Consider the following 64,255-nt stretch of genomic DNA (forward strand, 5'->3'; position numbering starts at 1 on the left):
AAGAGGTCCCGCAGGGAAGGGGGAGGAAGGAAGAAGAGATGAGAACGAGGGGGTGGGGGTCTCGCAAGCCACACAGATTTCTTCAAACAACTTCCAACATCATTCCATTATCACAATCTGAGTTTGTTCGTTCGTTACAAAGCTTGCATATATAACGAATAAATATAAGACTCCTAATCCTAATCTAAAATTATAATGGAAATCAGACTCTAAGACTAAAATCGGAAACTCTACCATTACATAGAACCACAACTAAACATAGAACCGGTCCTTGGTCGGGGCTCTCAAACATGTTAGACCAGAGAGTATTCAGAAGAAATTTGAAGACTTAAATTTGAAACTTCTTTGAAGACTAGATGAATAACTATCCCAGTCAAACATGTTATTGTAAAGCCCTTTGTCTTCTTTGCAAATTATTATTTGGTTCTCTACAAACCCAAACAGAAAAGGCAGACAGGTTGAAAGCCAAGGAGTTCCATTTTAGAATAAAAAACATATAACTCATAGGTAAACAGAGAAAATTTTGGCAATAAAGAATGAACTCCAACATGACCACTCACAGGAACCTTTCCATCCTCATTCACAGGACTGTCTTCCTTCTTTCCCTCCAATACAATTGCAAGTTGTAAGCCCAGAACATTCGGATCTGCAATCCAATAGCATGTGGCCTTCAGTTGCTGCAAGGTCTGCAAGAGGAAATGAGCCATACAGAGACAACTTCAACAATTTCAGATTGCTTGTGGTGATTCTTCAGCTGTGTTTAGTAGAAAACCATAAATGATAATAAAGTATTTCTATAGTCAAAAGATTAAATAAAGAACTAAAAATACACCAAAAATATAATATTATACCGAGGAAGAAAGACAACAATGAATAACGAAAAGAAAAAAGAACATGTGACAATGCATCATGTAATTAAGTACTGATCATAGATTCATAGTTAGCTAACAAATACATTCTGTTTTGGTTGAAGTTCTTGCTGCAGTCACTGGGTTGCTTTTTAGTAAAAGAGCACCCAAACTGTTCTATTAAGGAACTCAAGTTGCTCCATATAATCCAGAAATCACCACACGTTACATCAAAGAATACTTCAGGATGTGTTCTACTATGATTAAATTTCATCTACCTGGAGAATTCTCTACATTAAAAGTTAAAAACATAAGTATAAATGTCGTGATATGTACATGCTAGTTCCAAATGACTTGGCTTATTCAGAAATATATTAATAAAGTGCAATCGAAGGTAACCCCAACATGGTTCACAGTATTCACAAAAAACTATCAGAATTCCTAAAAAATCCAAGAAATTTATCCACAATAGTAATTAGCCAAATTTTGAGACAACACCTAAAGAATAATTCAACCATATCCATGTTTCTTACATCTGTATATATCCATGTAGTTAACTAGTTATTGATGACACTTGTGTTGTTTCTGCAGGTCACTACTGCTTAGAGTCAATTAAGGGTAATGTGTCACTTGTCCAAGAACAGCAAGGAGAGTGAGCCTGAAACCAACCTCATTTTTTACCTTCACAACCCATTTGAGTTTAGGATCCTAGTATAAAAACAAATTCTTTGTGTTTGAACCACAAACTCCATCACATGGCTCTAATCTTGGAGTATAACGTAAACCTTGGCAAGATATATAAAAATAAAAAAAAGCGTTGATATGTAAACTTATCTTGTTTAATGCTTAAACAAGAACGTGTAATATTGCTTATCCAAACCTACCAGAACATATGTTCCAAACCTACACATTTTGAATAAGAAACCAAGAAAGAAATGAGTGGGCTGTCAGTAAAGTGTTAGATGCATACCTTCTATTGCAAATTCCCTTCAAACTGCTTCCATATGAATTCTCTTCAGAATGCTTAGGTGTACTGATCTAACACAAACCCAACTCTGTTCATGGTTCTCAGAAGCTATTAAGCTGTCTCATTCCCAGTGCTTCTCCAAACCCAAAAAAATGTGCCAACCTTGGGATGCCCTACTCACTAACCCCACAAGGTTCTGATATGGAGTTTAACCTGAGTCTTGGAACAGCAATGATCTACGTTTCACACGGCACACAATTCCAAAGATAGTTTCATTTGAGATCGTGATGGAGGACATAATTTATGATCATCGGCTTTGATCATGCCTTTCGATGATTTACATACCAAGAGATCTTTGAATTCCAAGTAACAAAAGGATTCCCCTGAGTCTCCCTTCATCGAACTGATGGCTAGCAAGATTTTATGTTTACATTTCATGGGAAAATGTAAGTCACTATTGTTGATACTTGATCATGCATATAGTGGAAACTGCAACAATGAGCAAGGACATAAGAACAAGGGTGAAAGCACCCATTTTCAGTGTGCTTTGGGGAAAAAATATGAGTAACTGGAGAAACCCGAAAAACCATCAACCAAAATAATGGGGCTACCTTGCAAGAAGTTGGTGAGTAAAACACTTTCCAGATGATGTTACTAAATACTAACTCAAAAACAACAATCAACTTGTCAAGCAACTGATTGTGCTGTCAAATAGAATGCAAGCAGTTTAGTATAAAAACGAAAGCATAATTTATCTATCCAAAAAAAAAAAAATTTCTGAAATTTTTGATGGACTTTTTTTATGGGGAATTTGAACAAAAATTGGAATCCTCAAGTCAGAGAACTTCCGAAACCATGCTGTCTCAAGTATTTTGGACATATTAATGATATAATTACACTCCAAATCCCCCCCCCCCCCCCCCCAAAAAAAAAATTTTCTGTTCCATGTGTTCAAAACTCAAGCAAATCATCTCTCACCTAAAGCGAGAGTTCCAATCTTCTCTCTGCAGTCCCCGTCAAACATAGTTCTGAATGGTAATTACTTTGCCTCTGCACGAGATTCCCAACTTTAAGAGCCATATGGTACCTATTAACAGCATGGTTCAAAATTTTTATATTTCAGTTTCGAGAAGCCTTAAAACGAAACATGGGTTGATTTTGGTCATTTCAACTCATTCCAGCAGGTTTCGATGATTTTTCGACTCATTTCAGAAAAATTTCAAGCTCTTGCCCCCTTTCACCTGAGAACTCTAGAGCCACCAGAAAACCTCAATTTATTTGGCAGTCCTTCATTTTTCTGCTGAATCAAGACTTGGTGGTCAACTGTAGAGCATCCACTTCAACATTTGGGTGGATTTGAAAGATATTCTCAAATTTCAAATTTTCCACCAACAGGGCTGTTGTGAGACTTTGAGAGATTCTTCAAGCAGAGGATGACATGGCTGCCATACGTCATAGGGTGCAAAGCCAAAACCACTTTGGGTGTTCTTTTTTCCAATTTGATGCTTCAGGAATATGTAAACATGCTTAAATAGGCAATCCCTATTAATTGTCTATGATGACACTTTTGACATTGGAGTACCATTAAATGGTTTTTTTTCATTCTTAATACATATTTCAATTGCTTTTATTGAATGTTGTGATGTCTAGTACTAAATTATGTGTAGAATAAGTGATATAAGAGAAAAGATACCGAAACATAAGCATACAGTACCAACTTAGGATCTGAAGCCAAACTACCATTTTGGATTTTTTATTTTTATATCTAAAGGTTCAAATATGTTTACAGAAGCATAATTGGGGTTCCCTGAAGTTTTGGAGAAAAATGTATCCATTTGACCACGAAAATGGCCAACGGAAATCAAAAATATTTTGGTTTCGGCAATGATTGAAACCTAAGTCGAAATCGAAATCTCGAACCATGATTAACAGAACCAAAATTGAAACCCTATCTCTCCAGCAGTGCTTCCATGGCCAAATTTTTTCTATTCACAGCATGAAGGTAAATCGGATTTCTTAGAGTTCTATAACTGAACCAAATACAGTTTCAGGTCATTGAGGTAGGTTAGAGAAGAGAATAGAATTCAAGGTTTGAATTTGAAGACACCCTTCTAAGCCATTGGAGTACGAAACACACCATACTTTGAAGTCCAAGCATGCAGGGAGAGAAAGAGAGAATTAAATGAATATGGAGCTAATGAGGGTGAGTTAGGGAAACTGATAGGGGACCTGAACATGGGAAGAGATGGAGAGATGAAAAGGAAGGTTCCGGAAAAAAGAGAGAACAGGGAGAGGGTCAATGGAAAATATATATAGTGAGATGTTTCAATGTCTTGATGGAAATGAAGAGTAACACTTTCAGTACCATTTCCCTACTTATGTATTGGAAAGATAACAGCAAACCTCCATGCTCAGCCAAGCTGCATATCCAGCCTTTCTTCATTTGAAGTATAATCATCTCCTTAACCCATGCGCTAAGGTACAAGACATAGAGCTACAAAGTTGGAAGAAAATAAGTTTTTGAGTATGATGATGTTACCACTGTTTTAATTTGATAAATAACAATTGATTACCTATATTGCAATAGGGAAAATTTGATAAAATAGTGACTACTGCATTTTGCGGTGCTACTGTGTGAATGGATTATGGATGAGAAGAAATTTCTGATAGATGCAAAATATACCACAGTTCTATGTGGTATAGTATAATATATTTTTCAATGCCACAACCATTTGAGCAATGGCAACTAGTGCTGCAACAACAAAATCTAATTTATCAACCAGATCAAAGTAATAATTCCAGCATTATTTTTAAAACAGATGTTCACCAAAGAAGGGTAGTAAAACAGTGAATAAATGTCTCCTTTTATCATTCAACCAACATACAATAGCATGCTGAATCCTGAGACCTGGCTATACATCCTGTGAACTGTACCAATGGTTCAATTCCCATACCCATGCCGTGTTGTGTCAACAGAGGTACTTCCTTGGTACATGAAGTGTCTGGGTAAAGGGGTAAAAGTCTCAAAGGGCAGCTTTCATCCGACATGACTAGGGGGAAGACAATCAACTAGGGGGAAAAAGGTCAATCAAACACCACCACCTCTACCTAAGGGAAATCTAATCATAACATTAGATTTTGAAAAATAAATAAATGCAAACCTGTGCAAAAGCTGAAGAATTTGAGCATTCTTTGAAGAGAAGAAAAATAATAAGACCCTCCCAATCACCTGAGAAATATTGCAAAAAGATCAAGAGTAAGTCACACATATTCCTGGGGAAATAGTGCCACGGTAAAGAGGATGGTGAGAGCATATGATATTAATGATTGATATATATTATTAATATTGTTATTTCTGACAAAAGAAAACAGCTCATATATGACCAACATTGTATGCTTGCAGCATAATAGAACAACAAGAGAGGAAAAATATCATGCAAAGTGAGAAATTCATTCCTGGATTGGCCCCATTTAGAGGAAAGTCAACTCCTCATTTTTCCCCTTCTTGTGGGACCTGTTTCCTGACCGATGGTTGTGCTGGAACACAACATTGTCACAAATATGAAAAACAGAGGATCTGGCACCAGGATTCTGCTCATTTACGGCATGATGCCTTAGCAATTTTCGCAACTGAAACTAGACAATGTTAAGTAGTGCCACGTATAAGGTGAGTAAACTGCAGTACTGGTACAACATTTAACAGTGCAATGTACAAAGTCTTGTCTCAGTTGTAAATTATTATTTTATTCAAAGTTGCATATTTACTATGTCAATTTGCACCTGCTGTATGGTGGACACCACAAGGCAATAACTAATAAATGCAAATTATTTATATAGCCCATTTTGGAGATTTCTAGGACAAAGTTCATACTGTATGCCAGCTTTACATTTTAGCTGACAAATAAAAGAAGATTTATACCAATCCAAGCTCCTGAATACTGTAAATAACTTTCTAGATAAAGAGAAAAAGAAAAAAAAATTGCGTAGGCTTGACTTCACAGATAGTCATCAATATAAAGATATCATGTAACATTGTTAAATGATGTTAAATAAGATAACTGTAGCAGAGGCTCCAATGATCTAGTAAAGAAATAATATAATCAATTAAAATAACTGAAACAATAATAATGATATAAACACCAAACTTAAGGGATATGTTAGGATTGAGAAAACATATAATCAATCTTGGTGTAGTAGTTCAACGTACCAGTAATCTCTACACGAACATACGCCACCTTCAAAATGATGAAAGCGGTATGCATCTCGCACCACAACAACCCGATTAGAAGCCTTAGAGACAAACTTCATCCAATTATGGCAATCATTACAAACACGAAGATTCTTAATTACACGTATTGGTATTGCAGGGGACAAACTAATGAGCCCAAAAGAAACTGCTAGCTTTTCACTGTGAATATATGCAGTTGGGTCCTTGTTCCCTTGCTCAATATCATGCAAAAGACTACCATGGTCCTGCACATAACCAATTTCAGCTAACCGTAAATTCAGATCCACTAAGAACTCGTATATCTTATCTGATAGTGGGTGCAAACGGTCACCAACAAAAAATGAATGAATACTATTCTCTGCTTCAATCCAGCTACGACCAGGTTCCTTCTTTACACCTCTTTCTTTCATCAGCTGCCTTGTTTGATCCCTACGATCCCATTTCCTAGCCACTGCATATATATTTGATAGGAGAACATATGTTGCCGAGTCTTGTGGCTCCAATTCCAAAAGATGTTGAGCAGCAAATTCACCAATTTCAATATTCTTATGAACTGCAGAAGCACTTAGAAGAGTCCTCCAGATCATTGCATCTGGTTCAATAGGCATCTCCTTTATGAACTCTCTTGCATAATCCAACATGCCAGCCCGTCCAAGAATATCCACAACACAAGCATAATGCTCTGGTCTCGGAACTATACCATGTTCATCATTCATGGACTTGAAGTTATTAAGCCCCTCTCTTACCAAACCCACATGACTGCAAGCAGACAGAACACCCACAAATGTAACATGGTTTGGTGAGAAACCTTGTCGTTTCATCTCCTCAAAGAGATCCAAGGCTTCACTACCACATCCATGTTGAGAATAGCCTGTGATCATGGCATTCCATGATACTTCATTTCTCTCATGCATTTGAGAAAACTGCCTCCTGGCATCATCAATGTTCCCACACTTGGCATACAAAGTAATTAAAACGTTACCAGCCTCAATCTCAGAGTCATAACCAGTTTTTATCATTCGTGCATGGATCTGCTTCCCTGGTTTTATATCAGCAATATTAGCAGCAGCGCTAACTGCGGAACCAAAGGTGAATAAGTTAGCTTCCAAATCTGCTTGATTCATCTGGACAAACACATGTAAAGCATCTTCACAATGGCCACTCTGTGCAAATCCTGATATCAATCCATTCCACGATATTTCATCTTTAACATCGATTGTCTCAAATGCAGAATATGCCTCTTGTAGTCTACCACATCTAGCATAAAGGCTAACAAGTGCATTACCAATTGAAAGATCCATCGAGTAACCAGAAATGCAAGATTGGGCATGAATTTGTTGTCCTAGGCTTAATGCTTGAATTCCAGCACATGCACTGAGAGCACTGGATAATCCTATGTTATCTAATTGAATCCCTCGAATTTGCATTTCTTCGAAAAGTCTTATAGCATCAACATAGAACTCATGTTGTGCATACCCTGCAATCATGGCTGTCCATGAGACCACATCATCTTCCATGAGCCCTTCAAGAATTTCCCTAGCAACCACCAATTTTTTGTTTTTGGCATACATATCAATAAGCACACTGCAGACGTATACATTATGCTCAAAGCCAGTTTTTATGACATGGGCATGGATCTGCTCTCCATGGTCAAGAGCTCCCAAAGAAGTACATGTTCTAAGTATACTTGGATATGTATACTGATTAGGCTTCATACCAGCAACTTGCATTTGGGAGAATATCTCAAAGGACTCTCTTAGATTACCCAACTGCCCATAAGCCACAAGCATCACATTCCAGAGAACTACATTTTCCTTAGCTGTCATATTGAAAAATTCATGAGCAGTTGCTATGTCAGAACACTTGACATATAAGTCAAGCAAAGAACCTTCAATAATTATATCACAAGTAATCCATGCCTTTACAGAATAGGAGTGGAGCTGTTTTCCCTTGTCAAAATCCCAAACAGAGGCACAGACACTCAAAAGGCTTGCAATGGTAACACAGTCTGGTTTCAAGTTTGTAAGCTGCATCTTGCGAAACAGTTGAAAAGCTTTATCACTTTTCCCCTGTTGAGCAAGCCCAGATATAAGCGAGTTGTAGGTGATTCCATCTCGATGGCTCATATCAGTGAAAATCTGCTCTGCAGCTATCAAGTTGATGCAACGGCAATATAGGGTGATAAGAGCATTGCATACAAAAGTTTCAGATGAGAACCCCATCTTGAAAGCTTGTGCATGTATCTGCTCTCCCAGACAGAAGAAATCAATTTTAGTGCAGGCACTTAAGATACTTGAGAACACATAAGGTGTTGGTTTAATACCTAATTTCCGCATTTGGCAGAAATAGAGGAGAGCTTCTTCCTCACGGCCATTTTGAGCAAAACCAGAGATCATAGCTACCCAAGAGATACTACTCTGTGAACATAATTCCTCAAAGATAAATTGAGCTGAATCAACAAATCCCTTCTTTGAAAACAAATCAATCAAGGGATTACAAACACCTGGATGAGTAGCAAAACCCTTATGAATAATCATCGCATGGACCTGCTCAATAAAATGGAAAGCAACATTGGCTCCAACACACGCCCTGAAAACATTGATAAAAGTTTGTTCATCAGGGTTAACATGGTCTGCTAACATCTGTGAAAATAAACTCAATACCCTATGATTTGATTTCCTCGCAAGAGCCCCAGAAATAATACTATTCCAAGAGTATACACTTCGTTGAGAAAATGTCACAAGCACCTCAATAGCGTCATCTAAGTCACCATAATCAGAATAAATATCAATTAGTTCATTACACAAACTGGGTTCTCTATCAAAACCCAGTTTCAAAATTCTTCCATGTAGCTTCTTAGCATGTGTTAGTGACCCAAAGTTTTGACATCCCTTCAAAAGCCAAAGATAGGTATTAAAATCAGCATGAATACCATGGCTTTCCTTTGAATGAAGAAAACAAGATCCATCTTTTCTGAGTCCACTAACGTCTTCTCCCATTTCTCCATCAGGGAACTTATCGAAACCATGGCAAATTGCAGTACTAATATTACCAACCGAATTCAGTCTACCAAAATTTCCAACAAACAACTGTAACATTTCCAAGATAATTAGGAAAACAAATAGAACAAAAGCATGAATAAATTGAAACTAACTGGAGTATTAAGTGATAGGTGGCACCTTTCGCAGCTTTGCAAAAGCTGACTCCTCTGTGAATTTTCGTGGGAAGATAGAAGACATCCAAGAGTTTGAGAAGGACCCATGCAGAGAAAAAGTGGCTGGAACCATAAGCACTAAACCTGAGTTCCTGTAATGCAGGTATAAGATTTCATATAATTGCAGCAACTACCAATAAAAAAAAAAATTACAAATTCAGGTTAAAGAGTTGCATCAAGGTCCTATAGCTAAGGATTTGAGTGGGATTTATGGCCACTGCAGGTTCTGTTTTCCTAAGGAACTGAGACAAGGCCAAGAATTGGCATGATTCATGAGCTAAAGAACCCATTTGGTATCTCAAAAGAGATCGAAATGTAAGCCTTAATCTTTGAATGTGCGGCCAACCCTTAACCAACTCTGTTCAAATCTTGAAAAAAAAGAAAAAAAAAAACCCCAATTCGTTGGTAAGTCAGCTATGAATTCATCTTTACAATAATCTAACCAATAAAGCTCGACCAACACCTACATCAATCCACCAATATGATTTATCTCTCTCTGTGCCTTTTTCTCAAACACTTCGACAAAAACGTCTGTAGAACCGTATCATAGAATCATAGAAAACCCAAAAATGGATATGGAAGTACCGAGAGGGGAGTTCAATTAGCAAGAAAGAGAAGGTGAAAATGAGGGGAGGGGAGGGGAGGGGATTGAAGAAGGAAGAAGAACGGAAAACAAAGAAAGCGGGAGTTGCCGCACAGCTCCAGACTTTCCTTTGGTTTGAAAATCTATACCTTTTAATCTATCCTTTGGGGTATGGTTGACGATCATAATGATTGGACTGGGATGAAGTAGGCCCAGCGTACACCGCACATATATAAGCCGAGAGATTAAAAAGCCCAGCCCATTATATCATTCCGGCCTTGGGCCGGGAAAGGGCTGCCTGCCCTAATATATACATGCATTTTGTATTTTCTTTAGGCATTGTTTGGTATCCCCAAAAAAAAGAAAAAAAAAAAAAAAAAGAAAAAAAAAAACCTAAAATTGTATAAAAATTGTACTTTTTTCTTAGCTTAAGAAATTCTTTTTGTGCTTGGCATGTCATGAGCCAAGAGAAGATTCTTTTTTGAATTTCAAAATTTACCTTGAAAATGGTGAAGTTTTCTTTTGTTGTCAAAAATAAAATAAAATAAAATCTTTCCAAAAACACAAGAAAATACAAAAAAAAAATTATTTTCTTTTCTTTTGATGGTAGCCAAACATGCATATATATATATATATATATATATATATATATATATATTATATTTTCTTACCATTTCGCTTCTTTTTTATTCTTTTCTTTTATTCTCTTGGATAACAAACACAGCCTTAGGCTCCTTTTGTTTCAGGGTGTGTTTGGTAGCGAAGAGAATAAAAGAAAGAAAATAAAGAAGGAAAAAAATTGTACTATTTTCTTGATTTAAAAAATTCTCATTGTGCTTGGCATATTCTAAATCAAGAGAAGATTCTTGTTTGAATTTCAAAATTCACATTGGGAATGGTGAAGTTTTCTTTTGCTGCCAAAAAAATTTTCTTACCAAAAACACAAGAAAATATAAAAAATTTTCTTTTATTTTCTTCTAATGGTAGTCAAACATACGTACATTTTTATATTTTTATAATTTCTTTTCTTTTCTTTTCTTTTCTATATTCTTTTTTCTTTCTTCTCTTGGCTACCAAACATAGGCTCAGTGTAAAATTACATGTTGAAAATTTTTTCTGTCTTGTTTGCAGGGGGTAAAATATGAAATAACAATAACAACAACTAAAACCTTATCCCAACTTAATGAGGTCAACTATATGAAAATCCCAAGCAAAGATGAACGCAAAGATCCATGCAAAAAGATTAATGAGTTATGTAAAATGTGAAATGTAGAGCTCAATTAAACTATTTAAAACAGTCAAAATAACAACCTTATTGATCAAATGGCATGCACTAACAAAGCCAGTGTCATGCAACTTCTTACCCATAAGCCAAATGTGAAGAAAGAATATGAGCATAAGCCATCCAAATTACTAAGGACCAACAATTTGTTCAACCTTCTATTTTATCAAACACCTAGTGTGCATCGTAGTTTGCTCTCATCATCTCAATCACAAGTAGAACTCCATATCATGTTGTCTCGAGGAAACTTTACAAGCAATGAAGGAAGCAAAGATGAAGGAAAATGAGGAGAAGCTCAGGGAGATGGAGGTGGAGATCAGGAACTAATTCAGGAGTGGAATCGAGTTGTAGAATTGAAGGGTTTATGCAGCAAAACAGGGGAATTAACTAGTTGTCGTTGTCTTAGAGATCTCAGTGGTTAATCGATGCATTTGCTCTAAGGCTATGTTTGGTAACCAAGAAAAGAAAAGAATAGACTACAAAAGACATAATAAGACAAAATATAATGATTCTTTATGACTATCTCTCTACTCAAATTCAAAATTTTCTTGAAAATCTTTTCTTTTCTTAGCTTCCAAACATAGATTAAAGAACTTGAGGAAGGAGGGGAAATGGATTGACATTACCTCATACAAGAAGAAAAAAAAAACCGAGGTTGTCAATCCAAAGAAGGAAGATGAGGAGAAGGAGAGTCCTCAACTCTTGTTTTTTCGTTCTTTCAATTTTGTTGAGGATTTTGATTTCATCGAAAACAAGTAGATAATGTTATAAGGGCCATTTTCCATCCATTTGTGGCATAAAATTTGTGAGGGTGTTTTTCGATTAAAAATAAAGTTATTTATAAAGTTTTTCTAGAAAATGTTTAGGAAACAAACCAAGGAAAACTTAATTTTATGATAAAATTTATTTTATTGACTATTTTATGCATAAACAAACGGAACCTAAAAGAATAATTTCAAGCTGAAGGGCTGAGTTAATGCTCACCCAGTTCAGCCCAAATATAATATAGAAGACTTCACTTTCATACCTAGGTGTTGACAAATCTGATCAAGGAGTGAGGGATCAGGGAAGGATATGCCTACTAAAGAGAACTTCATTTTTACTTACATTAATTTGTTGACCTGCTAAGTCTTGAAAATCTTGAAAGATAGCTTGAATAGATTGGATATCTCCCAAATCTGCTTAACAAAAAATCAACAAAAGTAGAAATTTACTATCTCGGGTAATACTTTCCCTTATAGATCTTCTTTCTTTTAGCTCATTCTATAGAATGAGCGAAGTATTTAGCTTTTAATTAGGACAAATTAGTGCTAGTTAAATGTTAAAGAAACACACAAACAGACTCACGCAAGACACAAAGATTTAACGTGATTCACACATCAATGTGATGTGCTACATCCATGGGCCAAGTTGAAGATGATTCACTCTGTCAATAGAAAATATTAAAATGGAGACTCTGAAGAACACCCAAACTCGCAGCAAGAATTCTCATCCAAAAAACCTAACTCGAACAACCCCAAATCTAACTTGCTTCACTTACTTACATAACAAGACAAACAAAGAGCAACCCAGTGCACGACGCACCCGCTACTGCAGCGTTTGGTAGGGTCAAATATAAATGCTCCTCCTAATTGGGTCAGTCCCTAGCTTGCATCTAATCGGGTGTTCCACATTGCGGGGGCTTATCAACCCAAGCCCTCTACAACATCACAGACCTAAAAAAAAAATCCCATTCAGATCGCCATCAAAATATGTAGAGCATGACAATCTTCAAAACGGGTCAAGAATTTAAGACATATAACATAAAAGATCTTAATTTAGAGAAAATCTAAAATGGCAACACTTTCCTTATTCTATAGAATGTAATAGTTTGACAATATTAAGACTGCTATAATGGTTCTAATTATTTTGCAAAAGAGTATTGTGTTATCCCAAATAATTCTGGTCTCGAAACTCAAATTATCATTTCTCATGGTGCCCTCCTCCATCTTGTTTTATTAAAGTCAATGTGGATGGTTCTAGTCTTGGCTCTCCTCGACATTCTGGTATTAGAGGGGTTTTCAGAAATAGTGAAGGAGCTTTGAAGCCTTGGCAATTCACAAGCCCTCTATTTATAACCATGCATGGTGGTAATAAGATTTTTCCCTTTAAAAAATTGAAATGAATGAACAATGCCTTTGTTAGTGTCTAAATATAGGTTCCACGTACTCTCTACTATAGGCCACGCGAAAGAGTGGTGGCACAAGATGAAGCCATAGGGCATAAAAAAAAAAAAAAAAAAGAGCCAAGAGAGAATTTATGTTTATAATATTGAGAAAGTCACTAAATTTGACATGTAACATATCTAATATTCTCTCATTTAGAACTAGTACAAATGAAACATGGGTCCTTTTTTTTTTAAATATTATTGTATTAATTAAGTTATTTATAATTTTAATAGTGGTAGGTTCAAACTAAAACCAAGCACTTCAACAGTTCTGTCTGGTTCATTTTAAAACTATGCTTATTACAAGGCTGTGGTACCGCATGGATTTACAACTATTAGATTTAAGAATGTAACAGCTTACAACATCACACCATTTGGTGGATTCCTTTCCTTTTAATATCATCCTTTATAAACATATTTTCTAACTCCAGGGGAGTGAATATTCATAAAATAATCATCCCAATCTATGGATCTAGGATCAAAACAGAACATATTTGCCTCTGCATGATTCTCTTCCATTGCCATTCTCAACTTTTCTGTGTTCAGATCATCAAAACTGCAATGTAATGAAAAAAAAAAAAAAAAGCTTATAAGTGTCAATAAATTGATTTGATAAAATATATATATATATATATATATTGAATTATACTGATTCAAGCTCAAGAAGGAAGAGGAGAACTCATACACTCCTTTGAAGAACAAGTATGGTTTGTAAAGTTTCACCAATCGCATCACGAAGGCCATCTTTCGATTTTGATTATCATATTCGCGCTGGAAATACTTGCAAAATGCTATATTTACCAGTTGAAATACCTATGAACAAAGAAGAAAAACTAGACCAAGTAAGGTTGTAGTGATGGGGATCTTATGATATATAGAGATTGTAGTAAATAAAAGACTCAGTTGGGTTGAGAGTTGAGGGGGCTATTGTCTTCTTAACTTAGGCCTGTCCCTAAGGACTCACATTGGTTTGGAACTACTCATGTTGAAAGCCTAGCCGCCCATGCTCGCAAACTAACCTTCAATGGTAGCTAGTGGGGTGCTAGTGTGCTCCCGCGTAGAGGGGGGGATTGTTGGAGTTCCACATGAAAGCAATTATCTCACAACAGGTGTGAGTAGCTCTGATGTGAAGGCTAATAAGGATTTTGTCACTCTTTACTTAATGGCTAGATTTTAAGGATGAGTTCTATCCAAGTCCCAACATGTATAGTTTCATGCAAGCAAACTAACCTTCAATGGTAGGATGTAACGTATAGAAACATATCTGTAGAAGCTATCCATGTCAGTGAATATTGCAATCCGTTGAACGTTGACTAGCATTCCACTTTTATTCTTCAATGGATTCTTGGAGAAGTAATGGAATGCATACTCTTGAAACTTGTTAAAATCTGTAGGGTTTCTTATAGAGGATCCAACTTGATAAATAAACTCTCCTGCTTGATTCATATGAGTCACCATGGCCACAATAATTGAGTTCACCACCATATCACCAGGAATCTGTTTTATAGACACAATATAAACTTTAATATCAACTATTACTAACCAGAAACTTAATTATAACAAAACATTCTTCCCAAACAAGAAGCTTAAGATTGAATTAATAAGATAAGGAGAATTAACATACTAGATCAATAATGGACTTAGGATCTCCAAGGAAGCATGGAAGTTTCCCCTTACCATAAGCAACACCCAAGCTATCAATGGTTCTGCAATCACCCAAAATGAAAAAATGAATTGGAACATAGATGATTAGATGATTGTGGAGGGGGAGGAGTGGGGGGGAGGTTTTCTTTGTTGAAATTACCTAAGACCCTCAGTCCAACCTGGGATTGGTTCTTTGTAAGTGCTTGTGATGATGGTTGGGCGTATGATAACAAGAGGTATATTTTCTTTCAAGTGCCCAAGAAGCATCTCACCCATAGCCTTTGTGAAGACATATGTGTTTGGCCACCCATACATTCTTGCCCTGGTGGAGTTGAAGAACAAATATTAAGAGGTGGTTTTATAAATGTGTGTCTGTGTGTGTGTGTCTGAGAGAGAGAGAGAGAGAGAGAGAGAGAGAGAGAGAGATTCCACTCTTATGTTCCTTTCACATTGGATAGGAGAAAGCATGGAGTGGAAGTCTTCTTTCTGCCTTACGTTTGTGGAAGGCCTAATACAAAAGAGAGGAATAGAGGATCTAACTAGTTTCATACATTGTCAGAGTTGGGAAGGCCTACAAATTTATTGTGTCTAAAGCTTGAGGCCCGGCCTAAAAAATGAAGCTTAATTAATGAAACAAATTGGGCCTGGAATGTGAGCAAAAAGAGTTTTAGAGAAAAGAACCCTGTCCCATTACTTGTCTCTATGCCTAGATACATGTTGGGTGCAAAAAGATGATATTGCCTTATCTAGAGTCCAGACGTCTCCATGTGGCCTCCCATTGACATGCATGTTGGCACAATGGTCGCAAAAGTAGACATGGTTCTCTTGTGCAAGAGTTTTATTTTTATTTTTATTTATTTATTGGGATAAATGCATATAAGAATTTGTAATGGCATGAAGCAGCACACCAAAGGGGCCACATAAAAAACAATGTGATGTATTTATTTTCTTAATAACTATTTTGTTATTTATTACCCAAAAAAATAAAAAATAAAACTATTTTGTGACTTTTCTTTTTGGTCGAAGATTCCTACAAGTTCATTAAGAAAAGAATGTCCTTAATGGGCACCTAGATTTTTCATGTGGAAGGTTTAGGTGGGGCTGAAATTTATTGATAGGTAAACTTGAGGTCTCTTGCTTACATGGTAAATTTCAGATTAATCTAAATTTGCCAAGTGACTAAACAATGAATTGAAGAATCTGAGAGACATGACTGAGGTGTGTTGACATAAACGGGAGGGTATAACATTAGATGGGAGGGTAAATAATTAAATTTCAGGCTAAAATTTGACACGTGGCTTAATAAGAATGTTTTTATATCCACGGTCATATTTGCCATATTACCCTCAACACGTGGCAAAACTAAGTGTGTTCATTATGGATATTCTTTCTCAAATGGCCATGTGGGAAACCTATTTTACTTTTAATTTGGGATAGTCAAAATGACATCACTTTTACTTTATTTAGAACTTATAAGCTTCTTTTGAGTTCTCTTTGTCTAATTTCTTAAAAGTTCTTTAAGCCAAAGTTTTAATTTAAAAAAAAAAAAAAAAAGAAATCAAAATAATTTGAAATTGACTTACCAATATGTTGTTATCAAATGTTGTCATTGTCTTTGAATATTTTTTGAGTATACGTGAAAATGACAACATTTGCCCTCATTAAAAAAACTATATTATATTTCCCATACCCCACTCTATCAATCAATTTCCATCTTAAAAGTATCCAACCAATAGCTTTTTCTTTTGCTAATGAGAAATCCAAGGGTAAATCTCAATTATACGCAGTCACACTTAACCCGTGTAATAGATCAGTCGTGGGGAGACTTGAACTGGAGACACCTATCAACACATAACACATTTGGACCAGTGGAGCTACACCTAGAGTGTTACCCATCCGATAATTTGATACAAGAGCATCATAGCATCCTTCGGTCTATTTTTTTAGGTGGATTCTTGTCAGATCAACTATTCCAAGGTCTTAGAGTAGTTAGACTAAAAATCTAGAGTAGTTAGATTAAAATCTAGTTGATCTAAATCCAATGAAGTCAACAAAAAATTAATTCAGAAAGAATTCACTGTTCAAGAGTGTGACGCAAGTGGAAACTTCAATAAGTGGATATTTCTATCTTTCGGATAAGTCATTTCACCCCTCTATGTGTCTCTGTTTACTTTTTCCCCAATTAATATATGAAATTAAATGAGTCATGTACTTCTAAAGTCATGAATCCATGGTGTCTATTCTCTACTTGTCCTGGAATTAAGAGCTTCACTTATCATGGGCCCCTTGGGTTCTTTTCCTGGCTGACATTTTTGGTTTTTGTAGGGCCTGAAAAGCTCCACACCTTGTGGTCTAAACCCCCCAAACTGCTTCATGTGAGTCCACATAAGCAAACAAATGGAAGAAAATGCTTTGTGAGGTCTGAACCCCCAAAGGACTTCATGTGAATCCACTGGAACAAATCAATGGAAGAAGATGCTTCCAAGCAAGTTCTTACCCTCAAACTGTTCAGAAGAAAAACAGCTAATCTAAGCATTATCCTATTTCAAACTGTGGCCAAATGATGAATAAAAAGTGGTTGTACTCAGTGCACGAAGCTTGCAGCACTGCAGGGTGGGGAGGATCATAATGTAAACAGTCTTACCTTTCATTTTTGCAGAGTGACTGTTTCCTGATCAAACCCGCGATCATTAGGTCGCAATGGAAAAACCTTATGGTTGACTGGATAATGAATAATGTAGTAAATTCAAATACACTAAGGGATACATAAAAAAGGTGTGATATATTCCCAAACCTTTCTAGTCCCAAATCTTTCATGGCAAGTGTTTGTGCTTTTTGAGTCACTTCTTCAGCCCCAAGTTGATTCAATCTTTCTTGTACCAACTTCATCTCTTGTTCTATATCTAATCCAGTGGTTCCATTGAGTGTTTCCCCCAAAAGAAATGGATTCTCTAGTATGAGTCCTTCTTTCTCTCCAGCAACATAAGCTGATGAAAGATGAAACACCATTTCCAGTTCCTCATAGAGCCATAAGAAACCTTCTTTTCTTCAGTTTAATGATCAAATAAGAACAACTTATAAAGAACTTACCAGTGGATACATGGAGAAGCATCTTTAGCTTAGGACATTGCTTTGCAAAGTCCAACACATGCTTGGCTCCTAAGGTATTAGTACTCAATGCATGATCATATCTGCAAAAACAAAAAACCCAATAAGAGTTGAAAATTATGGAGGTTTAGGCCACTCATTTCTAATAAATTCTCTTTTACCTTTCATCAAAATCCGTCAAGGCGGCGGAGTTGAAGATTATGTCAATTTCTCTGCACATTTCTTCTCTCAAACTGTAATCTACCACTCCTAAATTCTCACTACCAATATCTCCGGCGACCGGAATTAGCTTTTCCGATATGTATGAATCTAAACCATCACCATATTTATCCCTTAGAACCTTAAACACTTCCTTCCCTATCACCTAAAAATCATAAACAAGTAATGAGTGAAAGTAAGTTTATAATTAATAGCACAGAAGAACAGAACTTGAAGACCTCATCATGTAGCCTTTGTAGAGCTGAATTGGTATCTGATGCTCTTAGAAGAAGGAAGAGTCTTTTAACATTAGGCTGAACTCTCAGAACTTTCTCAACAAACACTACATTAGAACAAACAAAGATTTGAGATATCAATGTAAGAAAAATTATGAAAAAGGAAAAAAAAAAAAAAAAATGGAAGAAGGAAATGGAGATTGAAGTATAGTATGAGACATTACATTTTGCTAGAAAACCAGTAGAACCGGTTACTAAGATGGTCTTTTGCTCAAGAGATTCCACAATACCACTTAATTCCATTAGAAAAGGAAAAAGGAAAAAGGGGAGAGAGTGGGGGAGGGGGGAAGTGGGAGTTCCAGGGAAAATGGAAAGCCCCAATTAAAGTATGATCTCAATTTAGAGAAATTTAGTGATATATGTTTGAGCAATTGTGTGGTGGAGTGGACAAAAGTGCATCATTCCAATATATATATATATATATATATATCTTTCCTTCTATGCTGGTGGTTCTAAGGTGGCATAGGGTTGGGTTATCAAAGCTTACTAAGATTAGTATTAGTGTAGCAAGGTTCGAAACCTCGGGTTTTGGGTAAGTTTTGGCCTTGGCTGAAACCAAGATTTCGGTTCGAAACCAGGTACTTTTTTTCTGGGTTGTTCGAAATTTTTGAAATTTGAGCTGAAGCCACCGTAATTTTGCCAAAACTAGGTATTTTTTTCTGAAATTTCAGACCGAAACAACCAAATCTTTCAAAATTTCGGCCGAGTTGGCTGAGATGTAGAACCTTCAGTGGTTAGACTTTAAAGCTTGGTACGGTGGGTCAGGTGGATGAATTTTTCAATATGCAGCCATGGTTCTTAATATTGATACTGTGATATTTTGACAATAATATCAGGTGGATCAATTTGCAGTTGGTGGATACACCTAATTTGATGTTGTCACTTTAAACTTTGAACCTAATTCTAGTTGGTTGGTCTTTTTTTTGAGAGGAAGGACGATAATTGATGATGTTAGATGGAATTCATGGTTTTAAGTAGGGGTGTCAATTGGTCAATCCTAGTCGGTTTCAATCATTCCCAAGTGGTCCTCATCAATTGATTCCCCCCACATCGTCAACGTATCATTTAGTTGGACTTTGTAGACTAAGCATAGGCATATTTATATTTGGTTGTTTGGTTACCAATCTATATTCGGAGTCGAGTTAATTAGGCTATAATTGATCTATAAAAAAGCTAATTGGGCTATAAATTTGATGTAAACAAATCATAACATGTTAATCAAGCTACAAACATGCTATAAATGGTCAGTCCCAATCGGACACCTATTGGACTACAACATGGAGTGAATGCCCTAATGATAATCTATTTAGGTATGGCACTGGACTGTTTACTAATTGGATAGTTCGGTTTGAGAGCTGATTAGGTTCATGTACTAGAACAATCTCGTACGTCTCTAGTTCGTGGGTTTGAAATTCACTTTCTCTCTTCATGGGTTTGAAATTCACTTTCTCTCTATTCTTTTAATAGATTCTATATTCACGGATCAAGAACATACGAGATTATTCTCGTACGTGAACCTGATCCAAACTCATCCGGTTCAGGCTTTAACTGATCAGTTCTGATCAGACCACCTTTTGGCATCCCTAGTTTTAATAAGATCAGGCAACTTGGCTGAGTCAACTCGGGAACTTAACCAGTAGCCATCAACATGATGTGGCCAGTTGGTTGATTATTTCTTTCTTCTTAACAAGATAGTTAATGCCTGTTATATTCATGGTTTTAAATATTGGGGTCAGGCAACTTGGCTGAGTCAACTTGGGAACCTAATACCAATAAACCTTCAAATGATGTGGCCAGTTTGCTTGGTCCTTAATTTCATACAAAAGGAAGATAATTAATTTTTTTTTTAATTACATTATAAAAAACTGCTCAAGGGGACTTTACCCATGCACAATTGGGGGTGGGGGGGGGGGAAGAGATGATAAAAAAAAGGAAATACATGTGATATGAGTCAATCCTTAGACCTTCCACACTCCTAGCGCCTGCTCTACAAGCAGAGACTGCAACCAATGCACTATGCACGGGATCCACATACATCGTATTCATGATTTCAAGTATCAGAATCAAGCAACTCGGCTAAGTCAACTCAGCATCTAGGGAGCTTGACCCACCTACATGATATTAGAATCCCCACCCTCCCAAAAAATCCAGCTACTTGAGGTTGATGTAACTCAAATATAAATAGGGCTGGGATTAGTCAATTCAAGAGCTGAAAATTGTAGGTGATCATTAAGACTTGTTTGGTTGGTTTGATAATTGACACCTATTTTTGGGCAATACATCAGAATATAATCTTGCAATTTTTCAGCAATTTTAGTACTTCTGTGGACCTAATTAGTTGTTAGTTGGATAATCAAGTCAGTTCTTATCAAATAGGTCCTTAATGTCGCTGGGTCTATCTTTAGATTTATTGCACAATAGCAAAAGTCTCTCCTACTTCCAAGGAGATGTTAATTCCAAGGTATCTCTACTGTCATTACATACTTCCATTAAGCATGAACAAGATAAGGTGGGTGGGAGGGAGAGGAGAGAAGATCAGGTCCTTATATCAGAAGGTTCTCGTATGAGTATGAGTCTATGACAAACACATGGATTCCACTAACCTTCACGGAACAATGCAATTTCAAGAGAGATAGTAGAATCCACGTGTTTGTCGTAGGCACGTACTAGAACGTTCGCGTACAAGGGCATGATCCAAACTCGTGGGAGAGTTGTTATAAAATACAATATCATTGAAAACAAAGAAGAAAATTACAACACGCAAAATGACCAATGGGGAGAAGCACCAACCAAAATCCCTAGTCCTTGGGCTAAGGTATTGAAAGGAAGATATTTTTCTCACGATAGCCTATTTCAACCCTCCATCTTAACAAAAGGGGGTTTGTGATTTTGAACAATATTGTTGAAATTCTCCCTGTTTTTCAACAGCTAGTGTGTCTTAAAGTATAGCGAAAATTAAGCCCTCCAACAGTCGTTGCACTCGCTTAAGCCTTATTGGACACTTTAGGCATAGCAAAACCAATGTATAGAGAAAATCAAAAGAACAAAGTTGGGATTATCTCCGAAGTATAAGAGAAATGGATTCTCTCTCTCTCTCTCTCTCTCTCTCTCTATATATATATATATATATATATATTAACCCTTTTGATTAGGTGGACATTTTTTGTTACATCCCCACCTCAAAATTATAGATGTTTAGGAAATTCGACCTTAAAATTCTTATCGGTGGGTAGCCTTAGGGGTGGCAATCAGTCAGGGTCTAGTCGGGCTTGACCACTTAGAAGCCTTACACCATAAATGCCCATTTAAGCAAACGGATATAGTTTTGGGGGGCATGGTACGGTTTATAATCGGGCCGGTTAGTGTCGGGCTTTAATTGGACTTCCTTAAATGGGCCTTAACCAAGTTACAGGCCTATTTAAGTTTAAACAGACTCTAAACGAGTTTTAAACGTGTCTACCATAAAATTATTTTCAAAAAAAAAAAAAAGAAGAAGAAGAAAAAGAAATTATGACCATTACAACTTATAAAACAAAGGTTAATTAAATCAAATCCTGTTACAAAGCAAAGGATAAGAAAGTTTAATTAGTTTCTTACTAGTAGTGGCAAAATAGGAATTTTATGTAGTATTAAAGGGGTTGGGCTATAGCGAGTCAGTTCAAGTCGGGCTTATAAACGTGTCGGTTAGATTGGGCGCCTGATGGGCTAGCTAACTGCACTGTGAACACTCGTTCAAGCCCGACACGTTTATTAATCGGGTAGGTCCAGGTTGGGCCATAAATGTTTCGGCCTTGGTCGGGCCTACCGGTGCAGGCTCAGAATGGACTCCCCTAGGTAGCCTCACCTACATCCACTTGGGTCAAGCTCAAAATATAGAATGAAACACAATTAACACCACCACATTTCATTAGAATTTTAGTTGATTAAGAATCCAATGTCTCGGGTCATTACAATGAGTACTACTTTCTCATCTAATCAGAATGAGCAAATAATAGTAGTACTAGACAAGTCATCAAGTGACTTTGTTTTCACTCTCTGAATATAATTACAAGGATCTCCTCTCACATAGGTAAGGTATCCATCACATGACTTATGTCACAGGTCTAAAGCCAACTCTTTTAAATGGAACATACATAACTTTGGTGAGTTAAGGCTTTGTAAAAGCGTATTTTATACTCCTTCCCAACTCGATATAGTCGATAACAAAGGTAGCATTTATGTATTCCTTCACCAAAATGTATCTAAGGCGTGTATGTCTCCTCTTTCCATTATACTTCACATCTTACTTTAGCAATAGTAACCTACTTATCATAATGTAGTGATATGAGAAACACTGGCTTATGCCAGAATGATCAATCAGCCATTAAGTTTCTTGGTCATTCCAATACTGGCTTTCTTAAAGCACAAGTTCAGTATCCATAATGAAACATGTACCATAGGTTTGAATTCCAATTTCCATGAAATAGCCCCACCACCAAACCATGTGTATACTGCCACTAATAATAAAAAAATTTGTGTGTAAAAAAAAAATAATTAATGAATTTTCACTACTGAATCTAGGGCTCATTATAATAATTCCATTGACATATGATGCAACATATTGATATACACTAAATCAAATTCCAATTCAGTGATAAAGTCCTCTGCAAGTTTCATGTTAGGGCTTCCATCGAGTCACCAAGTAAACAAAGGTTGGGTTAAAACTCTCCCAAAATCTATTACCACCCTCTCAACATGATACTTGGCATAGTCCAACAATGAAGTCTTATCAACATTAACGAGCATACACACTTCTTATATGTCAGGTTTACCTTCAGGTCTTACCCTCCCATCCAAGTACTCAATGCACGACGCTTCTCCTGCTACTAAAGGGTTTGTGAGAGGCAAATGTACACAGCCTTATCCCCTACTTCATAGGATGGGTTGTTTTCAAGTTTCAAACCTGTGACCCATGTTGCAAAAGTGTTGCAACTAGATCAATTCTCTTGAAATCTGAACCATTAAATATAACGTAAATTTGTATACCATTGAAAGATGAAAACAACAGACATCTAGGGTTACCTCAATGACGCTTCACTCGCAGTGGAATGAATCTGATTGCCGTATACGTCATCCCTGCATGAACCGTGATGATCGAGGGTTTATAGCAATCTCACTAGATAAAGTTTCACCCTCCAAGTCTAATGATAGCAATGGAGATCCTTAAAGACACATACTTCCAATTGGGAGAGACAGAGCTTTTGAGATTAGTATAATATCGTAGATCTGTTGCCATAAATCTTTCCTTGGGCCCAATAGCCTCAGGCAGATCAAATTCCATACAAAAATTCTGATACATTTTGCAGCTGAAATTGTGTAACTTTAACATCTGTTACATATTGTTCTAGTCATTAACCCTTTGGTCAATTGACTCTAGTCATTTGTTATATCATAAGCCAATACCACCTCTATGTCTCTTCTAGATGGTCCTTCCCCGATATACTAATTCAGCTCCATCTATTTAATGGCCAGTATGACAAATCATTTGGTAGGAATATTCTATAATGCCAAAAACCATTCTTGCACTGCTGGTGCCCAAATCATTTTTCTAATATAATTACATTGCAAAAATGATTGTCACCCTATTTCAATTTTATTCCTGGCTGCAGGTAATCGACATTAATTGAGCTCCATTGCAAAATGATTAAGACATAGTTAATGGAATCAATGGAGATCATGTCTGATATGCTTAGAGGAAGTAGAGGCTTCTATTATGCAGAGGAATATGTATTAAACAAATATGGTACGATCTTCTCGTAGTCTCCAATTTGAACACCAGTGTTGGGATCAATAAGGTAAGGCACCTACAAAACAAAGTGATCCATGATTATGGTCTATGGAAGTACTGATTCATGACTATGCTTACCATGGTGCATGTATGTGTCTCAGATGATTAAGACCAATTCATGCATCAATTGTGTCAGATATGCCTATAATTTACTTTTTTCCCCCTTTTGGTAGGAGAGGGAGGGGCCTCACAGGTTACTGGTGCTAGGGGCAAAGTTACAAAGATGATACTTGATCCCAGGTCTTGATTACGAGCAAAGACTTTATTACCAAAAAAACAGGAAGTGCGTCTTCTATAACCTTTCTACCAAGACAACAAAGATTCATTTGAAAAGAATCAAAGATTACCTCTTTTGAACCAGATGTCTTGAAAAGTAATTCAGACTTTAATGATCCTTCTCCTACATTTTGGAGGATGTAAGGAAGTTCCAACTCACAAAGCGCTTCACGTACAATTCGTGCATACTAAAAAAGGAAAAAAAGAAAAAGAAAAAAGGAACAGATAAGTTGTTGGACTAGAACTGTATTTCTTAAGTAATTATCCTCAAAGGCATGTGACAAGTGTTATGAAAGAAACCAATCAAGCTGCCAATTGTACTTTGCTTTTTGTCCACTAAATGTAAGATATAGTGTGATTTATCACATAAATAAGATCTTCTATGGTGAGAGAGCATTTTTTGTTAATGTCTACACATTTAGTTTCCTTGCCATAGATTATACAACATGTTGGAAAAGGTAGACCCTAAAAGATAGGAATTTTGTACTGCATCATTTGGTAACAGAGAAGAAAATAATTACTTTTTCAAAAACAATATATTCGATACAGCGGAAGAAAAAAAAATTTCCTCCATCTGTTTCTAGGAAAAACACATCAAAGGAAAGTTTTCCGATACTTTACCTCAAAATTTTCCTTCTACGTGTTCTTTTGCAGGGGAGAAAAGAATGAAGCCTTTATGCTATCATATATTTTTTGTTATGTGTTGATATAAATTGTTGTGGTCAAATTAATAGCTCGAGCTTTAGTGATGGGATAAACAGTTGTTACATAGTATCCGAGTCAGGTGGTCGGGCGTTTGATCCCTGGCATGTGCGAGGGGTGTGTGTTGTGTGTTGTTGTACCCCTATGTTTGTACCTCCTGGTGCCACACAATGGTGTCACATGCAGAGCTGCATGTGTGTTGGCCTACACACGGGAGGGTGTTATTTTGTGTTGATATACATTGTTGTAGCCCTTACTTGGTAGCTCAAGCTTTTGGGATGAGCGATTGTAACACCAACAACTGAGGGCATAAACAAATTTAACCATTATATCCTGAAATCACCAGAGAGGCTATCATGTTCCGAAGAGCTTTGTTTATATTTTTATAAGGTAACTCAGAAAGGACTATGCTTTGTTTAAGAACTGTATCACACCGAACTTATGTTTTAATTAGTTAGTGCTCTGATTATATAGATTGCATTAAATAAAATTCAGAATTAGCCACCTTTAGTGTGCGAGCCCTAAAGCTTGGGTTAGTGTGCTTTTTTTTTGGGGAGCGGGGGTGGAGGGGGAGGAGTTTGGAGTGTATGATTAAACTAACCTGTATGTGGTATGCAATAAGTTTAGGTACAAGATTGATGTGACATTAGGATCAAATAAAGACTGGTGGTTTCATTTATAACTTGTAAATACCAGGTGGTTCTTTATGATTCATTCTTTATATTCTGAAAAAATACTAATTTCTTCAGTAATTCACATTTCTCTTGAATCACAAGTCATTTGTAGGATTAACTAAGTACCCATCAAAGCCAAGCCAATGTTGAAAGTTTTTTCTTATTATATGGCAAGTAGAACACTTCTCTGAAACTTTAAAGACGAAGAGGTTGCATACATCACATGAAATATAATCATAGCTTACTGGATTGTTTTCATAGGAGAATAGTTCCAACTTTTTGGGTGGAGGCTCTTTTCTGGCTTTTTCCCAGAGCATCATCCCTCTTCCTGCTCGAAGAATGGTGGGAATCCATCCTGTTAACATTGTGCTACACCCATCCAAAAAGAATTATCATCAGATCTCAGAAAAGCCAAATTGATAAACTATATCCTTTCAATAAAGGGCCCATGCACCAACAAAGAAATTTCAAAAGAAAAATTGGAGTAGCAATTTATAAATGGAAAAGCAAATGTGGTAGTTAAGGTCTCAATCCCCTTTTTCACAATAGCATTACATCTCCTAAAGTAGATTTCTTTCCTCATTGATTTTATTTTTTTTAACATTTAATGGATATAAAGTCTTAACATTTTCCCTTAAAGAAACATTAGTACCTTATACAATTTCAAAGGAAATAAGGAATACAATTTAAATTTACTCATTTTTTCCTTCAAAAGCTTACAAAATCAGAATGACATTGTACTGGAACTATGTCAGTTCAAGGCCTACTTGACAAGCAGAAAAATAATGGATGTGATAGCATGTTAACAGAGTTTTTAGTTTTTCCAACCCAAGAAAACAAGTAATTAACACTCTAAAACATTACTGACTGTTGCTGCAAATTCACTGCATGTGGTTGATCAATGCATAAGAATTGATCCCAATGCCACATAAACTTTTAGGTAGGAAACATTTTATTTCAATGACACATATATCTTCAAGAAACTTGTCAAATATGCGATAAACTTAGAAATACATTACCTTTCTAAGAGCCCAAAAGAGGGATCGCTTCCACGACCATACTGATGGAATAAGTAGTTCACAATATCACCTACAAGTAGAAAATGAATTTCCTCTTTTATACAACATTTCTAGTCTTTTTATTCCAAGAATGATACCGGATCATACAAGAAAAACAACCATCAATTTCAATAAGACTAATTTACGCAGACAAAATAAAAATTCAAATAACTACTCCACCTTCCTTCTCAACTTAATTTAGAGTAAATCGATGGAGAGACACTTGTTTCTAAAATTAGAAACTAGGTCCCATACTCCATACTCCATACTCCATAGTACTGAAATAAATCCTCAAATACACTAATTTCGGATCACAGATATAGCTTCCTAAACTAAGGCACTTCCAAATTAAGAAAATGAATTATTCTTAATCTTCTTAATGTGTAGACTCCTATAAACTCAGATCTTTTCCTTTTAGTTCCAAGTAATCTCTTGTGCGGCCGGGTGGGGCCCGTGAATGAAAAGAGACAAGAGGGGGCTTGCTATCTTGGTGTTCAACCTAAGTTCCCTGAGTTCCAAAATATTTGGCTTCAAATTGATGATTTTTTTGCTTCTTCACTGTAGAAATGAAATCTGTTCTAGAATTACTATCTAAATGTCAATTGAGGTCTCATTCTGTTTAGAGGACTGACTGGTTTTTCTTTAATGCCTGCCTGAACCAAATTATTTTTTATAATGGAGTTTTATTGTTAAAAAGAGAAAATTGAGAAGTCCTCAATATCGTACAAGGTCCATCCCAAAGCAAGGATGTAAAAAATTATCAAAAGAACAGAAACACCATGTCTATAAGCTTTACTAAAAATAAAGCACACTACCTATGGATAAATGGTATAATAGCCTCCTAAACCTCGGAACAAGCAAAAGCCCACCATACAGCTTTACCTTCCACCAATGTGGACATGGAGGATTCTTAGTTCACACCTTCGACAAGTTCAGTTAGGCTATTTCTTTAAACATTGAAGCTCAACAACTAACCAAGTTGACTCAACCATTACACAGAAGATCGGGAGCTCAAAGCTCCACCAAAAGAACAGATCTTTTTTCTGGAAGGCTCTTAGTAATGGTCTTCCAGTCAAAGAAGCTCTAACTCTTCTACATTGGATCAAGTGATATGATGTGCCCTTTCTGCTCATGCTGAGGAGACAGCTTGGCACCTATTCTTTGATTGTCAGGTTTTTAAAAGCTTTTGGGCTTCACCGACCTTAGTTTTACATCACATTTTTTTCCCTGTAGTTATTTTCATGACTGGGATCTGAATAACAATGAAGCTATTTTACTTCTGTCCAGCATTGCAATAGGCATCTCATATCTGGGATTGGTGAAACTGTGTTCACTTTAAAAAAAAGAAGTTTTTAAACCACAGTTCAATATATCTTTTCATTATCTTTGTGAAAAATCAAATATTTTTAACATTTTTACCAGACACTGAAGAACATGAGAGGGAGGGTCAAAAGTCAAAACGTAAGCACTCATAAGGAAAGGATCCCACCAGCCACATATTTTGTAAACCATCTATGTCAAAAAAATGATGGGAGCTGGATTCTAACATCAGATGAGGCCCTCTAACTGCCATTTTGGTGGTGGAGGGATAGGATGGGTTCAATGGGAGAACAATAGTTTATCTGTAGCTGCAGAATCACTCAATAGACAATGAAAGGAGAATTTCTAGCAGCTCAAGCTCAAGGCATCTTGAACGCGGAGAAGGTGAAGATAACCAAGCTAAAGGTACTAATAGATGCCGAAGAACTGATGGAGTATCTTAATCAGGATGTCTATGATACTTGACCATGGCAGATCCTCTATATCTTTCCAAGTGTAAAGAATCTGTTGTTGTCATTTGACTCATAACTGTACCCTATTCACCCAATTGTTTTCTTTTCTTTTTTGGGGATAAGTACTATGTAGCCCATTCTCTAGTTGTCTGCAGAAAAAAAAAAAAACAATGAGTCCAGAGTCTTGAATCAGGAAGATGCCCACAATTTAAGCACTTGTAGGTTGATCTAATTTGTATTGGTTCTTACTTTGTATATAATGCTCCTTTCAACAAATTTTTTTTTACAGGTTCATTAATCATTTGAGAAAAAACAGCATAGTTTTGAACATTGAATCATTTCTGAACAATCAACGGTTTTCACAGCTCCAAGGCACACGTGCACAAATGCCCACATACACTCACCCCAAAAGAAAGAAGCAAACTTTCAGGAACTGACCCCCTAGAAATCACATGATTAATAGTAAAATGATGTCTTTATAGACTGCCGACTTAAAAAGAATGGAAAAAAACCCTGCATTTTTCAGGTTAAATTTTTGCCCAAATTAACAAATTAAGGAAAATTAGAGCGAACCAGTACATAATCCCTCCTCAAAATCTAGAATTGACCTAACAGTACAACCTCAGCTTCCCCACATGTATGGCTTAAGAAACCCACTTCTCCAGCTGCAGTTTATTGTCCATACTCAAGCTATCTTGAAGGCCTGAACTACACTCAAAAACCGATATGTGCTATGCATAAATAAACCTCAAAATAACAGCATGACCAGAATCTATTCAAAATGCAAGTTCCTCATTTAGGTAAGCCTTTAAAAAGAACCTAATATCTCTCCCTGCAGTTCCAGAACCTCCTTAACATTACCATCCTTAATACAATCTAGCACATTTTGATCCTGCAAGGCTGAGACCACTAGAAGCCTAACTTGATTCTTCCATAATTCAGAAAGAATCACCGCTATTTTCCAACCATCCTAGATGTAGGATAAATATTGATGATAATTATTTAGAAGAGAAGGGGGGAGGGGGCAGAGGGAGCTGAAATCTTGATAACAGGAAACTTGAACTTGAAACGACAAAGAAGGATCATACAGAAAGTAACTCGAGAGAAACAAAAATATACCAACTCCATGCACAATGCGATATAATCACTTACCACTTTCATACATTGAAAGTCCAGTATTAGGGTCAACAAGGAAAGGGAACCTGCATGAAAGCTTCTGTAAGATTACGATGTCCAAAAAGAAATGAACAACATAGACAACAGAGCAAGCTTTTACATTAACTTTGATCTTCAGAATGAATGTCTAAATTACAGATACATGCAACAAAATTAACAGATTCAACACACGGCAGATTAACTCCAGTAGGCTTGAGTGACTCATCAGACATCTTATGTCTTCTCCAAATATTTTCACCATATCTCACCACTTACATAGTTGCTGAAACTGATTAGCAATGCTTATCTAACAAATTCCTAATCCTTCAATATGTTATACATCATTTGACCATATTATAACCCTCTTATACAATTGTATGACACTTCCGTTTTCTACGTGACCACTAACCACCACTCTTCCTTTTTATTTCTGATTTCTGTAACTATGCAGACCATAAAAAAAATTTATCAGGTAAAACGTATCCTAGTCTCACAGGTCCAGAAAATTTCTTGGTATTGTATACTACTTATTTGTGCCATGTGGAAAGGTGATGAGGCAAATTGAACCACTGGATATTCATGGGGAAGCCTGGATAAGCCACGTGTCAAATTTCAGATCCAAATTCAACTATATACCCCCTTATGATGCAACGACGTATTCTCCTCCCATGTAAGTCCATACACCATTGTGGTATTCCCATATTCACTGCTTTGTTTTGCCACTTGGCAAACTCCATCTAGGCTGAACCTTGACATGTGAGCTGTGGACCTTGGGATCTGCCTCTCCAAAAATTTCAGTCCTTGCCACATAGCAAATATAGGTGCATGAGAACTAGGAATTTTTCAACACCCGCTAGAACAGGAACCCCAAGCCCTTTGATTATAACAAAATATTGTTGCTACTTATTTTGTTTTTTAATTTATATGAAAGCGTAATGTATCAACAATAATACAGACCAGAAATGGAAAAGAGATGGCCCTCATTATAATAGGTACGATTGGCCTGAAGCCAATGGTATAATAGATCATCAATATATCAAATGAATCAATAAATGCCTCATAGAATGTAGTCAATGAAAATGTTACATACTGCTCCTTGCCACCAAATGTTTTAACCATTTCCCTATGTCTTAAAGAACCTTTTGGGCAAGGATAGACCTGCAAAATTAAGCCAAAAAACTCAATCAGAACTTCTAAAAAGAAATTAATACAAACATATATCATAAGAAAGCTACAGTAGAAAAGCCCTCTGTCAGCCCACAATTACAATGAGCCCCCAAAAGTATCAAGGAAAGCTGCAAACTGACCCACTAAGCAAAAAGGAAGGAGACAGAAAAAGAATACAGACTACATTCACTCCTGCACAAAGCCTCAAAAGCTACATTAACTCAACCCCACATGCAAACCTCATTACAAGTTTACAACAACCCACCATCCAGCCACATAACCTTGCCCCCTAACCCCTCAGCCCAACCCCCCTTCAAACACTACAAGTTTGAAAAGGGACAATATTAAGGACCCATGTCCTTTCAACCACCACCTCTGCTCAGCCTCTCATTGAAAGCAATGCAGACCCCCCCCCCCCGGATTTTTGGAACAAAAAACGATATATCATAATTTCCCATATCCTAAGATCTGAATAAGGATACAACACCTTCAGCTTTTTGAACAATTAACTGGCTGTTCATCTCCTCAATGAAGTTTCCTCCCCCGGAGTTTTTTAATTTAAATAACATGCTTAGTCCTATTTCCAACGATTCCTTCTTTCAGGTCCATCTATATCTTCCTCAACAATAACTCTTGTTCATAACCCTCACATTTGAGATTTGTATGCATATAACAGAGTAGCTTTAGCTACATGGACATCTCTAGCGGCAAAACACTAGAAAGATAGGAAGCATATACATATGTGGCCATCTCTGGATTTTACTGAAACTAACAAAGTACTATATAGCTCTTTGTTCAGAAATAATCTTTAGTAATCAGAAATGTCAGGAAACAAGAGTAGAAACATAGAAAACAATATGTTGAGCACTTTTCATTTTATAATAGGAAACAGACATAAATAGACATTACTAAAAAAGATACAAAATTTCCCTTGCCAGTGGATATACTTGGATTTACTACCCTTGAAAGCCTTTTATTTGCCCTTCCCTGAAACAGAATCTAAATGAACTTTTTTTTTTTTTTTTTTTTGGGGTGGGGGGGGGGTGGGTATAAAAATAAACAAGCACTGCAGCCACTATGCCAATACCATCACCTACAATGAAAGCACTTTCCACAATATATAAGCAACTGCCACAAACTTAAACTTGCAAAATACTTACCACACACATTACTTCCTTCTACAATTTATTAATTATTCAATCTCAGAAATACCCGATGACTTCTCTTTAATCAGAGAGCTACTCATCCAGCCTCTTTCGTTCTTTCATTACAGCTCAAACTTTGTCTAGCCTAGTTTTGCACTAAATCTGACAGCTAACATAGTGCTAATGATGAAACTTATTAGAACAAGCATGCTTCAATAAATAAAAGATATGAGCAAACTAAGCACACGCCTAACAAAGCTCATTAAGACACCCATTGGACGCCAAAGTATGGACCCAATTCCTGGTCAATTATGAACCTGATTTGAGGCCAATGTTTAGGCCCAATTTAAAAATTAAAACCCACCAGAGCTGTTTCCATGCCATATTACAGTATAGCTATGTGTCAGGTGGTTTTACGTTATGCTATGAAGACCACAACAGAGAGGAGCGATACAGTGCAAGTGTAGTGCACAAACGACATGTAAGGCCAATGGGAAATGTGGATTTTCACTACTTGATTGTGAAAGATGAATTTACAACCGTGATTTTACGTAAGATAAGGCTCCAGATGGAATGGAATGGTAGAAGAGCTTTTAGCATTATCTTGGGATAATGCATTGTTGAGTTATGCTGAGAGCCTACACTGGGGCTTAGCTGAGAATTGAAAAAGAGAAAAGCCAAAATATAGGCTATTAGATGGCAGCTGCCATTGAATTTCATCCACCGTAAGTTTACTAGAATTCAGTTTTTGGAATGTGCCATGCACAACATATGGGACACACTGGCTTTCCACTTAGATTATCATTAATTTGAACCAAGTGGATCATTCAAAGGGTTCAGATTAGACACATCATCCTTCCATGTGGATTGAAAATAAAAAATCTGTAATGCCACCTCCATCTTTCTAATGTTCATCAGTAGACAATTCTGTAACACTATTTTTAGAAGTTTATTTTTTGTAGATAACAACAGAATTTTATTGCTGACAAAGAATATTTTTTGGAATTATGTTAAAAAAAAAGTAGTTTTTTTTTTTTTTTTCTCATTTCAAGCAACAGAAAGGGACTTCGCGTACCCAAATGAATTTCTTGTCTTGAAAATAAAACAAGGAAAGAAAACCCCTAAACACTACCATTCCTTTAAGACAAAAACAAGTGAAATTATATCCAGATGGATCTAAACCTTTTTGAAACTTTCTGTTAAGTATCTCAAATGAAACAAGGAGAGGGTCATATTCTGTAAAGATGGGCTTTCGGGCAAGGAAGTCCAGCCTTTATGATCTATGAATTTGACAAAGTAGGTTATATTGATTAATAAATGATACCCCCCCACCCCTTTCTATTATTGGTTTCATGCTGGTTCTTGTTAAACCATTTTTTTTTTTTTAAATACTAAAGTGATATTCCACAACTTCATGTGCATGGCTTAGTTTCTGTTAGGGATATGCCCACACTCCTATAGTTGGTTTTGATGATAACAAACACATGAAAGATTTCACAATTTGCCTTCAAGTATTGTTTTGTAGAGACTTCATATCAAAGATCGAATTTGATGAATGAAAGGAAGAAATAAACATTGAAGTCATCAAATGAAGAGTATCAACAAGTTAGTATCTACTTGAAGATGGTATCAGACAGTATCAAGTTTCAAGAAATCAAGACATGAAGCTCATCTCTCAAGACAAGGACTTGCAAATGAATTGATTGAAGAAGAAGTGCAAAGAAGTGGAAGATCTAAATGAAGAAGCTCAATGAAGATCTTCGAGGATAGAATAGTCTTTTATATGTAATATGTATCCTTCCAAAATATATACATGCACACACCTCATGCATTTGCATTGCACCATACTAAAATGGCTTTAAGACATACTTTGACCAAGTATAGAAGTCCATGAGTGGTATGAGTGAAATTTGGTGAAAACCACATTGACTTGACTCAAGGGTATTTTTGGTAACCTTAGAGTTAGTATCAAGAGATGGACCCTTCATGAAAGTTGTAGGAAATCGAGTCACAATTCCAACACAACTTGAATCGGGTCAATCCGAGGTCGGACCGGAAAGTTATGGCCAAAACACTGACAACTGGTCAGTATGATAGAAGTCTGTCAAAATTTTGACAGGCCTGCGGGCGGTCGACCGGCTGAAACCCCCGGTCGACCGGCATTGTCCAAGGCCATAGGCGGTCGACCAGATGCCTGCCTGGAACACCTCCAACGGCTCTTTCTGGTCGACCGGCTACCGATAGTGGTCGACCGGTGGACCCAGAATATGACTGTTAGAGCCTAATTTACTGTCTAAAATGATCACCTAACCTCACCTATAAATACCTAAGAGCTTTTAATTAATAACTAATTATTCCTAAGCATAAGAGTACATTATAAAGAGCTTTAAGAGTCAAAAGCATTCTACTATACTTGAGCAAGTTGATCTTCACTATATCACAAGGAAAAGCTCAAGTCACCATCAAAGGTCTTCCATATTCTCACTGTGCAAGTCAAAATACTAATGAAGACTTCTATAAAGGTGCATTCTTTATTATTATTGCATTCATCATTTGCACCACCAGAGGTAACCCTCTTTATTCCACTATCTCTATTTCTTTGTTTTTACATTAAGCCCTAGACTGTAATTAGGCTTGTGTAAGGATCCTCTTATCTTTAAAAAAGTGTAAGGTGTCTCTCTACTTTAAAAGGGACTGTAAAGGTATTTCTCTAGTTGTAAAGGGGATTTGTACGGATACTCTTATCCTTAAAAGATTGTAAAGGTTTTTCCTCCCTACCTACTGTACTGAAAAGGAAGAACTAATGGAATACCTTATAAGAGCGCTCTTTTAGGGAGTGGATTAGACTCAGGTTGAGTCGAACCACTATAATTCTTGGTGTTGTGTGATTGTGAGTATTTTATTTCATTCCGCAATTTTTATTTACAATCACACTTAGTATAATAATTTTTGAAAGAATTGAATTTCCACAATTATAACCTATTCACCCCCCCTCTAGGTTATTTCAGTTTCCATAGCCTTTAACTTTATCCGTTGATTTTATAGTCTAGGTTTTTTTCCCCTTTAGTGATGAACTTCACCATAAATTTTCATTTTACATTTTATTGGATAGTTCTATTCAGCCCTCTATGACCTCAATCAACATCCTTGCACTCTTTATCAATGATGTGTCCCAGTATTAGCAGGCATAGTCCACAGACCTGTACTCCTCACTTCCTCTATTTTACATTATCAAAACCATATTTATTTTAGAAAAGAAAATATTGGACCTAATATCATCCTTAACCCCAACCTCAAAGCTAATCAGATGAAACTTGCTTTAGCCTAGTTTCAGCCTGATCGTAACCCTCTTTGAAACTTAAGTGCTACATGCTGAAATCCAGAAATACTAATTAGAAACTTTTTATGTTTATTTTTGGATCCCTTCACCTATGTTATATGTTTTGGGACCTCTGGGTGTGAGTAACCAGACAGATATGTACCGAGGAGAGGAACTACCAAACTTTAAGTTCCCAAAACATCATACAATACAGAGAACAGTACCAAATATACACCTTAAAGCTGGATCCCTTTTTTTTTTTTTTTTTTGGGAGGGTGGGGTGGGGGGACAGAGAGGGTGTCTACATATAAAGAGTTAAACTTTAATGACATCTGTGCGAGTGAACTCTTTTTCAGGGAGCAGATATCAACAAAGCTCAAGATCTGTAGAAACTGAAACCTATTCATGGTCCAAAAGACACAATAAACAGAAAGAAGAAACAATCACACAATTGCAACGCAAGGATTTATGTGGTTCGGCAGGATGACTATGTCCACGGGAGAGATGAGAGCAGTTTTCAGTAACAATGGAAAATGGGTTACATGCTCTTTTCCTCACGCCTCTCTATGTTTACAAAGAACTCCTAATAACCCTAATAATTCCCATCGCAACAATTTATAGGAAAACAAAGAGATACAAACTTCCTGAATTAGCCCCATGTAAACAAACCCTACAACTTTTCCTCGGGAGTTGCCATCCCGAACCCCGCATGGACCCCCACTCTCCATGGGCCAAGAAACGGAGATAAACACCAAGGTGGGCCACGACATCCAGGCCTCAAGCCCTACAGGCTTTTAACAGCCCTTCGGAAGCAGCCCACAGTCTAGTCCTCAGAATACAAGACATCAACCCTCAACAAGATCTAGGCAAACTTATCTGTTACTCGGTTGGCCTTTTTGTGTAGCTCTTTTTCTGCAATTGAGCCTTGAATACTATGAGAGGCTCAACATGTCTTCCTGTCTTAATAAAGTTAATTTTTCCTATCACCTCCACAAAGAAAAGTTCAAAGGATTGAAGAATCATTTTTTATCCATCTCTCACCTCCACAGAGAGATCCAGCTCTGTCAATGCCTCTCGAACTCTCCTGCAAAAAGGGCATGCCTCTGTTGAAAAATAACATTTAGAACATCCCAGTTGTGAATCATTGAAATACATAAAGTATAAAAAAGGGAAACAAAAAACAAAATAACAAGACAAGTGAGTAAGGTTCTAAATTTAATGAAAGCTGTAGACCAGTTTTTTATAATTTTGTTAACTTTCAGTAATTGATGAAGTTAATTTTGCAGTTTACAGAAAACAGTAAGCAAAACCCAAAATGTAATTGTTAAGATATGTACTGCAGGGGTGTTACTGTCAGAATCTGCAGTACTCTGTTCTGTTTAGTTGGGTTTGCTCACGATAGGGGGCAGTATCCCTATTGTGGTGTGTGCCAAGTTGTAGAGTTATGTTTTATGTTTAATTTGTGCTAGTTATTTTCTTTCCTTGTAATTAGACTTATGTTTCCTACTAAAAGCCCATTATCTAATGTTATAAGTATGGGGATTGACCACAATAAGAGTAATCTGAATCCTATCGTTGTCTATTGTGCTCTCTTTCTTCTTCAATCATTCTCTCTCTTTCTCTCTTCTTCTCTTCTTCAAGCTTTGAAAGGACTGGTTTTTGGTTTCTCTGATGTTACGGTAATGATGTGAGATGTCTTTATATTGTGCACCAGAGACACTGTTGCATATTGAATAGTATGTTGCCTTGGGCAATAACTACTGACTTTATTTTTCTTTAAGTCTTTTTTCCCTTGTTTTTAATTTTCCCTTTCTCCTGAAAACCAAGTTAGTTTATGATAGTCAACAAAAATGTGTAACATAGGGTTTGTAGGATCAAAGGCACAAACTTTTATTGGATAGGGTGAACAGGTACAAACTTCACATAACAAGCATTCCCAATAATCAAAATGTTCATTGAATCACTGCCTTTAATATTTATTATGCACCTACAGTCCTTGCAGTGATACACTTGGCGTGCAATTATTCATGCTCATTGTCATCAAATGTCCCCAGCAGCCCAGAAGAGTAGTAAGAACTTACCAAACTCAAAGAGTTGCAAAGGCATCGGAGAATCTTCTGTAGTTATCTGTTGGCTGTTTAAACTGATAGAAAGGGGTCTTGATCCCCATGGATATCTTGCCAAGGTCGATAAGGATGATGTTGCCACCTATTATTAGGAGTAATGTAAGCATCAGGGAGAATTAGATGGAACAGATGGGGAATATTCTAGAAATTGAAAACTCCCAGATATATATACAGGATGTAATAAAAAATATTATATATATATATATATATATACATACACATATACACACAAATATATATCCTACTCAAATCAACTTTACAAAAGGTCCTCCAGATAACTAATGCAATTAGAAGATTATGTATGAGAAAAACAAGTTAAAATTGAATTCTATAATATTAATCAACTCGGACATGTATAAATATACTAAATTTCCGCATAACAAACTCCTAGTCAAGAGGGACAAAAAGATGCTTTGGAAAATATGTTACCTCTAGAAAGTTGTTCCGTTCCCGAGAGGGATCTCCTCCCTGGCAGAATAACAGGAAAAAGCAAATCAAAGAAATGTAAGAGGCAGAAAAAACAAATCATAACATTGAAGAGAGAATTTACTATGTCTGAAATAATTTTTTGAAAAATAACAAGGTGGTAATACTTAATATTCTGGATGCTCTACACCATTAATATTCTCTGTAAAAAATTTGTATTCAAAAATGTAAAAGGAAGCATGTCCAGCAGCATAAAAAGGGAAGGCAGTTACGATGCTCCATTTCTGTTACATGGCACAACAAGAAACCCAAACCCAGACCACTGAATACGAAGAGAACAGCATGTATGCATCACATGTCAAATTTAAGATCCTAGTCCAATAGTATGGTCACGATGTATTGCACTTCCCTTCTACAATCAACGGCCCAACATTGTTCAATGTTTAGTGGTTTTTAAACATTTTTCCTTACTTTGCATTGAAATGTGGAATCCAATTGCGCTCAAACTGGCACATCAGCACGGGAAGCTGGGGCTGGGATTAGGCCCGCAACTGTTCTGCCATGTGGCAGATAATGGCAATGAGTACTGAAAATGGGATTAAGTCCCAGTTCAACAGAAACTGTGCACCCCAAAAGAAAAATAATAGTGATCTCCATGCACCCATAAATATGAAATCTATCAATTGACATGAAGGAGACAAGACAAATCAATTTCTGTAAAAATAAGAATAAAGGAAAGGAAAACTATGAAAGAAAATGACTGCAGCATTTCAGATTGAAAGTAACCAAAAATATCAAAATATATTTTCATTTCCTGAATTGAACGTAATCTAATATTTAGAATCTTTCCTGTTTTAATTATAATTCAAGCGCTCAATTGATTACTTGAAAACTCAACATTTGACTTCTCAACATATAGATGAAAGACTAGGTGTAGATAAGCATACTAACTATAGACGACTGGACTATGTTAATTATTTTTTATAAATTGGTCAGCCAATTAATATTGTCTAAATATTACATAACTCAACTCAATTCAGCCTTATCAGTTATCTCAACTAAATGGGTCAGGTACAGGAGTCCAATGTTGCCATTGTACTCTATATTTTGTTGAGGCATGCTATAATTAACAGCAATGCTAGGAGGACTCCAGAATGGGCTACATGATATTTACTATTTCATTTCCTCTTTTCACGGAACTTTGTATTCAATGAGGCTCAATCAAATTTGGAGGTCCTCCCCGGTACCCTTCAACATTTTCATACAGCTATTAAATATTAGCACAGTTAGTAGAGATGCATGTTAGTCCAGACAAGTGGTTACAGTGGTAATCATAGAAAGGGTCAGAACATATCATAGAAAAGATGAACTGTAATTCACTCAGTCATATTTAATGCTTTAATTCATATGAAAAGGAACAAATAATGATCACTATTGAAAATTTAGAAATGTAAGAAACAAAATGGAGTAGAGAAATGTACACCGAAGAGCCTGAGCAGTGGACAAAGAAGAGACAAGAAGCTGGTTGATGGGTTCCCACCATTATCAGAGTCGACTTCAGTACTCTCCTGAGAGCTTCTGGTAGTTGGGTCAAAATCTGCTTCTGAATCAACGGATTTTTCACGAAATCTGTTTTTACAGGAAACCCTTTTTCCATTTCTCAAGTATCTTGAAGACCCATTTGAGGAATTCTTTGTCGATACTGAAACATGACGATTTCCCAATGAGATTTTCTTGTTATTGACGGGACTTTGACGTGGTGGATCTGAGAAATGGAGGTGTTGAGAGCAGTTAACGGATAACATGATTGAGCCGCGGTGGCACCTCTTCTGTAGCCCAATTTGCACCTTACAGTTCAGTTCATTAAAGCCTCAACATTTTTCATAACTTTTCACATTTAGACCGGACCGGACAACAGTATTGATTCAAAAAATGCTTTACCTTTTGCATATTTTCCTTTTCCTCCTCATGTTGTTTGTACTAAAATGTCACTGAAGATATTAATTATTTTACTATTCCCTTCTTCTTATCCATTTGGAAATGTAATGTGTCCAAAAGACTCTCCTATTTGTGATATTTTGGGGAAGCTTGCCTTAAGTGTTACAATCAATCATATACCATAATGAAAGGCTAATTGGTACTCGGCATGGTTGTGCTAAAACATGTCTTACATAGAAGGGGTTGGACCCTACTTATAAGTCACAGAGTTTTTCTCTTCACTCACCAGTGTGGGACTATCCTAAGTCTTCCCCTTTTTTCGTCCACAACAAAGAAAACATGTCTTACATTGAAATGGTTGGCCCATATGTGAGTCACGAGTTTTTCCCTTCACTCACCGATGTGAGACTATCTTTATTCACCCCCATTTTTGGTTCCCAAAAAAATTCATCTATTTTCACATTAAATTGAAACTTTTCTTTTCTTTTTTCACTCTTCTTGTATTGATTTCCAAAAGAATATGCATATTGTTGTCTCCTAGGATCTCCCCTCTCCCTTCTTCTTGTTCATCTATCTTAAAGAGTTGATGTTATTATAGATTTATTTTCTTTCCCCTTTGGGGTGTGGTTTTTTTTCTTCTTCTCTCCAGTGATGAATTCTTTATTCTTCAAGAGAAAAAAAATGTAAATGAATAGTAAAAAATCCAATGTACATCCACAGACGTTTATGGATATTCAGAGCCAAAATGAGATAATCCAAAAATAATTATTCGGTTTGAATAGATAATCAATATAATAATAATAAATAAATAAAGTAGCTAATTAATGATCTTGTAGTTTCCACAAAATGAGCTAAGACAACCATGGTTCTAAAAAAGGGAACGGAATGGTCTGTATTGGCCTTGATCGATCTCCGATCCTAACTTTTTGGTCTTGTTCCACATGTATGGTTCAAGGGTAAAACAATAATAAATGTTGATTTCATCAAAAGAAGAAAAAAAAAAGTAGGTTTGTCCGCTATGATTCGATCCATTCCGTTCCAAAACGATATTAACTTTGACCATTCCAGTAACTGTTCCTGAGTTGTAGAACCTTGAAGACAACAGATAGACATGGATTGAGATAACTTTTATCCACTCAGTTTAGACAAGTGAGAAATGTAAGTGGATAGTTGAAAATCCGAATTTGATTCGCATGGGAATCCGTATCTAATCAAGGATTATCCAAATCCGATCACATCCGATCTGTTTTACATCTCTACTAGACAATGAAAGATTGAGAGATAGATGGAACACTAGGACACATTTGAATTGGATTTTTTTTTTTTTTAATATGGACAACTACATCTAAATTCTCGAACTGCAAAAACTCTTTTTTTTTTGGATAAATCAATCTACAAAGACTTAAATCCTTGTAGAGAGAAAAATCGGGGGTGTTCTCTACACCAGCACCCTAAGTTACAGACACATTGAATAACGCTGAAATTGTGTATGTAGTTGGACCCCGAGGCTTCCTGTTCATGTCAATCTTCAACCTAAATAGATTTTATCAAGTGGCAAATATTAGGAATTGAAAAATTCAAGACTAAATTGAGGTGTCACAAGAAGTGCCTCTTCATGTCGTGGTGGATCCAACTCCTTTCCATAGAACCCAGGTACCAGATAGTAATCTCACAATTGGTAGGACTCAAGCACATGTCTCAAGATAACTCCAGCTGTAAATTAAATCACTCTATGGTTCATGGGCTCTATGGAGAGAAATCCTATCTTGATGGTGGGCCTGTGGCTGCTCAACTGCAATATCCTTTTATTCCCTCCTTCCCACCTCCACCAAACAAAGGAACCCCACCAAATAAGGGAAGATATTAACTATGGGAATTGTACTTTATCAATGGCTTTTGATTGGGAAGGGTGCTTCGGATATAGGAGAGTCATTTATTTCATTGGGTCGGTTGTACCAACCGACTCAACCCCAGGATTTTGGGGTTGGGGTTAAGGGGGAGTGGGCTTCACAACAAGGCTTTATTGGTTGAATTAACTTGAAGGCTATTAATTAATCCTGATAATTTATGGGCTCAAATCTTAAAAGTTAGATATTTTAATATCTTTTCTCTCCTTGATCCTCATACTTGAAGAAAAAGGGTTGAATTAACTTGAAGGCTATTAATTAATCCTGATAATTTATGGGCTCAAATCTTAAAAGTTAGACATTTTAATATCTTTTCTCTCCTTGATCCTCGTACTTTGAAGAAAAAGGGTTTTCTTATGCATAGGATCCTGAACGATTCATTTGGTGTAGGTGGTTCGTTTTTTATCAGTGAAACGAAAATTGAACCTAAAAAAAAAAAAGGAAAAAATGGAAATGTTGGAACATGGTTAACCATGTTTCGTAATCTAAACATTCCATTTGATACAAATTAGGGGTTACAAAGTAAGTGGCTATAACTTTACTCTGAAACAATATAACCTCGAGAAAATGTATGCATCATCTTTACATGCCTTACAAGAAAATGTATTCATCATCTTTTGTTTTCTTAGACTTGAAATGTTCCAAATGTTCTTGGAAATTCTTGCTCCCATTGGACCATTTGTATCTATATGCGTCAAGATTCCAATCCATGGATCTCTCCGTTCGAGAATAAGAGGATCAAACCATATCTTTTGACTCTTTTTCAAATTCAAGACATGTTGGTTGATCGTATATTTCATTATAGTTCTATGATTTAGAATATCAGTTCCTATTTGAATATTTTTGAAAACGAAGCTCTTGAAATTCTTAAGGTGGTCATTTCACAAAGCAATAGGACATTAGATGGAACTAAAGCTATTGTAATCGGTACTCTCTCTCTCTCTCTCAGCTGTTGTTTCTAAAACTATCTCTGACAGAGGTCTACCAAATACCATTTTTTAGACAAAAAACGGTTTTCTAACATAGAAAAGAAAAATTCTAGTTTAAACATGAAACGTCATTCAGGAATGTTACCATGTTACCAAATGCTACACATTTTCCATTCGAGATGATAAATGGGTGTCTTGTCCTCGAGTTCAATGTATCCATCAAGTGACTGAATTGTTGTGGGAAGGGGAATGAAAATATAGGTTGATCTTATCAAATCTCTCTCTCTCTCTCATATTGCTAAGGCTATTGTTCAAATTCCTATTAATCATTTACCAATTCCAGTTGGTTTTGTCCCTTTTTCTAGGACTGGAGTCATTACCACTTGAGGGTGTTTCGTTTAATTCTAAGAAAAGAGTCTTTCAGTTGATGCATGAGACTCTTGCTACTACATGATCTGGGAAGGCAAATGTATGCAGCCCTACAGAAGAGGCTGTTTACAAGTTTCAAACTTGTGACCAATATGTTGTAATAGTGCAACTTAACTGGTGACCAAGAGTTTGGCTCTAATACGTCTCAAAAAGTTGATTCTCACACCCTTTTCCTCCTAACATAATGGAAAATGTAAGAGTTGCAAATAAAGATCTTTTAAATTCAGTTCCAATATACTAATTGTAGTTCAACGCGTCCACCTCCAGAAGGCATATACAACAATTACTGTTACTACCATCCCAGTGTATTTGATCCGTCTGTCAATGCGGTTACGCCTCTCAATGAGCTTCAAAACTGAGGCCGAGAGCCCAACTGTGTTGAGGATGTCCAGCGCTTTTCGTTGTGCACTCTGACCAGAGAAGATAAACAGTTTATCCGTGTCAATTTAACATGACAGTGACAATGACAATGAAGATAATAGTGGTAGCTTGATGAATGGAAAAACTATGACCAGCAATTCATTTCCTATTAACCATCGAGAATGCAATGACATTACTAGAAAGAGAACTTGAAAATTTCCCCCTTATATAGACAAGTTTTCTGAAATACAGAACCCCATCAGAGGTGGTGGTGTCTTCTATCCTCATTAACCATCAAATTCAAGTGCTCAAAATAGTAAGAGACTGTAATGAATGATGAACTAGAACCTTTTGTGTATTACCTCAGCCTTGCCAAGGTCAAAGAATCAAATCCAAATTTCTTTTTCACACTCTCATTTCCAAAAGATACAGGTGATTGATTTCAACAGAATGAAGAACTGCAGAACATAGAGAAAACTAAACAATGTGGTGTACAAGCTATACAGTAATGTGCATTACATAAAAATTGAACCACAATTCCCCATTCTCCTACATATCTGTATGGATCACCCATACAATCCTTAAGGTCAATGACAATTCTTACGAGTTAGAACTAGAAACCTTAAATAGGAAGGAATTCTTCTTCACTCTTCCCTTTGAAGATTCTTTTAGCTCCAACATACAAAATTCCACCAAAATTTTGTGACTAATGGAGCAACTCTTGAATCACTTGCAAAACATACCGAACTTTTAAACATCAAGCTGAATAGTAATCCAAAGTTCCAAACCGATACCTGAATTCTACCTATAACCATAAATTTATACTCTATAATTTGTTGTAAATGAGAGGGCTTTAACGTAAATAAATTTGCTTCAGAATTGATAACACCTTGTCGAGCTTCAATTCATGATTGACCCACTATAATGGCATGTTTAGGAGAAGGAAACATGTGACATTGTGCCCCATATAAAAAAGAACAAATAGAGAACTCAACTGGTTAAATCATCATTAATTCGAATGATGATATTTTTGTTGTGGACAATATAAATACATGTATTTTGAAACTAGACTTTCACCAAGCCCTTCAACTATGAATAGGGAAGAAATCTTTCCATTGGGAAAACAAACTCTAGTTTAGAAAGCCAAAGTATCCACGGCTAGTTTAGGGTAGGGAGGACGATATTAGGCTCTTATCCCAATTAATGCAATCCAAAGCCCTAAATAACCGGTTCGGATTGCTTATGAGCCCATCCAAGTGCCTAAGCAGGTCAATGTATAATGGTAGTGGCAATCTGGTAATTAACCAGAATTTCAAGGGGCCCAGATCCTCTCCAGTGTCCCAGTGCACCTAGTGTGCATCAAACGGCTGGCAGAACCCGCATGCAACCTTGACCGTCAAATGAGCACTGGGCACACTGGTGCACTTGAGAGGATTTGATTCCAATTTCAAGGGGTTACTTGGTGGGTAAAAGAGAAAAGTCATATTTGGATCCGGTTCTCGGTCTGAGCTTTCAAACGGGTTTGAGCTAGTCCACGGAAGTGCTACTGCATTAGAACTAATCCACAGTACTTACGAAATCGATCATTAAACCATCACCATTACAGAGAAGATTGACCAAACTTGTGGCCCCATCTGCCAAGTCTCTATATCAAATCTCCCATCTTCTTTGATAATTAGGGTTTTCTCCCAAAACCCTAATTTGCTTATCTCAACAGTTCTTCATCAAGCCTAATATTTTTTGGAGTACCTCACTACCCTTACTGGGTAATTCGATCCAAATATAGCTTTCTGACGGTTGATTTTTGATGTTTTACTATTCTCTTTCTCATTGTCGATTTTTTACTAGGTCAATCACGTCTGAAGTAACTATTGTGACCTCTGGGTTTGATGGACAAAGTTGCAATGACTACATGCCTTTTGGGACTAGCTCTGTGAAATTGGATAGAACTAATTACCTCGTCTGGTCCAAATCTACATATCTTACCATTTCTGGTAGATGTCTCATTGAACACATTACAAGGAAATTGAAGAAACCCTCTGATGAGGGTACCCCTCAGGATAAATGGGTCACTAATGACTCCTTGGTAATGTATTACTTGATTGGTTCCATTTATCAATCTATTTCTTGAGGATTTTTGCTATTAGATACTGCTTCTCAGATTTGGGCTGCCGCCAAGGAAACTTATGGGCAACTAGGGAATGATGCTCAGGTATTTGAACTTCGCAAGAAGGTTCGTACCACTACCAAGCAGGAACTCTCTCTGTCCAAATATTATGCAGAACTTAGAACTCTATGGTATGAACTGGACCATTATGCAGATTATCATCCCAAAAATGCTGAAGACAGTACTGCTTACACCAAACATGTGGACAAAATTAGGGTGTATAATTTCTTAGCAGGCTTAAATGTCGAGTATGATTAGATTCGTGTTTATATACTTAGCAAATCTCTCTTCCCTACTCTGGAATCCTTTGCTATGGTTTATACGGAAGAATGTCGCCGTATCTCGATGCTACATACTCCTACTACTGAAAAATCAGCTCTACAGACTATATCCACTATTACCTTTGAAGGAGCAAATCGAACTGGTGATTCTACCAAGGAGATTGTTAAATGTGAACATTACCACAAACCATACTATACCAAGGCCAACTGTTGGAAGCTCCATAGAAAACCTGCTGATTTTGAGGCAAAGCATGCTCGGGGTCGATTTAAAACTAAAGCCCATTAGGTTGAGACTGTGGACACTCTCCCTGCAACTGATATTGGACTCTCCCAAGAGGAACTCCAGGCTTTCAGACGTATGCTTAAGGCTTCCAATTCTTCAACTCCTACCAATTCAATCCCTTCAAGTTCCAATTTTGCTCACTCAGGTATTTTATTTGGTGGTCATTGTGCATCAGTCGTCTCTCCCTGGATCATTGACTCCGGTGCGACTGATCACATGACTGGTTCCTCCAGTTTATTTCACCAATATTCACCCACCTCAGGCAGAGAGATAAAGTTAGGGTAGCAGATGACACCTTATCATCTGTCTCAGGAAAGGGTTCTATTAAGTGTTCTCCTTCTATACCTCTGTCTTCAGTTTTACATTTCCTCAATTTTACTACTAATTTACTATCCATTAGTAGTCTTACTAAGGACCTAAACTGTAAAGTAACATTTTTTCCTTCCTATTGCATTTTCCAGAATCTAGAAACGGGGAAGACCATTGGATGCGGTAAGGTGCAGGTGGTCTTTATTTCCTTGATGATGGTTGTCTCCCTATTGCTACAACATCAACAACACCTCATCAGCTACACTCTGCTTCTTCTGAATTAACTCAATGGCACTGTCATTTGGGACACCCAACAATTGGGACCTTATCTCTTTTATTTCTAGATTTAGTTAAATCATGTACTAGGGATAAACTCTTTTGTGAGGCCTATACTCTGGCTAAACAGACTCGTTCCAGTTATTTACCTTTAAATAAAAGCTCTTCTATTTTTCATTTGGTTCACTCTGATGTATGGGGTACACCTCGTTAGACATCTATTTCTGGGAAAAGGTGGTTTGTGTCCTTTATTGAGTGTCACTCTAGAACTACATGGATTTACGTAATGCAGCACAAAAGTGAAGTGTTCGGTTCTTTTCAGCGGTTCTATAAAATGATTCAGACTTAGTTCAATGCAACCCTGAAAATTCTGCGTACTAATAATGGAAGTGTACATGGAGCGTCAGTTTAAAAAATACCTAGCTGATCATAGGATTCTTCATCAGATAAGCTATGTTGACACTCCTGCTCAAAATGGGGTGGATGAAAGTAAGAATAGGCACCTGCTGGATATTGCTCGAGCCATGATGCTTGCTAGACAGGTTCCATCTCAATATTAGAGTGATGTTGTCCTCACAGCAGCCTACCTAATCAATCATATGCCAACTCGTGTCCTCAACTCTCGAACTCCTATTGAGGTTCTTCAAGGGACTACACTCCTGCTAGACAGGTTCCATCTCAATATTAGAGTGATGTTGTCCTCACAGCAGCCTACCTAATCAATCATATGCCAACTCGTGTCCTCAACTCTCGAACTCCTGTTGAGGTTCTTCAAGGGACTACATCCTTTCTGGTTCCTCCAAAGACTTTTGGGTGTGTCTGCTATGCTAGGGATCATCATTCGTAGGAAAATTGGAACCTTGAAGTACGAAGTGTATCTTTCTGGGTTACTCTCCTACACAGAAAGGATACAAGTGTTACCATCCTCCTACCTAACATACAATAGTAATAATGGATGTTGTGTTTCATAAATCTGCTCGTTATTTTTCATCGTCACCTCTTTAGGGGAGTTTAGAGTTACTAGTGAAGAAGAGATGACTCTAAATCTGCTTGCTCCACCAGTATACTCATCATCATCACCTCAGGACCCTAATGCTCCACATGATAGTGAAGGGGCAGAACCTATTGTTCCAATTCAGGGGGACATGACTCCTATTGTTCCAACACAGGGGGAGATGACTCCATTTCAGAATACCATTCGTGAATTCCAGAGACATATTGATGACTCTACTCTTCAAGTTTATAGTAGGAGACACACCAGAAATAAGCAACTTCAGACCATCACCACTACTACAACACCTTTACACATCCCTTCATCAGCCCTAGATCCAAAACTGACTAAGCCTCAAACTTCAAGTATAATCTCTCCTTCTGATCAACCTATTGCCCTCAGAAAAGGCACTAGGATCTATACTCAACACCCTATATCTCATGTTGTTTCATATGATTACCTTTCTCTCTCCTATCATGCCTTTGTGTCTTCTCTTTCATCTATTTGTGTCCCTAAGAATTGGCAGGAAGCTCTTGTAGAAAAAAAAATGGAAGGCTGCAATGGAGGAAGAAATTGATGCCTTAAAAAGGAATGCTACATGGGAACTTGTGACTCTTCCACCTGGGAAGAGATCTGTTGGCTGCAAGTGGGTGTTTGTGGTAAAACAGAAGATCGATGGTTCTGTTGACAGATACAAGGTAAGGCTTGTGGCCAAAGGGTTCACTCAGACTTATGGAATCGACTACCAGGAGACATTTGCACCAGTTGCTAGGTTGACCTCTATGCGAGTGTTACTCTCATGTACTGTGAACCTAGGATGGAAACTCCAACAACTTGATGTGAAGAATGCTTTCCTCCATTGAGAGCTCGATGAGGAAGTTTATATGGAAATTCCACCAGGTTTCTCTAGTACAAAAACTCAAGGCAAGGTTTGGAAGTGAAACGTGCTCTCTATGGTTTGAAGCAGTCACTTAGAGCGTGGTTTGGAAGATTTCACAAGGCTATGGCATCTGTGGGTTATAAGCAGAGTAATGCTGACCACACAATGTTTATAAAGAGGTCTGGTGAAAAAGTTATTATACTTATTGTCTATGTAGATGACATCGTGGTAACAGGAAATGATAGCATTGAGATTGATCATCTCAAGGGTTTTCTGGCAAAGAATTTGAGATAACAAATCTTGGAAAGTTAAGGTACTTTATTGGAATTGAAGTTGTCTGGTCCTCAAAAAGCATCTTTCTCTCTCAAAGGAAGTACATCCTTGATCTGCTGTCTAAGATAGGTATGTTGGGCTATCATCCTTCTGATATTCCTACAGAAGCTAGTAGCCGACTTAAGGAAAAGGAAGGTGAACCAATTGACAAAAGCATCTACCAATGGTTGGTAGGAAAACTAATATATCTCTCACATACACAGCCTGACATTGTTGTGGCTGTAAGTTTGGTCAGTCAGTTTATGCATGATCCCTATTCCTCTCATATGGAAGTTGTCATGCGGATCTTATGATACTTGAAGTCAGCTCCAGGAAAAGGGATCCTCTTATCTCCTCATGATCACCTCCGAGTTGAAACTTATACAGATGTTGATTGGGCTGGCTCACCTGATAGAAAATCTATATCTGGTTATTGTACCTTTGTAGGAGGGAATCTTGTCACTTGGCGCAGCAAGAAACAGAATGTGGTGGCTAGATCTAGTGCTGAAGCAGAATTTCGTGCCATGGCACATGGGATTTGTGAGTTACTATGGTTGTGTACACTTTTGGATGATATTGGTGTACCTGTTCGTCTTCCTATGATGTTTTATTGTGATAACAAGGTTACTATCAATATTGCTCATAATCTAGTACAACATAACAGAACCAAACACGTGGAGATTGATAAGCACTTCATTAAAGAGAAGTTGGATGCTCGTTTGATTTGTGTTCCTTTTTGTAAAGTCTGGTGATCAACTAGCTAATGTATTCACTAAAGGACTAGTTGGAAAGTTGTTCCATCCTAGTTTAGTCAAGTTGGGCATGTGTGACATCTATGCACCAACTTGGTGCGGGAGTGTTAGAATAAGGATTAGTGTGCCACAGGGGCACATTGGGGTTCCCCCCCCCAACCGACCCTAATTAGAGTGGGCGGCTAGATGTATAATTGTAAATACTTTATTTTTCTGTTGTACTCCTACCATGACTCTATCATGATAGTCATGACCTCTGTTAGTTAAAACGGGAACGGCAAAAAAACATTGTTCGGTACGGGTATGTTTTAAACGGTTTTAAACGGATCAAAACGTGAACGGGACGGTCAAAAATACGGTCAAATACGGTAAAAAACGGGAAAAAAAATAAAAAACGGACGATACGTGTCTTAAACGTTTATATTTAAATAATACGGTGTCAAAAAAACGGCAATATATAGACATAAATTGGCATAATAATTCTCTAAATACCTAGATAACAATCAAAATAAATAGTCCCGTTTTAAACGTTTCTATTTTAAAACGTTTATATTTTTTAAAATCCGTTTTTTTACTGTCAAAAAAACGGTACGGCGTTTAAAACGGAAAAAAAACTTCAAATAGCCCCGTTCCCGTTTTTTACCGACTTTCTGTGAAAAATTCGGCAAACGGCGTTTAAAACGGCAAAAAAACGGGACGCCGTTTTAAACGCGTTTTAAACGCGAATAAACTAGCTAGGGTCATGACTCTATCATGATTTTATATTATTAATAAGGGACTTGTGTGATAGGTTAAATACACACAAGCATTCTCCCATTCCCATTCTTTCTGTTAACAATAACGAATAAAAGCAGAATGTCCTAAACACTCAACAAATCTCAGTTTCAGCAATTTATTTTATCAACTAAAAGAAAATCAAGTTAAAGGAAAATTACTGCAAAGTAATAAAAGTGAGCAATTAATTGCATTACCTTCAAACGGTCCCTTTGCTCTGAGTATTTGGAGAGGATAACAACTCCAGTAGAATAAGCTTCTTCAAGCATCTTGGATGAGTTATGGGCTGATTGCATCGCTTGTGCTTCATCATCAAAGATTCTCAACACATAAGCAGAATCCCCATTCTTAAAAGAAAAAGAACAAATAAATTATTAGACGGGTAATGAAAAGCAGTAATAACTTAGTTATACATTAAAAAGAAGTCTGGAATACTACTGTTATGAGTTGAACTTAAAAGGAAAATGGCATACAGCTCTCCCAAGTAGCTCTGCTCTCTCCTTAGCCTCCTGCATCCTTTTCTGATTGTGTAGTAAATGTTTATCAAGGCTTTGCTTCAGGGAGTCAGCTTCTTCAGCAACCTGCTCCACTTTTCTGTAAGTCAAAAGGATGGTAATCAACCAAAATAACACACTAAAAAGTTCAGAGAATTTTCTGAATGAGAAAATAACTGAAATTCAAGAAAGGCAAAGAAAGAAAAAATTTGGGGCAACAGTCTATCCACATATCTGTAACCATCATAGATAAAGGACCTTTTCCAATTCCAAAACTCATGAAAATTAATCAAATTCTACCAATGCCATAAACATGATTAATCCCCATTCACTGTTTCTTACACATCTACCATAGAAAGCCACCTATATCTTTTCTCATTTTATATGAGAGTACTGCTAGGTTTAAATCATCTTGTAATGTAAAGGAAGCAAATTAGGCAATCACAAATTTCAACATTTGGGACAAATTGACATCCATTACAACTAAAGCACCCGAAATTGCACGATATACAATCACTATCCGCTAGAGTTTCCATCACTTCATGATTATATGATAAAAAAAATTAGTAAATTATAAGATAAAAAATATTATTAAATGTGAAAACGCCAATGGAACCATGGATCCCACAGGAAGAAGAACCAGGATCGTCTTGTTTCCAATTATACTTCGTAAAAATCCACTATATTGTACTCTCTAGAACGAAATAAACCCTAATTTTATTAAATTCTATTCATGAAATCGTTTTTATAAACCTGAGAAAGATACATGGATAATTCGATCGAAGGAGAAAAAGATTGAATCACTCATCACAAGTTTCAATTCAAAGAACCCATCTAAGGGCATCATTTCTTTCATACTAATGAGATCATGATATCCCCAAATGGAGGTTAAATACCAAACTTGTTGGGTTTTAAAAGAGGGGATCCAATCGATCAGGTAACAGAGATAAAAGGGGAATTAGGGGAGGAATTAGTACCTCTTCCAGAGATCACGTTGGGGTTTGGAAGCAACGGATCTCCAAAGACGATCCATCTCGATGCAGAGAGATTGGATATGAGCAATGTCTTTCTTGAGAGAGGAAGTGAGTTCAGGAGAATCGAGGTCATTAGAGGATGGAATTTCGTAGCGTTCGAGCTTTTCCAACCCATCTCTGGTCCTCAATAATAACCTCTTCGAGCTCTGGTAGATATCCGACAACGTTCCTCTTCCTTCCATGGCGGATTGCAGCGAGCGAGCGAGAGAGAGAGAGAGAACACGTTTGGGTTAAAAAAAAAAAAAGGAGCCATGCAAGTTGGCTTGAGTAATCAGAATCGGAACCCCGGATCGGCCTTAGCCGATTTAGCAAGAATTTGCCGCGTCATCCCAACTTATACATATTTTGGGAAGGAGAACGCTATGTGGTCTTGTGGCCATACATAGCGCTAGGGCCAATGAGAAGGTGCATAGGAACATCAACACGGGGTGGATTTGTTGTATTCATAAGGGTAGAACTGTCGTTTTAACCCTTTGTGTTTGAGAACAAGGACTAGATCCTCCACATTGTCAGGAGCTATCCCTTCCCTTGCGATTGTTCATATCGCTAATCCCTATCCCCTACACCTCATGTTGTAAAATGGAATAATATGACTTTATATGAGAAGTACTTATCTAATGGTTCTTTCACGATAGGAGAATGTATCGAAAAGATATTGATGGAAGATTGAGATGTGCCACTTGATACTCTCCTAAAGTCAATATTTACCCCATTTGGTACAACTCGACTACGAGATAAAAATAGTCAATGGCTACCGGTAGCAAACATGCACCCATCTGATGTGGCCCTTTTGAGTATGTCAAGTTGTGCTCAGGCCACAGTAGATGTAATGCAATCACTAAAATAGTACTAGTTGTTTACACGAACATGGGCAGCATGATAAGTATGTAGAGGGAGAGAAATTAATTAGAACTCAATTGTTCAACCTATTTTTGGGCTCCCCCTTCCTCTATTTATAGAGGAGGATGCATCCCTTCAAGGCATCCCATGGATTCCCATGCAAGTGTTCCTTGAAGGGTACCCCATGGGTGTGGGTGTGGGTGTGGGTGTGGGTGTGGGTGTGGGTGTGTCTTTTGATTCTAACAAATGAGAATAAAATATCATAATCCGAGTGCTTGGATTGCACCCTTATAAATGGATGTCTCTTTAGTTAAACATGTCAATTATGTCGAAGCTCCCTTGGTCAACCTAGAACTAAAAGGAAAATATAAAACCACATAGCATTGTGCCGCACCATGACTTGGTGCGCGTATGTAAAAAAGCACCCCAAATCCACCCTAGCACATGGAAGGAGGGAGACTTCGGTTTAAAAGCTCTTATCCCTTATAATTCTCATAACTATGTATACACATTTTTCACTTTTTGTCCACTTTTGATGTGAGAATAAACATTTCACATGAAAACTCATCGCCCAAAAAGCAAATGCATGAGCTAAAATATACAAAGTGATGTGGGAGAGAAAATCAAAGAATTAAAAAAAGATAAATAACATATTTTGAAACTCATTTTATAGTAAATACATTTAATACACCACCTCTGCCATAACCCCCTTCTGCAACTCCCACCCACCTTGTAGTAAGTCATTAATCTCTGTCTTTCTGCGGGGACATCATCAACCTCTGGTGAACTCTCTTCACCATGAGCCACAAGCTTTTTCTTAGGTGAAAATCTTCTCTCTCTTTCATGGTTTTCTTTGATGGAATTTATGATTAAACCCGAATTTTAATTAATTAAATTATTTTAATTATAGGCAAAAGAACACTACCTGCAGGCGCAACTACACGTATGTTATGGCACAAATCTAAAGCTTTTGATCGGTTTAGGGAATTTAAAGCGGCATAATAGAAGTTTGAATGTAAGATCAAAGTCTTCAAATTAATTTAGGAGGTGAATATGTCTCTATTGAGTTTCAGAGGTTTCTCTCATCTAATTAAATTATAAATTAATGCTATTGTGCCTACACACCGTAAATCGACCAATGGGAGGATGCACATGAACATTTTTAGTGCAAGGCAGCGTGGTCTTTTTGCATCGGCTGTGTTTCGGCTTAGACACACATTAACAGGTAGCATTCTTTCTTACTTTAATTATTTTTTATATGACATAATTAAATGACTATAGTTGTCTTAGAATTTTACCTAAAACATTCTAAACTAGGGATAGGGCTAGACATCTTATTTTGACAGTTGTGATATCAGTAAACTAAATCATGTGAGAGTCTCATATGTGTTTTTGTCAGTTGTTGAAGAATGACATTCTCTTATGCAGAATTCAAATGGCCCTTTCACCTACGAGGTCCTTGTCATTGTGGTAATTCTTCACGGATTTTGGTGTACTAATGATTGATGTCCTTGGACTAGACATCATTGTATTGGATTCATAGTGTTATATCGTAAACAAAAGAAATGTGCAACGTGGAATTCACTGTTTTTTATTGGAAATATGAGAGAGAGAGATTGTTTATGTATGATCAAAAGGAAATCTGAACCCAGTGTAATATTTTGTAATATATTTACAAAGTTATTTTATTTTAATTTTTTTTATTAAGATTATTATTTAAAAAGTGTATTATAAAAGGTTTTGTTCTTCGGTATGGAGTATGGACTAAGCTTGTCAATCAACTCGATTCTGATTTTTTTATTCGGTTTTGATTCGATTCAAAGGATTAATGATGTGAACCAAAATCAAACCGAGAATTGAATCGGTTCTGGCCCTGTGATCTGGAACCTAGTCGAACTCGATTCAGTTCTATTCAGTTTAACTCAATACACATATCCACCCATCCTTTCATCTACAAGCAGGAGAAAACTAAAAGGTCTCCTTGGCCTTGAGCCTTGAGCTTTGAGCCATTTGAAAATGATACAGTCAATGCCATGTGTCGTTGTGATTTGAAAAAAATAATGATCAAAATAATTAAAGTAAAAATTAAATTTATATGCACAACATACCTGGGAATGCACAAACAACATATTCATATAAATTCGGTTTGGTTACAGTTGGGACCATCGGTTTCAAAACTGGATCTGAAACCAATCTAAACCAAATTTTAAACTCACATTTTTTTTTTTTTGGAATAAATGGTATTAAATTATCTAGTGTATACTTATCTATTAATATCATTATATATATATATATATATTAACTTCTTTCCCTCCTTTAAGTAACAATCTAGGAATAAAAAACTTCTTAAGAGGTGGAAATTCCTAAGAGGTGAACTCTTGATATATAGGAATTGGGAATCCTTACTAAACCATTCATTTAGTGGGACGTATAAAAAGTGAAAGGGGGGAGTCACTCATGCACAAAGCAACCCTCTCCCTCCCTCTATCGATTTCTCTTTTTCTTTCCCTCCTTGATGCTTGAGAATTAGGGTTTCAGAAACTGTAAGTGAGAGAAAAAGTGTTTGCATCTCTTAATGTTTTCAATTTCTTCCCTTGAGCGGCTTGGGTGAGGAAGAGCTATTACCAAGAAGAAGAACTATGTTTGTGAATCTAAGATAATCTATTTTCTTCCCAATTCTATTATGGTTTTATTTTATGATTTTGAATGCAAGGGATATCTAATTCGATCATTCCACTAAGTAATTGGGTTGCCTTTAGTAATTGGTATCAGAGTCTCGCTCTTCATTCCGAAATCATTGGTTATACATACAACGATTTAGTTAGTTTTATGTACAAAAAGCTTAAGTTCTTATTTTACCGAAATGGGCAGCCATCGATAAGATTCGAGCTATTTTGACGAAAGATGGTGCCAACTTAGGAGTTGATGGTATGCTTCCTGTTGTCGTCAGAGTTGTTGCAGGAATCATTGAGTTTCTTCTTGGCATCGGTCTCACTTGTTTCTCCACTTTAAGGGACAACTAAACATTTGATAAATTGGGAAATGTAGACTAGCCATGATGTTGGACACCTTGATTGGAAAGCAAGGGGTTTTTTCAGGAATGATTTGTCCCTCATTGGTAGTTGGCCATGCTTTGGGCCACATGCATATTGTGACACTCCGTGATTGATATACGTTAGGCCACTTATTTATTGTGATACTTCGTGTCTGACATGCGTTGTTCTAATGCTCATTACGACTCTACCTCTCTCTATTGTGAAACAGAAATTTAAATCCGATTGTAATTGTTTCTACAATGGGTTCACTAAGGATTCTATTGGCTTCGTCCATATCCTACATTAGAGGACTGTTGTTTATGACATGTCAAATAGCATGGTCATATTCCATTCCCTGGCTCTTGGTATTGTATTTCCAAGCCTTGCGTATTTGATGCATCTATTTTGTATTCAGGGTTTTATCTGAATGAATTTTTAGTTATAAAAAAGAAAAAATGATTTTATTCTTACATATTTTTCAACCGAACTATTAATTGATTCGAAAGGATTTGTAATCATTATATTTTAATTGAGGTATTAGGATGAACATTACCATGGGTTAAATATGAATAATACCACAACCTGGGGTTCTAGTTGTAGGGGAGAGGAGGTGTGTAGGGGTGGGTTGGGGTCTAATTACATGGGACAAAAGGGGCTGGGAGGAGGCGAGTGTAAACACCTTATTTTTGTCACTCTAGAGGACCCTCGAGAAAATGAATTAAGTTTAACATTGCTTTCAATGATTGTGTGATGAAAAACAACGATGTTGCCCTAGTGTAATTTGAACAACTTAACCTTTTCAAAACTGATCAAAATTTCTAGGTTAAGAGCATCTTGACATTTTGAGGTTGTGTCTAGATTGTAGTGTAAAAAATGACACCATTTGGCCACAATCTTACATGAATTATTACTTTGCAAGTCTCCACTTCGAGCATAATTTGCAAGCCATGCGACCAGGTAACAACCCTTAGCCCATAAACAATATGGAAAAAATAAAGTTCCTTGGTCACCCGTCCCCTACACCCAGACATGAATACTCAAAATTACCATCCCACCCTCATATGAAATAAAAAAAAATCGAACTATGATTGATATCCCTATACACACTCCTGGACTCAATGCTGGTGCAAGAGCAACATGACCAGACAATGATCTCATGCACAAACAATATATACCATTTAATTTCCCTTTTTTTTGGGGGGGTGGGGTGTTGGGGATAGAAAATACCATTCAATTTCTAATTATTAAAAACCTTTTGACCCATCAACCTAACACCAACCATTCATTAAACATGTAATTTTATGTCATGTCAACTTTTTACCTGGTCGAATTTCCCTTAACCCTAAACAAATAATTTTCCATCAAGTTCATTGAATAAAATCGTCTTCAATTAACGGCAGTTGATGAGCTGTGATGTGTAAAAAACTCATGCTTACCAGGAGGTTTCAAGTTCAAGCCTCTTGGCTATTACCTACTTCCCTCCCTAAAATAAAATTGTCTTCAATTATAGGAAATCTGAGAATGATGCCCATGCATAGTTGGATAGATGTTTAATCATAATATTGAAGAACCTTCACTAGTAACTCAAAAATGCAAACAACAAAGATAATTTGAATTGTTTCTCATAGTTAATATATAATTCAAAAATGGTACAAATGCAATTTGAAATCTACCAAAATTGCAGAAGAAGATCTTCGCTCAACCATCGCTGTTTCTTTGACTTCTTGTATGACTTCCCATTCTTCGAAGTTAAAAATTTCTCTGTTTCTTCATCATCAGCTCGTCCTTTCTTCTTGCCTCCTCCAGTTTCTTTGGTTCTCTGCGAAGTCCAGGAAAGTATCAACAATTAAAAGACGGTTTGAGGGCTCATGCAAAGGAAAATGGCAATGTCTTAAAATGAATAAGGTCAGATTGTTTATACTGCCAACAGAAAATCCTCACATAGTCCATGACTTCTAGAGAATATTCCAAGCCAGACCATCGGGCTGGTTGGTTAGGTAATTCGACGCAAACTACTCGGCCAAAATGAACTAAAGACCAAACCATTTTTATAAACATTTCTAGTTCAGCAGGCCTAAATTGTTTCTTTAGTTGAACACAAATATCTACCAAATGGAAGATTGGATAGAGCTGAAGTTTTGTCGATTAACTATACCCCAAGGGCCCTCACTCACATGTCAAGTTTCAGCTGAATAGAGTTGGCAAGTGGCAAAATATAGCCCATAAAATCCAGCGGAAAAATACAGCTTCTCTGAAAATTGATGGATGGTTAAAAATGAAAGGAAATATGCCAACCATGGAAGGGTATAATGCTCAATCTAAGTCTAAATTTAACAATGTGTGCAATCTAGACCATTTTCTAGATATTAGTAGGTTGAAATTGCTACATCACCCTTCCGCATAGCAAAACTTTGTGCCAGGCAAAAGAAATCCTCTAGACCTGATGCTCTAAAAATGCTTTTGCCAAATTATACTTCAAAACTGGAAGTTGAAATATCACTAGGGAAAATGACAACTATCCTTGAGGATAGTTGGGATACTGTTTTGAAGGACTGCACCAGATATCTCAGCAAATATCTGAACCAAACATGACAATATATTATCCCATATGCTTCCCCTCCCCCCCCCCTTTCTTTTTTTCCTTTGGCTTCAACAGTCGAACAAGAAAAAGGTGGGACAATTCATTTGGAACATTAGGTCAAGCTGAATTTCCCCAAGATGTTTATCTTAGGACAGATCCATTAATGATAAATCACCCACTGACAACTTTCACTAATTGTGCTCTATAGGTAGGCAGTCGCTTTGTTCATGTCACTCTGGCATACATATTTAATAGCTAATTCATGAATTATAATTATCAATATATCAAATGAGGATGATGGTACCACCTGTGAAATCCTTTTGGCTTCTGACACGCGTTCTAGCAGTAACAAAACTTCCTCTTCTTCAGCAGGAAACTCTGGAAGTTTTTTGCCTGACCAAAAGATTGTTAGTCGCTGTTAAGTACTCCCTTGAATTTGCCAAATGTAAGAAGAGAAAAGATCTTCCTACCAATAAGCTTCTCTATTTGAAGATACCACTCCAACTCATACTGATTTACCAATGAGATTGCAACCCCAGATCGTCCAGCACGAGCAGTTCTACCTACACGTTGAATATAATCCTGTATCCCATTTTTCTGGTATTCAGCAATAGAAGAAAATCTGACAATTAAGACAAAGACTGCTAAGATACAATAACTTTGGTCTGTTTGATGCATGAATTATTTATGCTTGGGCAACCCTCACAGATTTGAGGGAAAACCAACCTCTCTGAAAAAACTGAAGAAAGAAACTGATTATGGGCAAAATAAGCAGGTAAAGTTGGAACATGCAACTGCAACCAAGGATTATGCGAAGCTTAGGAGAGGTTGGATCCAACCTCTCAACCTATTTATGCATCCAAGGGTTCCCTTGAGAGCAAACTTGTACTTAAAACTTAATACATCATTGGCTTCATTGCAGGTCAGACCTATCTAGAGGGAATAAAAAGAGGAAGGTATCTCACCTTGGAATTGGTGGGAATATCATAATTGATAACCACATCCACAGAAGCAATATCAAGCCCCCTACTTGCTACATCAGTACAAATCAGAATGTTACATTCTCCAGCCTTGAACTTGTTTAATGCTCCAAGTCTCTTCGCCTATCAAATGTATTTTGTCATAGACAAATGTGTTAAATCTTGAGGAAATTTAAGAGGGATGTAGATATACATGGTATGGAAGGGAAACAAATACCTGGCTCATTTGACCACTAATAGGGATTGCTCTTAATCCAAGATTTCTAAGAATCAAAGCGAGAAGCCGGGTTTGTTCACATGTACGAGTGAAAACCATAGATGTACTTCCAGACATCTCTGTAAGAATATAAACAAGATAGCACTCCTGCAGGTTGTTGAGAAACAAGATGTAACAGATATATAGTACATACTATTCAGTGTAAATCAAGACTAAACATGAAATTTGGTGATTGACTGGTTGTTTGGAGGAGGAGGAGGAGGAAGGGGTTTTTGCTGGGGGGGGGGGAGGATGCCATGCTGGAATGGTTAATGCCAATGTCGGATCCAGGACGCCCCTCTATCATCCAAGGAAAATTTATAAGAATATATCCAAACACTTAAAAAAATAATTTATGATGAACATAAACCAATACAATTTGACATAACGTTACACCGCTCTATAAAATTCCATGTCACCAGCAACTTATATAAACATTATAGAAGACAACAAAGCATAAGCCCAAACTCTATAGCCTGAAAAATATGCAAAGTTACCAAGCGAACTTAGATAGCGCCTACGACTGAAATGACCACGCAGACACAGTTTTTAATTTGTTTACTAAAAGTAAAGCAACCCCAACCAACAAAGCACATACAGGGACATGCCCTAGTTAACTATTGCCAGAATAGGGGGTGTTTTGTATTCCATGTAATTGTTGGTCGGGTCCACGTTATGGTCTGTGCCTGTTTTCAGTTGTTAGCTTGTCTTGGATTTTGCACTCTTAATTTCTTCAATGAAATTCCTGTTGTACTATGTCAAAAAGTACTGGTTATAACACATCAAAGATTCTCCAGTTCTTCAGCTACCAACATCATCTCCCTTAGAAATTAAGAAATTTCACAATTCACTTATTTAGTTGGTTAGACTGCGAGGTGAAACGGGCTATTTTCAGTTGTTAGCTTGTCTTGGACTTTGCACTCCTTATTTCTTCAATAAAATTCCTGTTGTACCATATCTATTTTCTTCCCAATTCTATTAGGATAATCTATTTTCTTCCCAATTCTATTGTGGTTTTATTTTATGATTTTGAATGCAAGAGATATCTAATTCGATCATTCCACTAAGTAATTGGGTTGCCTTTAGTAATTGGTATCAGAGTCTCGCTCTTCATTCCGAAATCATTGGTTATACATACAACGATTTAGTTGGTTTTATGTACAAAAAGCTTAAGTTCCTATTTTACCGAAATGGGCAGCCATCGATAGGATTCAAGCTATTTTGACGAAAGATGGTGCCAACTTAGGAGTTGATGGTTTGCTTCCTGTCGTCGTCAGAGTTGTTGCAGGAATCATTGAGTTTCTTCTTGGCATCAGTCTCACTTGTTTCTCCACTTTAAGGGACAACTAAACATTTGATAACTTGGGGAATGTAGACTAGCCATGATGTTGGACACCTTGATTGGAAAGCATGGGGTTTTGTCAGGAATGATTTGTCCCTCATTGGTAGTTGGTCATGCTTTGGGCCACATGCATACTATGACACTCCGTGATTGATATACGTTAGGCCACTTATTTATTGTGATATTTCGTGTCTGACATGCGTCGTTCTAATGCTCATTACGACTCTACCCCTCTCTATTGTGAAACAGAAATTTAAATCCGATTGTAATTGTTTCTACAATGGGTTCACTAAGGATTCTATTGGCTTCGTCCATAACCTACATTAGAGGACCGTTGTTTATGACATGTCAAATAGCATGGTCATATTCGTTTCCCTGGCTCTTGGTATAGTATTTCCAAGCCTTGCGTATTTGATGCATCTATTTTGTATTTCATGGTTTTATCTGAATGAATTTTTAGTTATAAAAAAGAAAAAAATGATTTTATTCTTAAATATTTTTCAACTTAACTATTAATTGATTCGAAAGGATTAGTAATCTTTATCTTTTAATTGACATATTAGGATGAACATTACCATGGGTTAAATATGAATAATACCACAACCTGGGGTTCTAGTTGTAGGGGAGAGGAGGTGTGTAGGGGTGGGTTGGGGTCTAATTACAAGGGACAAAAGGGGCTGGGAGGAGGCGAGTGTAAATACCTTATTTTTGTCACTCTAGAGGACCCTCGAGAAAATGAATTAAGTTTAACACTGCTTTCAATGATTGTGTGATGAAAAACGATGATGTTGCCCTAGTGTAATTTGAACAACTTAACCTTTTCAAAACTGATCAAAATTTCTAGGTTAAGAGCATCTTGACATTTTGAGGCTGTGTCTAGACTATAGTGTAAAAAATGACACCATTTGGCCACAATCTTACATGAATTATTACTTTGCAAGTCCCCACTTTGAGCATAATTTGCAAGCCATGCGACCAGGTAACAACCCTTAGCCCATAAACAATATGGAAAAAATAAATTTCCTTGGTCACCCATCCCCTACACCCTGACATGAATACTCAAAATTACCATCCCACCCTCATATGAAATAAAAAAATCGAACTATGATTGATATCCCTATACACACTCTTGGACTCAATGCCGGTCCAAGAGCAACACGACCAGTCAATGATCTCTTGCACAAACAATATAAACCATTTAATTTCCTTTTTTTTGGGGGGGGGGTTGTTGGGGATAGAAAAACGGTTCAATTTCTAATTATTAAAAACCTTTTGACCCATCAACCTAACACCAACCATTCATTAAACATGTAATTTTATGTCATGTCAAATTTCTAACTGGTCGAATTTCCCTTAACCCTAAGCAAATAATTTTCCATCAAGTTCATTGAGTAAAATCATCTTCAATTAACGGCAATAGATGAGCTGCGATGTGTAAAAAACTCATGCTTACCAGGAGGTTTCAAGTTCAAGCCTCTTGGCTATTACCTGCTTCCCTCCCTAAAATAAAATTGTCTTCAATTATAGGAAATCTGAGAATGATGCCCATGCATAGTTGGATAGATGCTTAATCATAATATTGAAGAACCTTCACTAGTAACTCAAAAATGCAAACAACAAAGATAATTTGAATTGTTTCTCATAGTTAATATATAATTCAAAAATGGTACAAATGCAATTTGAAATCTACCAAAATTGCAGAAGAAGATCTTCACTCAACCATGACTGTTTCTTTGACTTCTTGTATGACTTCCCATTCTTCGAAGTTAAAATTTTCTCTGTTTTTTCATCATCAGCTCGTCATCACTTCTTGCCTCCTCCAGTTTCTTTGGTTCTCTGCGAAGTCTAGAAAAGTATCAACAATTAAAAGACGGTTTGAGGGCTCATGCAAAGGAAAATGGCAGTGTCTTAAATTGAATGTGGCCAGATTGTTTATACTGCCAACAGAAAATCCTCACATAGTCCATGACTTCTAGAGAATATTCCAAGCCAGACCATCGGGCTGGTTGATTAGGTAATTCAATCGCAAACTACTCGGCCAAAATGAACCAAAGACCAAACCATTTTTGTAAACATTTCTAGTTCAGCAGGCCTAAATTGTTTCTCTAGTTGAACACAAATATCTACCAAATGGAAGATTGGATAGAGTTGAAGTTTTGTCGATTAACAATACCCCAAGGGCCCTCACTCACATGTCAAGTTTCAGCTGAATAGAGTTGGCAAGTGGCAAAATATAGCCCATAAAATCCAGCGGAAAAATACAGCTTCTCTGAAAATTGATGGATGGTTAAAAATGAAAGGAAATATGCCAACCATGGAAGGGTATAAAGCTCAATCTAAGTCTAAATTTAACAATGTGCGCAATCTAGACCATTTTCTAGATATTAGTAGGTTAAAATTGTTACATCACCCTTCCGCATAGCAAAACTTTGTGCCAGACAAAAGAAATCCTCTAGACCTGATGCTCTAAAAATGCTTTTGCCAAATTGTACTTCAAAACTGGAAGTTGAAATATCACTAGGGAAAATGACAGATGTCCTTGAGGATAGTTGGGATACTGTTTTGAAGGACTGCACCAGATATCTCAGCAAATATCTGAACCAAACATGATAATATATTATCCCATATGCTTCCCCTCCCACCCCCCCCCTTTCTTTTTTTCCTTTGGCTTCAACAGTCGAACAAGAAAAAGGTGGGACAATTCATTTGGAACATTAGGTCAAGCTGAATTTCCCCAAGATGTTTATCTTAGGACAGATACATTAATGATAAATCTCACCCACTGACAACTTTCACTAATTGTGCTCTATAGGTAAGCAGTGGCTTTGTTCATGTCACTCGGGCATACATATTTAATAGCTAATTCATGAATTATAATTATCAA

At 36.8% G+C, this 64,255-nt stretch overlaps 5 protein-coding genes across 18 annotated transcripts in view; all 5 read right to left on the reverse strand.

The window, feature by feature from the left end:
• LOC122074911 (pentatricopeptide repeat-containing protein At4g13650) overlaps nucleotides 1-9,973 on the reverse strand; it is a 10,647-nt gene extending 674 nt beyond the window's left edge. Inside the window, exons 1-7 of one of the 12 annotated variants that reach the window (XM_042639910.1) lie at nucleotides 9,725-9,729; nucleotides 9,223-9,349; nucleotides 8,976-9,132; nucleotides 6,023-8,804; nucleotides 4,977-5,044; nucleotides 1,819-2,304; nucleotides 561-686 (exon numbers count right to left, since the gene is read on the reverse strand). In XM_042639910.1, coding sequence (XP_042495844.1) covers nucleotides 5,041-5,044; nucleotides 6,023-8,804; nucleotides 8,976-9,132; nucleotides 9,223-9,349; nucleotides 9,725-9,726 — 3,072 coding nt within the window. In that variant the 5' untranslated portion in view covers nucleotides 9,727-9,729 and the 3' untranslated portion in view covers nucleotides 561-686; nucleotides 1,819-2,304; nucleotides 4,977-5,040. Of the gene's footprint in view, nucleotides 1-560; nucleotides 755-1,818; nucleotides 2,305-2,426; nucleotides 2,520-2,793; nucleotides 2,903-4,218; nucleotides 4,310-4,976; nucleotides 5,045-6,022; nucleotides 9,133-9,222; nucleotides 9,350-9,724 lie in introns of all 12 variants that reach the window. The other 11 variants (XM_042639909.1, XM_042639905.1, XM_042639903.1 and 8 more) reach the window with 11 other exon arrangements.
• A 3,603-nt stretch (nucleotides 9,974-13,576) lies between these two features.
• LOC122073178 (fatty acyl-CoA reductase 3-like) lies at nucleotides 13,577-19,292 on the reverse strand. The gene is made up of 10 exons (XM_042637717.1): nucleotides 18,739-19,292; nucleotides 18,518-18,621; nucleotides 18,242-18,444; nucleotides 18,063-18,163; nucleotides 17,767-17,959; nucleotides 15,133-15,294; nucleotides 14,953-15,034; nucleotides 14,559-14,825; nucleotides 14,014-14,141; nucleotides 13,577-13,884 (listed from the first exon to the last, which is right to left on the reverse strand). The coding sequence occupies exons 1-10, from the start codon at nucleotides 18,815-18,817 to the stop codon at nucleotides 13,728-13,730; spliced, it is 1,476 nt and encodes a 491-aa protein (XP_042493651.1). The 5' UTR covers nucleotides 18,818-19,292; the 3' UTR covers nucleotides 13,577-13,727.
• A 3,890-nt stretch (nucleotides 19,293-23,182) lies between these two features.
• On the reverse strand, nucleotides 23,183-40,110 carry LOC122074578. 3 transcript variants are annotated; one of them, XM_042639463.1, is made up of 11 exons: nucleotides 39,703-40,110; nucleotides 38,225-38,263; nucleotides 37,751-37,877; nucleotides 36,711-36,772; nucleotides 31,129-31,196; nucleotides 30,036-30,085; nucleotides 27,073-27,142; nucleotides 26,299-26,422; nucleotides 24,749-24,865; nucleotides 23,636-23,689; nucleotides 23,183-23,516 (listed from the first exon to the last, which is right to left on the reverse strand). In XM_042639463.1, exons 1-10 carry the CDS (start codon nucleotides 40,024-40,026, stop codon nucleotides 23,684-23,686), a joined length of 987 nt encoding a protein of 328 aa, XP_042495397.1. In that variant the 5' UTR covers nucleotides 40,027-40,110; the 3' UTR covers nucleotides 23,183-23,516; nucleotides 23,636-23,683. The 3 variants fall into 3 exon arrangements, with proteins under 3 accessions (XP_042495397.1, XP_042495398.1, XP_042495396.1); XM_042639464.1 differs by having other exon boundaries at nucleotides 23,183-23,566; XM_042639462.1 differs by lacking the exons at nucleotides 23,183-23,516; nucleotides 23,636-23,689 and adding an exon at nucleotides 23,813-24,417 and having other exon boundaries at nucleotides 39,703-40,107.
• Nucleotides 40,111-43,567: 3,457 nt separating this feature from the next.
• Nucleotides 43,568-52,582, reverse strand: LOC122073160 (membrin-11). The gene is made up of 4 exons (XM_042637696.1): nucleotides 52,281-52,582; nucleotides 51,283-51,403; nucleotides 51,007-51,156; nucleotides 43,568-43,834 (listed from the first exon to the last, which is right to left on the reverse strand). The coding sequence occupies exons 1-4, from the start codon at nucleotides 52,517-52,519 to the stop codon at nucleotides 43,673-43,675; spliced, it is 672 nt and encodes a 223-aa protein (XP_042493630.1). The 5' UTR covers nucleotides 52,520-52,582; the 3' UTR covers nucleotides 43,568-43,672.
• Nucleotides 52,583-57,747: 5,165 nt separating this feature from the next.
• Nucleotides 57,748-60,165, reverse strand: LOC122074758 (DEAD-box ATP-dependent RNA helicase 10-like). Its single transcript, XM_042639718.1, has 5 exons — nucleotides 59,991-60,165; nucleotides 59,759-59,896; nucleotides 59,264-59,375; nucleotides 59,098-59,186; nucleotides 57,748-58,031 (listed from the first exon to the last, which is right to left on the reverse strand). Exons 1-5 carry the CDS (start codon nucleotides 60,105-60,107, stop codon nucleotides 57,882-57,884), a joined length of 606 nt encoding a protein of 201 aa, XP_042495652.1. The 5' UTR covers nucleotides 60,108-60,165; the 3' UTR covers nucleotides 57,748-57,881.
• Between the last annotated feature and the right edge of the window lie 4,090 nt (nucleotides 60,166-64,255).

Source organism: Macadamia integrifolia, chromosome 3 (genome assembly GCF_013358625.1).
Source record: "Macadamia integrifolia cultivar HAES 741 chromosome 3, SCU_Mint_v3, whole genome shotgun sequence".
Taxonomy (NCBI): Eukaryota; Viridiplantae; Streptophyta; class Magnoliopsida; order Proteales; family Proteaceae; genus Macadamia; species Macadamia integrifolia.

Excerpts from the sequence above, each read along its gene's own strand:
- LOC122073178 (XM_042637717.1), bottom strand. The coding sequence starts at position 18,817 with ATGGAATTAAGTGGTATTGTGGAATCTCTTGAGCAAAAGACCATCTTA. Across the intron at positions 18,445-18,517 it reads TACAAAGGCTACATGATGAG|GTGATAGGGAAGGAAGTGTT; the intron begins GTCTTCAAGTTC and ends TATGATTTTTAG. Across the intron at positions 13,885-14,013 it reads TACTTGTTCTTCAAAGGAGT|TTTTGATGATCTGAACACAG; the intron begins GTATGAGTTCTC and ends ATTACATTGCAG.
- LOC122074578 (XM_042639462.1), bottom strand. The coding sequence starts at position 40,026 with ATGTTATCCGTTAACTGCTCTCAACACCTCCATTTCTCAGATCCACCA. Across the intron at positions 27,143-30,035 it reads ACTTTCAATGTATGAAAGTG|GTGATATTGTGAACTACTTA; the intron begins GTAAGTGATTAT and ends TTCTACTTGTAG. Across the intron at positions 24,418-24,748 it reads AGACATCTGGTTCAAAAGAG|GTGCCTTACCTTATTGATCC; the intron begins GTAATCTTTGAT and ends TTTGTTTTGTAG.
- LOC122073160 (XM_042637696.1), bottom strand. The coding sequence starts at position 52,519 with ATGGAAGGAAGAGGAACGTTGTCGGATATCTACCAGAGCTCGAAGAGG. Across the intron at positions 51,404-52,280 it reads CAACGTGATCTCTGGAAGAG|AAAAGTGGAGCAGGTTGCTG; the intron begins GTACTAATTCCT and ends TTTGACTTACAG. Across the intron at positions 43,835-51,006 it reads AGCAAAGGGACCGTTTGAAG|AGTGCACAACGAAAAGCGCT; the intron begins GTAATGCAATTA and ends TTCTCTGGTCAG.
- LOC122074758 (XM_042639718.1), bottom strand. The coding sequence starts at position 60,107 with ATGTCTGGAAGTACATCTATGGTTTTCACTCGTACATGTGAACAAACC. Across the intron at positions 59,897-59,990 it reads TTAGTGGTCAAATGAGCCAG|GCGAAGAGACTTGGAGCATT; the intron begins GTATTTGTTTCC and ends TACATTTGATAG. Across the intron at positions 59,376-59,758 it reads ATATTCCCACCAATTCCAAG|GATTATATTCAACGTGTAGG; the intron begins GTGAGATACCTT and ends AATGGGATACAG.